The 72,089-nt window shown below is 30.1% G+C and overlaps 2 protein-coding genes and 1 long non-coding RNA gene across 3 annotated transcripts in view; 1 reads left to right on the top strand and 2 right to left on the bottom strand.

Annotated features, from left to right (window-relative positions):
- Positions 1–7,891: 7,891 nt before the first annotated feature.
- On the bottom strand, positions 7,892–14,710 carry LOC136971386 (uncharacterized). Its single transcript, XR_010880158.1, has 2 exons — positions 14,614–14,710; positions 7,892–8,763 (listed from the first exon to the last, which is right to left on the bottom strand). It is a non-coding gene; the product is annotated as an uncharacterized lncRNA (long non-coding RNA).
- Positions 14,711–28,153: 13,443 nt separating this feature from the next.
- Positions 28,154–53,923, bottom strand: LOC136971385 (uncharacterized). Its single transcript, XM_067265829.1, has 9 exons — positions 53,843–53,923; positions 52,711–52,957; positions 46,023–46,257; positions 43,451–43,634; positions 41,904–42,015; positions 39,400–39,468; positions 30,765–30,845; positions 30,589–30,681; positions 28,154–29,567 (listed from the first exon to the last, which is right to left on the bottom strand). The coding sequence occupies exons 1-9, from the start codon at positions 53,921–53,923 to the stop codon at positions 28,168–28,170; spliced, it is 2,502 nt and encodes an 833-aa protein (XP_067121930.1). The 3' UTR covers positions 28,154–28,167.
- Positions 53,924–71,466: 17,543 nt separating this feature from the next.
- The window catches only part of LOC136971384 (protein argonaute-2-like), an 8,494-nt gene continuing 7,871 nt past the window's right edge, over positions 71,467–72,089 (top strand). Inside the window, exon 1 of the mRNA XM_067265828.1 lies at positions 71,467–71,611. Coding sequence (XP_067121929.1) covers positions 71,572–71,611 — 40 coding nt within the window. The 5' untranslated portion in view covers positions 71,467–71,571. The remainder of the gene's footprint in view (positions 71,612–72,089) is intronic.

Raw genomic sequence — 72,089 nt, forward strand, 5'->3', positions numbered from 1 at the left:
CGTTGAGATTAATTTACATTACTTTCAATATAAATTACTGGCACATTAATATAATCGTATTACTGACTTCAGCGTGGAACTAGTGGAAAATGCACTCTATCAACGTTTATTAGAATAAATATCGGTTATACAGAAATTCGTATCTGCAGTTTTTGTTGATACGTCGTTTATTTATTTAGTCCGAAATGTTTAAAATGCTCACTTAAAAATTATTAGGAAAAAGGAATGGTTTAGATACTTCCGCCAGACGAAACAAGGTAAAAAGGAAAATCAGTATAGTATTAACCGAGGGAGAGACCGTTTTTCAGTTTGTTTTCAATGCAAATATCGTCACGAAACTTACAGACAAACCGAAACCTGTTACCGTCTATTGGCAAGTAATGGCCGTAGTAGATGTGGATCAACTAAATAAAGGTTAAACTTACTAGTAATAAAACAACTTATTTTTTTGCCACAGTGAATGAATTAAAACTAAAGAAGGTTATTTCTGGCAAGATGGCACCAGTGAAAACAGAAACTACTCTAAAAGATTGTATTTTTGTAAATATATGTATAGTGCATACTTTGTTTCATTTAAATTAGATTTTTTACTAGAAAGTATATCTTGTTTAAATATATCATACAATAAATTCTACTTAGCACAACTCAATTAAAGCGGTTTTACAAATAACAATATAAACAACGAACTTGTTTCGCATTTTCAAATTCGATTTTTTTAATTATATTTAGTAAAAAAAAAAGTGTATACTTTAGTATAAATATTTTGTTTATTGCTACAGTTACTGTGTCTTTCATCACTAGAAAGGAGAAACGAAAAAGGCATATAATGCCACAACAAACATTATTACTAAATAATATGACTAAATTTTGCAGAATCGCGCAGCTTATATAAATAAAGAAGTGAAAATCTAACATTTCACACATGAAAGATCAAAGTTACTGTAATTGGTAAGTAAATTTTTATTAAGTTCTGCGCCTCTATTTCTTCCATCTCTTTAAGTAGAGTAAGGAAAACAGAAATTAGTAGTATTACATTTATTAAAACCATTATGAATAAAAATAAACATACTTAAACAGTTTTCGAAAGCGCTCTGTCCCAGACTTTTTTTCTATTTTGTTCAACTAATATACACCCGACCGAATCCATGTTTCAATAATACAAAAACAAAATAACTAATATATTATCAATTTATTATTATCTAAGTTAAGTATTTAATGAAACGCTGAATAGACTAGGCCGATTAATAAGTTTGGTGTATGCTATGTTTTTGGTTTAATGTTGAGCGAATATATCTCTAGATATTCGAATCCTTCGTAATTTGAAGTGTGTGTTCAATATACCTTGTTTTGTTACGCTCTTGCTGCCGTTTCGAGCGGTCTTTCCAGCGTGTTGTCGGTTAATTATATCTTATTTTACTTATCTTATGAGTCACTTCAGCTGTGGTTTTCTCGTCGAATTATTTCAGTGAAGGAATTATTAGAGTGAAGGAAGGTGTACCGGTAATTATGCTATACGGAGTAAGTGATTTAACTCGTATTTTACTTCTTCATTGGATTTGTCGGCCATTTCAATGTCCACATCTGTTGGGCCTTTTATACGGTATTGGATCTGCTGCTTAAGTAAAATTACTATCTAAAATAAAAACTAAAAGACAAAAATTCTTAGCCAGCACCTGCCCTTATACTTAATGGCAGTTTTTATGTATTTATTGTATTTTACATATAATATTGTTTATTTTATTACATAATTTTCATCGTTATTCGTTCATTTAGTATATTTTGTTTTATTCTATTATTTATTTGTTAATTAATCTAGTATTTTGTTTTAAATATAAACGTAATGACGTATAAATATTAAGTAAAAAATACGTTTGAATTTAGTTGTATCTGAAGATATCTTATCATATTGGGTCGAGAACGTTAATGTTTCTTTAATATACGTGTGAGAACTGAGGGGGTTAAGGTACACGCTTGACCCTTTTTACCAGCGGCTCGAGTGTAAGATGGCTATAGGAGGGCGTTACAGGAGTAGGAAGATTTGGTGAGGTCGTGATAAGGTGCCGGCCGTACCGAAGGATGAGACAGGTTTGACATAACAGAACATAATTTATTGACAGGCAAACAAACATATACAGGAATAATGAAAAATGAACGTAGCTTATAATTTACTGATTCTAGAGTATAACTAAAATAACATTGTTTATTAGCAGGTAGGCCCGGCGTTGCTCGGGCAAAGTAACGATAGCGAAGATTGAGATTATTACGTTATAGTCACAAAAGAAAAAGAGTAATTTCATTAACGAACTAAGTATTTCTAAAGAAAGGTCCAATTTGAAAATCGAATGTTCTAATATTGTTCGATTTTCACGACGTGTTCTTATTATATCTTTCAATTTTCATCGAATATCACAAAGAACAAAGATCGAGAGAAACCGAACTAATCTGTTTAAATTTGAAGATCGAATATGTTTCAACATATTACTCTTTTTCTTTTTTTTTCCCCTGCGCCCGTAAATCTTGCACGTCGCTTTCTCTTGTTCTCCATTGTAACTTAACCCTATCATTGTTACTTAACACTTTGGTACTTAAATCTGGTACCCTAACTGTGTACCAAATTTCAACTTTCAACTCCTAACCGTTTGGGCTTTGCGCTTATTATTATTATTATCAACTCGTCTCGATTATATATATAGATGTGTTTCGACTTTTAAAGATAAATTTCTTTATATTATACACTATAGAAACATACAATATTATCTAAAAGAGGGATTAATTTAAAAAAAAAAAAATCTATAGAATATTTTCATTTAAACAATTTCCATATTTAAAACCATATATATTTTTTAATAATGAAAAACGAAAAGCCAGTAAAAGCCAGTTCGACAGAAAATTTTTTAAATTAATGTATTATTGTTTTTACGGGAAATGCATGCAAAACGTTCTAAACAAATTAATTTAAAAGCTGCATTGAATAAAGACCAATGTAAAAAATATGTAAACGATCCTGCGCTTGAGAGTTTCCAAATAATAAACGAAGAGTGTCGCATTTTCAGATTAAAGAGAACAAATTTCTTGCTCGATAAACCTCTATACATAGGTTTTTGTGTTTTAGAGTTAAGTAAGTTACATATGTATTGCACATATTACAAAATATTTAAAAATTATTATAAACATAGAGTTAAACTCTTCTATACGGGTACCGATTCTTTAATATTAGAAATATATACGGATGACGTCTATATTAATTTTAAACACAATGTTAACAAGATACTTGATTTTAGCAACTATCCATCAGATCAACCATTATTCTTCGAAGAAAATAAAAACAAATTAGGCTATTTCAAAGATTAAGCAAAATCTATGCCCATTTCGGAATTTATCGGTCTAAAAGGTAAAATGTATTCAATTTCGTGAAAATGTTTGAAAAAAAAAACAGCGAAAGGTATAAATAAATTAGTTGTTAAACGAACCTTTTACCATGATCTTTATAAAGATACACTACTTAAGAAAAAGCAATTTCACAACACGTAATCGCAAATAATAAGTAAGAATCATGTAATTACGAGGCAATTACATAATAAAATTTCACTTTCGGCTTTTTATGATAAAAATATAATTTTAAAGTTTCGCTGAATGAAAATTTTTTTAAGAAAATTAAAAAGACGTAGTCGCTTCCAAAAAACTTTTGGTGGATCACCATTTATTTCCTTAAAATGTTCCATTAAAATAAAAACTTCAGGACAACCCGACCTTTCTTTGTAGGCTTCATAGCCGCCCAGGAAACAATTACGTCTTTTAGCGACAATTAGCGACTACGTCTTTTTAATTTTCTTAAAAAAATTTTTATTTAGCGAAACTTTAAAATTAAAAATTTATTGATAATTCGCCGCCAGAGGGATGACAAGAAAAGCTAATCTACATTTTACAGCGCAATTTTCAATTGGATAAAAAGTCTGAAGCTCCCGAATGGAAGTCATGGATGCAACCTAAGACGTCGTAAGATCACCAATTCCGATTTTTGAAAAATTATTGTAATTTTAATTGGATTATTTCCTGTTTTAAAGAATTGTTTCCTGGGCAGCTGTGAAGCCTACAAAGAAAGGTCGGGTCGTTTTAAAGTTTTTATTCTAATAAAACATTTTAAGGAAATAAATGGTGATTCACCAAAAGTTTTTTGGAAGCGACTACGTCTTTTTAATTTTCTTATAAAAAATATATTTTAAGTAACGGAATAGACACGTTATCCTACGGCCATTATTCGATTTCTTCTTAGACATTTTAATACTTTTTATCGACTTTTCTAAATATTATCCATATAGTTTCTATTTCAAACGAAATAAATGTAACCATTTTGTATTATTAAAACTCTTTATTTTTAAATGAAATAAATGTACAATTTTTATTATTTTTGTTTTTATTTCTAATAAAAGACAAAGAGAAAAATTATTGTCATTTATTTAATGTCATCGCGACACGAAAAATATAATATTAAAAAAATACAAAAAATGATGTTTAATGTTTTGCCAAGAGAGGTGCCAGCCTCTTAATTTATATGTACATATAAATCTCTTTCATTTTATTTTTCTTCGGATAGATAAAAACTTATATGTTTAAGAGTATAAAACTTATATATAAAACTTTAAAAATATCGATACTATTATAAATAAAAAATAAAAATATATATAAAACTTTCGAATATCGACGTGTATAAATGTATTAAAAAATATTAATTCTCTAATATCTCTATAAAACGACGATTTATTGCGAAAACGCTGGTTCAAATTGCGCTGGAAAGTATATCCAAAGCAGCACCTAAAATGGGAGTGGTTTTGATGTCTAGGAGAGATTTTAAGATACTAAATATCTCAAAAACGCTCAAGCGATTTACCAATTATTGCGAAATTCGTCGATTTTTAGCCACTGCTCGACGTCTTGCCTACGAAATCGTGAGCGATTCTACTATAGAAGTTATAAAATGTTGAAAGTTTAACAAATTATCTCAGAGTCTCTCAATCATATACTACTGTCGTCACCCTTCCCCCGAAAAAGTAGCTTCACTTTGCACGTGTGATGCGAACTTTTTTTTTTTTTTTTCACGAGAAAGACTCGATTTATTTATTAATATATAATTAATATATTTAATAATATAATGATATATTAATATTATTAATATATATATATACAGGGTGGGCCAGCGAAAACGAAACGGCAGAGTGTTCGTGTTCGTCCAAGCAAATCGCTTGGACAGGTCGATTTTATTCTCGAGGGGACATGTTATGCAATAAAGTTTTTGCAAATCTGAATATTAACTAAACAAACATTTTTTTTCGAAATAAATGTTTGTTTAGTTAATACAAAATAAATGACTTTTTACAATTTTTTGTTGTCTGTTGTATTCAGAATCGCAAAAACTTTATTGCATAAGATGTCCCTTCGAGAATAAAATCGACGTATCTGAGCGATTTGCTTGGACAAACAGGAACACTCTGCCGTTTCGTTTTCGTTGGCCCACCCTGTATATATGTATATATACATTTAAAAAAAGCCTTAACATTTATGTATTTTTATGTATAAAATAATAACAGATAAACAAAAAGGAAATATACAATCTACATCAACGTCACACTAGAATCCAGTTTTGCATTTTCTCATGCCAAAGGGATTAAGAATTTTTAGACATTATTTCCCAAGATGATGTTTCAAAGGCGTTCGTGATTGTTGAAAAAGAAAGTCGAGACAGTTAAGCACTAAAAACAAATAACACTAAACGAATTTTATAGTTTTTCATCTTTAGAGTAATTGCAAATGGCGGACGCAATGTATTGTAAGCATATACTACTGTATAACGCACACTACTGTATTTTCCTAATTGTATTTTTGCGGTTTCTTTTCCAACTTCGCTTTAGTCGTCACATCACGTAACTCGACATATTTCTTCGTCCCCTTGGGGTGTCGACTTATGCCGAGTCGACTAGTTTCAAAAAGTTTTACTTTTTCTGATTAACTCTAAAAATGAGTTTGTAAAAAAATTTAGTTTTTTACCAACTACCGTATATGACACACAAAAAAAATATTTTGGCAGATATACAGCTGTTGTAATCAATTCGGTAGGCTAAAGAGACCCCATTTAACATTACCGGTCGATAATTTACTTCGAATTTCTCGATAAACAACATGTAAACCGTTTGAAAAATGGATTACTTTATTTAAAAAATTTAATTGCAGTAAACGGGTGTGAGAGAAAATGTAATTATTTCGATATAATGATCGATGACTCAAAGTCTCAGACATTGTGTCAACATGTTTGTAGACAAAACTTATTAGTGATTAAAATAATAACCAATGAATATCGTGTAACAGGAAATAAAAATATTCTTTTACACCACAGAAATAGCTTATTTTACATAAACATTAATAAACTGTTTTTTATTTTTAAAAATAATTTAACTTGAATCGGTGAGATATAAGAATTTGGACATCGAATTAAATTTTTCAGATACAAAAGTTTGCCTAAAAGTGAAGATTCTTGAATGGGTTTATCAGCGACGAACTTGTATAAGAATAATGACCTGCCGTCTATAATTTTTGCACCCGATGAAAACATGTAAAATCGACTATATAACGATAAAAATTATCTTACGTAAAAGTTTATCACACGAAATGACCAATCTAACACTTTTTAAAAATTCTTTATTTATCTACTGTACACAATTTACAGAATTTTTAAATGTGTTAGATTAAGCACTCGGCGTGATAAACCCTTGCGTACGGTAACGTTCGTAAATATAAACCAAACACTAAAATATAATATAGTATACAGGTTAGAAGTATGAAATAATCTAATAAACTTAATCTTTGCTGTTGTTATTTTTAGCAGAGCAACGCTGGGATCATCCGCTACTATTTATATATTAAAACAATTATATATACATAATAAAAATAATTAATAAATATTAAAAATGTATTTCAATTAATATAACATCAAATATTCGACTAAAAGTATGTTTTACGAAAATAATATTTTATATGCAAGCTTGAATTTTTTACTCCAAACTACAACGCCATCTTTCGTTTAAAATAGAATCTATAAGAGTATTTTTTAAAATTTTTCTGTAACTGTAATGAGCGCCATCTGTCGTCAAATGGTAGATATTAAAACTACCGTGGAAAACGCCAATAACAAACACTCAAACAGCGCTAAATAAGAAAACAAAACAGAAACTCAGATGTTTTCATGTTTCGTTCTTTAGGATTTGTGATGTTAAACGGAATTGCTCAGTTTCGTAAAAGTTTCGTTACAGATAAATTAAAATATGTTCTAAACGTGTTTATATGTATTATTAAGTGTTAAAATTGCGTGGGTTAAACTTTAATCAATACGGCTTTTAAATAATAATATTTTAAGGGAATTGAATTCATTGTTTAATAAATTATATCTAATAATTTCAATTTGCTCCGAAAAGTTACTGTAAAAAATAGAATAAAAAATAAAAATAAAATTCTTTTACTTCTAAACGAAACAAACTTTTAAATAATAACGCAACACAAAAAATCTTATGTGTTTCTTTATTCTTACAATTGTAAATGAGTGTATATGACACAACATTTCTATCCAATAGACCAATATTTCAGATACACAAGAATAGAATATATGAAAGTGAAAGTGTAATAAAGCTAGTAACAAACAGTTTAAAAATCTAATAACAATAAAATATAAAAATTAAACATTAAAAATTATAAAATATTCGTTTACAACGTCTAAAATTTCGGTGTTACAAATTTTCAATATTTATTATAATACAAACGATTCGATAGAAGTATGATTATTATTTATTAGCATATCATATCATTTATTATTTATTGTGTATTATATTAATAATTTCTTTAATAATGAAATTTTGTATCAATAGCATGAAACGACGTACTATTGTGTTTTATCTTTGTTCTCGTATACTTTTGATTTGCAAATATATGATTTATAAAACAAATGGGTAAATAGACCCAAATATGACAAAGCTACAACAAAGCAGTATTTTAAAACATCAAAAGGAGTGTCGCATGGATGACCATTTAACAGCAACCAATACATCCAACATGTAAGCAATAACGCGAACCACATTTGAGCAACTTGAGTTCCCGTAACAAACATGGCTATTGTTGATGATATCTTAATCCCCATGCATTTTACAGTAAAATAGGTATACATCAAAGAATGTACGAAGAGATTAACGATGACAATCAACAATAGATAGCACGATTCTTTGTACAAACCGTACCATGACATAACCAACATAGTAGGATGATGATAACAGTGAAGAAACATCAATTTTCTTTTATGAAGTATTATCATAATCGTATCTCCCAATTCCCAAACTTTCGAAAACACGAACAGTGTTATCCAAAAGTAATACGACGGTGTATTTTCTATAATACTTATGTCACAAGCTATTTCGTAAAAAGTAGAGTGTTTAATATGTTCGAAGAAAATTGGAATTAATCTAATTGTGCTGCAGATACTGTAAAGAGCCAAAATGCCATTCCAGATGGTGAATGCACGGTTGAAGTTATATGGAGGGCGATCTTTCATGTAATGCTGAAGGATCTTAATGGCAAGTATATAGAAGATGGATATGTAAATGGAGTAATGCCAATAAGTGCGAAAGAAATTTCTCACAGCATCAACAGTGAAAACTGTTTCGAAAAAGAAAGGTTCAACAGGAATCGTTCTGTTGTAATTTTTCATTCTTGATTAACGTTGAAATGCTAAAAATAAGTCAAACAGTTTAATAAAATTTATGTATTTTGGATTAAATCTTTTTAATAAATATCTATACAAATTATAAAAGTTATATATAATTTATTTTACAACGTTACGTACTACAATATTAAATTGATTTATATAAGTAATTTGTCATAAATGAACCTTTAAAAGTGTTACGTAAAGCCCTTTTTTTTAGCTCTTACATATTCAAAAATGCATGCTTATATAGTATACGAATTTAGACTTTTACGTCTGGTGAGAAATTGTATTTATATTAAGTATATATTGATAGTAAATTTGTGAAAATTGAAATTTTATTCAAAACGTATTCTCTAATGCATTTCTTCGTTATTGTCATGAGTTCAGAGAAGATTTTTAAATGTTTATTCACCCACAACTTGTTATCAGAATAATGTTTATTGTGAAAACGAGTTTGTACAAAATACAACTTTTTCTCAATTGAATAAAATCTAATTTCCGAAGAAAATTTATCGTAAACACACACAGAAGAATGTAAAGAACTTTTCTGATGGCTACCGTCTAAATTAGTTTCAAAGCCGTTTCAGATAACCAAATGTCTTACTCAGCTCTTTATATATTTAATAAATCATCTAACTCCTGATACTGAGAAACGTTTATTTAAAAAATATTAACGTTTTCGACCGAATATCATAAGCCATCTTCAGATGCAACTAAATTCTAACGTATTTTTAACTCAACACCTGGGATGCGGGTGGATTACTTTTTGCATGGAAGTTCTACATAAAAGAAAAACTAACCGATAAAAATCTTTAGCCCGCACTTGCTTTTATACTGAATGGCAGTTTATGTGTATTTACTTTATTTTACACATGTTATTGTTTATTTTATTACATTATTTACATTGTTATTTCATTAGTTCATTTATTATATTTTGTTATATTTTATTATTTATTTGTCAAGTAATCTAGTATTTTGTTATAAATTTAAACGTAGTGACGCATCAATATTAACCCTGTGTGAATTGCTAGAAATCGTTCTCTTACTTAGGTCGCATGGGTCTGTCAGACCCGCCATTTTTATTTTGAAATTAATAAATTTTTTCTATCGCGAAGAAAAACTACAATTTTTCCGTTAAATTCTACGCTTTGTTTTCTATTTAGTAGTGTAAATTACTTTTGTATTGACAAAATTGTCTTTTCAATATTTATTTTTACGTAATTTGAGGAAAAAAACACAAAATAATAAACATATCAAATTTCAACTCGCTGTAAGTTATCTGACGTTTTACCGATAATCATCAGGTTTGTTTGCAAATGGGGAAAAAAGATCACTCATTCGTGTGAAGTCAGTAAAAATTTAGTACTACTGCTAAAAATTTTTATAATAGATTTCGCGTTACCCCCTATCGCGAGAGTCAATAAACATTAACTGTTTTATGGCTCTATTTAAAAATGCTTTTTTCTGGGTTTAAAATCGACTAATTGACAACTGTTTTATTTTGTTTTACTCATTAGAATGTCTTCTTCAAGATTTAACAGATAGTTCTGTTAGATTTTCACACATGAATTTTATTTTTAATTTTTAATGTGATATAGTCGTGTGTTAGGCTTAACTCGATCACCTAATTCAAAAATTGACATCAGTCGAAATATTATTCAATCTATCAAAATTCTTTGTTAATAGTTTAGATATAAATGTTTTCTCTGCACGAAATGAATCGATCGACAAAATAATGAGAGGACCATCAAAAATTCGGCAATTAATGACATGTTGTCGATTCTGTAATTTGTTTTTTTTATAATATAAAATATTAACATAATAAAACTTTAAAAAGGCATGCATATCAATACCTGAATGTTATCAAAATGCAATTATCAAAAATTTTATAATTTTCACAATTTATATTTTCATAATTTAGTTTTGAGTTTTTTTGTCGCGCTTTGTGTATCGCGCGACAAAACAGTCGCTACGCGATCAAACGCAGCGATTTCATTCATAATTACTTGTTATGTAGATCGGGCTAACTTTTCAGGTTTGTTTTGTTGTGCCGCGATGAAAAATGAATAAATAATAAAAGCAGATTATAATTAAAAATATTTTTATCAGATTAATCCGGATTATTAGATTATAGAATAATTACAGCTATGCGATATGATTGTCGCGTAGTTGTAATTATTTTCCATATATCTAATTTCTTAATGTTTACTCTTCTGAACACTGTCAAACATTTAATTAGCAATTTATAGCTCATAACGCAATTAAAACAAAAGAATTTATAGCGATTGTGTAAATTCGATTACCAAGATCATTTTCGAGGGGGCAGGATATTTCCCGGAATTTTAAAGCTAGACTGTTTTCACAAGTTTCTGATTACTTAGTAAAAGTGAAAAAAAGCCAACTTGCATCGCCTAATAAACGAGGAAAAATTATAAATTAATTATAAAAGTGATAAATAAAAATTATATGAGAAGAAAAAAAAATAATCAAAATAATTAAAAATTAATTAGACATTACTTTTAAAAACAATATTATAACAAAAAAAACAAAAATATAAATATACAAATAAATAACGATATGATAAGATTTAATAAACACCGCGCGACAACTTAAACGCGATAAAGTTATTGCGACATCCGCTATCGGCAACGGCGACAAATTAAACGGTCTTTTTTTACACCCATCATGAGTCGCATGGGTCTGACAGACCCAAAGTATTTTTTTTCTCAAAAATGAGCGTTGTTATTCAAAAAAATTTAACAGCATGGTAATCGGGTTAGAAAGTTAGAAGAATATTAATTTTTTTCAGATTTTTTGGAAAATATTCAATATTAAAAAATTTTAACAAAAGTTCGCGCCGGGTCTGTAAGACCCATGGTAAGACTCAAGGAGGGTTAAGTTAAAAATACGTTAGAATTTAGTTGTATCTGAAGATGGCCTATCAAATTCGGTCGAAAACGTTAATATCTCTTTAATAAACGTTTCTCAGCTTAAGCCATTTCAAATTTTTCTAAAACATTTTTATATAGAAAAATATATATATATATATATACATTTTTAACACGTTTGTTTAAGCGATTAAATGACAGCCAGATGAGCATATACAGATATAATGTTAATTCTCGCCAAAATTGCAAAGATGTGAATTGTGTCTTATTTGACAGAGTAAATGGAAACAGAATGAATTCAAAATGACACTTTACAGTACAACAAACCCTGACTACTACAATTGCTACAGAACGTGAGCTGCAAAAAATATTAAATTTTAATAGTCATACATTTTGGTATTACATCACTACTTCACAAATGTAGTGAAAATTGAAAGTCTTATTAATTACTAAATGGAAGAGGTGATACAGTAACTGTACTTGATATCATAATGTTTTTTCGTTATCAAAACACAAACATCCGAATGTTATGATAAATATTTTAATTTAAAAGTTATAACAACTACTTGAAACTAAAATTTTATGGTTAGTTGATAGGTGTGCCTGCTTGATTGTTAAGAAAAATGATGATGACAAACTCAATTGAAGAGATGGCAGTGTATCAATTTATATACGACTTTCAGTGAATATGTCTGTACGAGATCATATGCTTATAATATAGTCTGTAAGATCCGCCGGGGTGGTATCCGAGTTTATAATTAAAACCGTCCACTGCTTACTCGGCTCCGAGTGCAAGTCGGCTTTTCTGAGTAGGATGGCTTTCTTAAGATTAATTTTATTTCATCAGAAGTTCGCAAAAACCCTGATAGACTTTTTTTGACACCAGTTAACCTTTAAGTAAATAGCGGGTTAACGCGCTATAAACCTCGCAGAATACAAGTGGAAAAAACGCGAGTAAGTTGGGAATGGTGCTGGAAGGATTTGAGTCATTGATGAATCCATTTAACAATAACAAATAAGATTTAATGATATTCAAAATGGAAATACAACAAACGATTCAACTTAAAGCTATCTTAATCTCTAAATTCTAAACGCGGGAGAGAGAGAGAGTTTACATAAAACAAGTTGGAGATTATATGCCTTATTGATTAGGAGACATGATGTACGGTGTCTTCTATTTAAAGTTCTTACTTTTTTCATAAGCACATTATTACAGGTCTTTATTCTTCTGCTGAACAATCAGGCACTTTTATTTAGAGGGAGACTTGTATCATATCTAATCTATGTGGAAAAACTAATTTTACTTTTTCGTAGAATGAAGCTTTTAGGCGAACTCCTAACTATTCATTAGAGAACCCAAATGGACTTTCTTTTGCGATGAAAGTCTTCAGCGAACTCCTCGATTTGGGCGCAAAGTTTGATAATATTTCTCAGTTCCACCCAATCAACTCATTACAGTATTACATCATGGTAAGGGGTAGAAAGAAGTAGAATGGCTCATAACAGAGTTGATGATAACGATCTTTCTAACAGAAGCTAACTTTCTTTTTAACTGAAAGGGAGTTAAAATTTTTTCTCTACAAAATTGATGAATTGAAGATATTTCTGTCCTACCTAAGTTAAATTAATACAATATTTAGTTCGGAACATCATCTAACAACAGATTGTATAAAAATTTAGGACTCTTTATGTTCATTATTAACAGTTTGATGTCAAAAAGAAGAAAAATGACATCATTGTGTTATCAGTTATTACATCAATTTTTGTCAATACTTCCTTCTTTATTCTGACGCGTTTTGACAACTAGGAAATATTCTAATAATATTTTAATAATAATTTTAACAAATTATAGCAATTTTAAATCTATTCCTTAAGTAATTGAAAGAGGGGGTTTAGATCTCACAAGTCTAATATACTGTACTTTAAATTGCATTACTGATTTCATACAGAAAATCAGTTGAAGTAATACAGCGAGCCGAGTGTAAATTAGCTCAACAAAAATTTTTACATTTATATTCTGAAGAAATAAATACATTATTGAAATGTATTTTTTTCATTCAGAATGAAAATGTATGAATTTTTTTGAAAATTATAAAATTTGCATTTTAATGTTTTTGCTAATTCTATAATATTATGTTAACTTCCTAATTTTTTTCTTAATTAAATTCTTTAAATTTTAAGTATACTAAAACCTTTTGTTATACCAACTGAAATGTCTTTCGGATTTTTCGGTTTCTATACTTTTATAATCATTTTATTGTACACCCGTTTTTGTTTTATTAAATGTTTATACTTTGATTCTTGAGCGTTTGTGCCCATTATCATTGGTGTTATAAGCCCTTACTATTATCTGTTTCACGGTTATAGATATTTTAATTGATTTATATTAACTTCCGTTGAATCGCGCTAAGCTTCCGGGGGCTCGAGATTTTATTCGATCGTCGTGAAAAAGGGTTTTACGTGACCGTCAAATGTCGACGATATCGGTTCATTCTTGACACCTATGTGTCAACTTTCCTATCTAATAGTTATCACAAACGGTGTCCTAGAATCGAATTCTCACAAAGACAGTTTCTTTCTATCGGAATTGTTTACACTTTTTTCCGACAACTGCGTTAAATTGGTAAATTCCACAAAACTTTAAAAAATTTAAATTTTTGTATAGTTTTCACTGATATAAACAAACTTTATAAAAACTTTTTTGTTTATATCTAACACGTCATTATACTAAAGGTACTGTTGCCTATTCAACACAAACGTTCGATTATTACTCTGAAAATGTTAGAATTTTGAAAAATAACTGCTCTTTTTGCATTTTATTGATACGTAAAGCGTAAACTTTATAGGTAAATGCTGGAATATTATGTCTTTGTATTTATAATGCTAACAATTATCAAGTGACAAAGTTATATTTATATACGTTAAAGTAAATTTACTTAATAACATATGAAAATAATCGTTAAAATGTATTATTATAACACTCACCAAATAAAGTGCAACACAAAAGCCTTATTTATTATTGTTTGACGATATATAGTTTGTCAGGAGATAATATCGACTGGATCTTCAGACGACGGGTTCTGTTTAAATGACGGAAAAGTTTTATTCATTAGGCAAATGAAGTACAATTTAAAACGAAGATTTAAACCTTCAATACTGTAGGCTTATTTTTCGCTGAGCATTTCAAATATTTCGGAATAAATGAACAAACTACGTGTTAACATAAACAACAAATACGAATCGTTAACAAATGAGAATTTCTCCATTGGCATAATGTATTTCGCTAGACCAGTGGTTCCCAACAGGTGTTCCGCGGAACACTGGTGTTCCGTAAGCATCTCGCAAGTGTTCCGCAAATTTAGTCGCAAATCGGAATATGTACAATCGTATTAGAGCCGCAGAATATAAAAAAATTAAAATCATAAAATTTTCATAAACTTAAATATATATGTACTGTACGACTCGTACTTATGGAACGTACTACTGTTTCGAATAAGATAAAGGCCATGATAAAAACTGAATGAAATATGTAAAAAACAACAGGCACAAGTTTCCCATTAAAGTTATTTAGGTATATTTTTTCTGTCTTAGAATTTGCGTTAATAATATGAGTAGAGATTTTGAATTATAACTGCTCAATTCTAATAAAATAACAGATGACAAGCTTATGTATTTCATATTAACTTAAGTAAGTGTTTCGCTAAACAAAATTGCTCACAAAAGTGTTCTGCTAAAGAAAATTGCTCACAAAAGTGTTCCGCATCTTAGAAACGGTTGGGAACTACTGCGCTAGACCTTGCTAAATCGCATTGTCCGCTTGTTTCATGCTCACATCACTAAGATAATCATATAAATTGCTGTTAATGTATATTAAAATTATTGTAAATAAATCTAAATATTAAACTTGTATAAATTATATTATAAATAGAAAATAATCCGATTTAAGTATCACGAAATAATTCTCAAACGGCTCAATCAATTCACTACTTTAAATAAAATATCGGCTGATACTTACCGAATCAAGGTGAAAATAAAATGGATAGAATTGTGTTTAAGATTGCATGTTTATACATTTTTTATTTATCAAGATCTGTGATAAGTATATGTGAAATGGGATAAGTGCCAATGGCATTTTTTTCACAATAACACCTGTACAACTTTACAACCGTTATTATAGACAGTACAACTTTAAACTAAGATATAAACAAGTAATATTAAAAAAAAATTATTTAAAGTAGTGATAAAATATTTATGCTTAATGGATACCTTAAGTAATGCTAAAATAATAGCAAGGTAAATATAAAAATATATATATTAGAAAAAAATAGATAATTTGATACAGATGAATTTTATAATTTGTTATACATTAAGGGACCACTCATAGTATGAAAATAAATACATTTAAACAAGTAAGATATCAACTCGTTTGATGACTCGTTTAATAATTAAAATGTATTCAAAAATAACACAATATTTTTTTCATTTATCTTGCATTTTTGGACATAAGGTATATAGAACAATTTAGTAAACTTATGCACGTATGACAACGCATCTATGAAACAAAATTTTAACATTTTAAAAGGAATGTTGCTACAATGAACATTCGGATATCGACATTCTCGTTTTTTCAATAGACGTGTCTGCCGTGCCGTATTCGAAATACTATCGCACTGAAAGCAAGTAAAATTTAAAACGAAATTTTGGAGAAAAACAAAGTTTATGCAGAACACTTTTACCGGTAAAAAAAGTCATCGTTTAGTAAACAAGAAAAAACACTTCGAACTTGTTCATTGCATGTGTATTATATTTATTGATAGAAACCTACATGAAATATCAGTAAATTTGGTCATATTTTCTTTACATTCGGTACAATAACCAGTTTTTAATTATGCGTAAAACCCATTTGTTGCATTGTAATATAATACGATGTGATTTTTAAATTGATATTTATTTAAAACTCACCGCAAGTATTTACAAGAATTAAACTAATTTATGTAAAGTCTTCTCGATGTTTGAAGTTTCAATATCGCAAAAACGGTTATAATGACGTGTTATTGTTATTGCCCTAAATTAAAAATTTTACATTACAATAGAAAAACAGTACTCTTTTCTAAAAAGATGAATTTTTGCTTATTGCAATTAAATTCACTTAACTGTAAACGTACGGAAATGTTTTTATAAATCGACATACGAGCGATATAACTCACAGCGATATAATACTAGTAAGCAACTATATCTCTTATGACCGCATAGGTAATTGTAGCACGATTACAAAAGTAAATGTAATTTAGTAGAGTGCAAATGAGTTTCAGAAAATAAGTGGAATATTTATTTAAATATATTTATCTAAATTATATATTATACTAATTCTATAACGTTCAACGTGGTTAAAAATGAAAATTGTCATTACGATAGAATGTACAATTAAACATCATAATAATTAATGATTCAACATTCAGACAGTACTAAAGATAGAAAAGTATATAAAATACTACATAAAACTTAATTGTAAACAGAAACTGGTTTTTAGTCTACAAGGAAAATGTAAAACAATGTAAGAGTAATTACCGTATATCTCGGCAGACAAGACGACCTTAAGATAAGACAAGGTATAAATTTTCGTCGAAGTTTTATAGTTTTAGCATATATCTCTCCTATAAAACGACCCCCGAACTATCAACGGCCTGTGAATTTAGTTTAGATCAGCAATTATCATCTGAGTAATAATACTGTATAGAGCATACGAAATTATGACCTTTTTGTAATTTTTCGAATAAACAAATTTTATTTTCTCGCACTGCCTCGCGATTGTCGCAAACATTCGAGTTTTGACTACTCACAAAAACGTCGTTTGGGCTATTCTATTTTGTGCACATATTTTACTCTCTACTACTAAATAATTACGGTTTGTCTGTTCTTTTATAACGGCTTTAAATTAAATAAATTTCAATCTATTTTTTTTTGTATCCGTTCTATAAGTCGTTCCCGAATTTTGGAATCTTTTTTTTTTCATTCAACTATTGTCTTATGTGCCGAGATGTACGGCGTAATTAAAAAAGTCGGACATTTAAATTCTTAACATTAATCAATCTACGATTAGTTAATGTAAAGAAAAGATGAACGTTAATATATTTTTTTTAAATGATAATAAGAACAATAATAAAATACTAACGAATAAATAATTCGTAAATTCACTATTAAAAATAAATATTTATTATTAACAGTTGTAAATTACGAAAATAAGAATTATGTTTTAGAAGCAATTCGGAGTTTCGAACTCGTCTTGTTTTCGGAATTCATTTATTTCGAATCACAGGAATATTCGATCAATTGTAATATATAATACAAACAAATTTAAAAATATATAAAAACTATTTGATGGAAAACAGTTTACAAGCAATGTTCTTTCTAAGCTCCGCAGCTAAGCGGTCGCGCACTGCTCAAATTGTTGCCGCCAACGAGAATTTATGTGCCGCGCAGGCGAGCGTGCACACTGATTTGAATTGTTGTTTACTTATTTTTCACACTGTCTGCAACATGATTATTGCTACGTATACTTCGATTAAATGCATTAAATCATTGACAAAAGATAATATCTTGTATGGAAGTATGTTTTAAAATGAATTTTAATCTCTACTTTATAATTAATTATTTTAATGTTTATAGGAAAAAATCACATTATATATGCTCAGCGAAATTTTTTTTTGCTCAGACAAGTACATGTTCCGCTCATCTACAGAATAAAAAAATAATAATAATAAAGGAAACATTGTTTAGAAGTGAAAGGACGATCGATTTGGAATTCATTCAATAATACTCCTGTATACAATTAAATATTAAAAGATTTTTTCATTCGTTTGCTTCTTGTGTATTTTCTTAGAATAGTAAGAATGGGAGTTTCGTCACATTTTCAATGCGTATTTTATATTAAGTTTGATAAATTTATTTTATTATCAGAAAAAGCAAAAAATGAAGATATTATTTTAATTTAAAATTGTGAAATTTAAACAGGTAGTATTATGAAAAAATATCATCGGTACTCATCTCATTTTACATTCACTTATCACAGATCCTGATAAGTAAGAAATGCATAAACATCGAATATTAAACACAATTCTACGTATTCTATTTTCACCACGGTTGGGTAAGTAAGGTAAATAACACGCGATTCATTGTATAAAGCTGGTATTATTTCCTCATACTGAATCGAATTATTTTCTGTTTATGATATAGGCCCTAATTTATAGAATTTGAACGTTGAGATTTATTTACATTACTTTCAATTTTAATTACTAGCACATTAATATGACGTTTTACGGACTTCAGCTAGAACAAGTGGAAAATGCACTCTAACAAGGTTTATTAGAATAAATATCGGTTATACAGAAATTCGTATCTGCAGTTTTTGTTGATACGTCGTTTATTTATTTAGTCCAAAATGTTTAAAATGCTCACTTAAAAATTATTAGGGAAAAACAATGGATAAGATACTTCCGCCAGACGAAACAAGGTAAAAAGGAAAATCAGTATAGTATTAACCGAGGGAGAGACCGTTTTTCAGTTTGTTTTCAATGCAAATATCGTCACGAAACTTTCGGTTTGAATTGTCTATATTTAAAACAAGTGTCGAATGTCGATGTTTTTTGAGCGACTAATAAAATATAATAAAATAGAATTAAGTTCTCCTGTTTAGTGATTCGGTTCGCCATGCTTTGCTCGCATGTTTTCCGTATAGACTATTTACAACGAGAAATGCGTGACGATCGTAACGAATTACTTTGTTGTCGCGTGCTCTGCTAAATGGGTTGGAATGCATAAAGCAAAGTTTTGTTCCTATACATATTTCGAGTCATAGAACTGTCAGCTCACATCTAAATGGTTACGTGTAAATATAGAAAGGATCGGCCCGTGTAATAATGTTTCGAGTAAAAGAGAAAAACTGTTCGTAAAAATAGAATTGTAATCATTTTACACCTTATGAAAAGTAAATTCTTAAATTATTGTTAATTTCAACGTTACGATTGAATACGTTCTCTTTTAGCGTAGGGATGTGCAAACTGTCATTTTCTGAAAATCCTTATTCGCATGGTCCGACTTGGGTTAGTCGCCATGTGTGAAACAGGGTGCGTGCGTTTCGGTGTAACTACTCTTTACTGTCACTATTGTAACAATTTAAAAAAGATCGGAAAGATCTCTCTTAGGACGAGACTCCACTAGCGTAAAATCTGGCGTAAAACTCCTCGCCGTAAAAACGTGACTTATTTGCGTTCGGATTGCGGTGGAGGTCCGGCTAGCGAATTTTTCACGGCGACGGTGCTGTGGAAGTTACGCCTGTTACGGTTGTATACGTGATATAACGATAAAAAGACAACGATTATATTCTACGAGTTTTTTCTGTACTATAAGTACAAATGTAGTAACAAAAATATCCTTACTTCATATTTTAATTTTTATTACTGTATTATTAAGATAATCTACAGCACTTATAACTTACCTTTTTCATTACATACTCTTATTTTTATAGGGATAAACCGTATAAAAATAACATTCCCATATTTATTTTAAGGATTGTATAAAATGCACTAAAATATAAGCTGATAAACATTTGTTAACCTCTTAACAGTGGAACAGTCGGTCTCGGCTCTACCAGTTAGTTGTGGAGATAAACCGTGGGAATTTTTTTAAGAATTTTCCCACGCGTTTTTCTCGTTTCCGTTTAGGAAAAAAAATTTTTAAACAGTTACGACTTGTAAAGAAAAAATCGTTCTTTATTATCACATAATTTTTTTATATATGAATTTTTTTCGCGGTAATTTTTTGCTAAATTTTTTTTTTCAAATTTATATTAAATTCTTTTTTGATTTTCCATCCGATACGATTTTTTCAAAACTTTTGAATTTATTTTCAATTTTATAAAATTTTTTAAAGTTTTAGGCATTTAAGTAATGACGATTTTTTCCAACCTGCGAATCAAATTCAAGAAAATGTAATTGACAGTTAACGAATTTCATCCACAACAATAGAAGACGTAAAGGTTGTTATGACTACAACTGGCGGCCTTTCCCCCCAGACTGAAATGTGGGTGAAGGTCGTCTCGTGTTCTACTTTCTGTAGAAGTGACGTAATCATTGTAAATAAAAGAAAATTTCAGTATATCGTTTATTTAAAATTTTAAAATTCCTTGTTCAAATTTACGCCGAAATATTAAAGCGAATTAAAATATTAGCATTTTGTAAATAAACTTACTTGACATATAATAAATTTAAATAAATTAATCTTTAAGAAACAACAAAACAATAAAAAAATGTAGAAATATTTTTATATTCATCTTCACATTTATAACATATGTTATCGTCATTGACCGATATTTAATTTTAAAAACAATTTTCACAATTGGCATGCATCAGAAAAAGAAAGCATAACTTCCCTAAAACACACTTCATTGAGAAGGTCCGCTTCACTCTGAGAAAGCCGACAGTTTTATGTCAGAAATCCAATGTGTGACCTACTTTCTCTAACGTAGTGAAACAAAGTAAGTTGCAGTACAACAATACACATAAACATAAATAAATTAGTAGCCCAATAATACATACTTTCATGTAAATCCATATGTTATATCCAAAAGTCAGTTTTCCCAAATTGTCGAAAAATAAATTATTTTCAACTTTTCTTTCTGAATTTAGAACTAATTCACAGTAAACTTTATGCCTTAAAATATCCATTGCAATCAACGCAAAATGTATGAATCCACGTAATAAAAAATTATGCTGAACTTCGAAAAAACGAGAAACACAGAATTATTAAACCGCACTTTACGAAATCTGGCGCGAACTGTCGTATACAATAAACAAAACGAAAATGCTCTTGTCCAATGTCATCAGGTGACAAAAAGTTTCTAAATAAACGCTAAAAGTTTTAAAGAATTCTTTCACAAAAACCGATGAATTTAATTAATACACAATAACTAAATCTGTTTAATAAAGGTTAATAATTTTCCATTATAATTATGCAAATTAGATATAAAAAAGATCATCGCGCAAATTCTCCCGCGAACCATGGATGACTCTTACGTCATCTGGATTGAAGTTTCCTGCAAAATACTGAAAATTTTTATATAATTATTTTACTAATCCAGTCAAATTTAAATAATATAAAATGTCTAGATCTGTTTAATAAAGATTAGTAATGTACTATCATTAATATGCAAATTAGATATGACAAAGATCACTGTGGAAAAATTCCCGCCAAGATAAAAATAGCTTTCGGTCACGTGATCACCAAGAAATACGCCTTAAATTTAATGTTTGTGTACAAATTAATACATTTTAACTAATGTCATCGTTTAAAATTTAATGTTTCTGTAAAAATTAGTAAATTGTAACAAATTTCATCAAAGACAACAGAATAATTTTCAGCTTATAAAAACTCTACAATAAATGATTATTTCTTCGAAAGACGTCGATATGCACGAATAAATAATAAATATGCAATAATGCTTTTATCCATTTTAAGTGGATATTGTAAACATTAAGCTGTTTAATTTGTTTGGCTTTTATAATTTAGTTTTTGAATATTTTACTGTGAAATTCCATTTAGTAAACAGAAACAAAGACAAGCTATTAATTATAAACAGGACAATAGAATAATTTTTACGTAAATTGAGTGAAAATACAGAAAAAAACGAATTATATCAAAGATGGGGACAAACAAGCTTACATCCCCAGAACAGAGCTTATAATTCGTTGTTATTTTCAGCCTGTTTCTACTTTGACTGTTTTTTGTTGGTAAAAAGTTAATGTTTTAAGATGTTTTTAGTGAAGAAACATAAAAGTATCGAAATATAATATTCACACACACAAAAATATTCATGTATGTCGACATTAGAAATTTGAAATCAATTATAGAATGTCCTGGATAGAGATGTCGTGTGATTGTCTGTTTCTTCTGTCTTCTTTTGTTTTTCTACGTGAAAATAAGATATCTTTTATAACTATTGATAATATAAACATTTTGTTTCTTTATATATTACCTTCAATTACAGCTGCAAACTTTAACACATGGAGCATGTGAGAAAGTATTATTGTATAGATTATTACATTTTTATGAATACACCTGAGACTCGTGACAATATAGGCCTATATTAACCTACTTTAAGTGCCAATATTTTATTTAGAATCATTTTAAACGTTATTATTACATCAAATTATGAAATGGAATGTTCCAAGTATAGGAGTAAGAGGGAGGGGAAAGAAGCCATGCGTGGGGAAAAAATGAGTTTTTATCTAAATTATAATAAAATTTACTTATATTTACGATAAATATCGATAATTTTCTTTTGGAGAAATGTATCTTGATAAAATTAATTATCTATATGAATGAAACTTTCAATAATACATTAGTTACAATGACTGACGTTCCTTTCTTACCCTTTCTGTAGTATGTCTTATTATTAAACATAGTTTTCTAGATTATAGCATAATAATGTGTAAAAAAAAGGAAAATTCTGTTAATTTGTAAACGCAAATACTATCACATAACAAGCATACTGTATCCTCTGTATATTTAAAGTCAGTTATTCGCGATTGAATTTTTCTAGATAAGCCTGTTTAATCCGTAATTTATTTGACAGAAAGAAATTGTTTATGGCCGTATTTCATTTATATAATGTTTTTCTCGTGATATTATTTCTAATATCGGAAAAAAATATACATTTCTAATATGGACATACATCAATATTTTTAATTCTGAATATTATATTTCGATACTTTTATCTTTCTTCACTAACAACAAAGTACTTTTATTTTAAAAAAATAAGTTTTTACCAACATAAAACAGTCAAAGTAGGAACAGGCTGAAATTGACAACAAATTATAAGCTCTGTTCTAGGGATGTAAGCTTGTTTGTCCCCATCTTTGATATAATTCGTTTTTTTCTGTATTTTCACTCAATTTACGTAAAAATTATTCTATTGTCCTGTTTATAACTAATAGCTTGTCTTTGTTTCTGTTTACTAAATGGAATTTCACAGTAAAATATTCGGAAACTAAATTATAAAAGCCAAACAAATTAAATAGCTTAATTTTTACAATATCCACTTAAAATGGATAAAAGCATTATTGCATATTTATTATTTATTCGTGCATATCGACGTCTTTCGAAGAAATAATCATTTATTGTAGAGTTTTTATAAGCTGAAAATTATTCTGTTGTCTTTGATGAAATTTGTTACAATTTACTAATTTTTACAGAAACATTAAATTTTAAACGAGGACATTAGTTAAAATGTATTAATTTGTACACAAACATTAAATTTAAGGCATATTTCTTCGTATTTCTTGGTGATCACGTGACCGAAAGCTATTTTTATCTTGGCGGGAATTTTTCCACAGTGATCTTTGTCATATCTAATTTGCATATTAATGATAGTACATTACTAATCTTTATTAAACAGATCTAGACATTTTATATTATTTAAATTTGACTGGATTAGTAAAATAATTATATAAAAATTTTCAGTATTTTGCAGGAAACTTCAATCCAGATGACGTAAGAGTCATCCATGGTTCGCGGGAGAATTTGCGCGATGATCTTTTTTATATCTAATTTGCATAATTATAATGGAAAATTATTAATCTTTATTAAACAGATTTAGTTATTGTGTATTAATTAAATTCATCGGATTTTATGAAAGAATTTTTAAAAACTTTTAGCTTTTATTCAAAAACTTTTCGTCATGTGATGAAATTATTCGCAGGTGCATTAAAATATGAATCAGTTCGTGGGAAAATTTTGTACAGTGCAGTCTGGTGTATCTGTGTTTCTGGTTTTTTCGAAGTTCACTGCGATAATTTTTTATTATGTGGATTCGTACATTTTGCGTTGTTTTTAACGGATAAAAGGTGAAAATTTTTCTCTGAATATAGAACTTGTTTTTCAGAATATGCTACTTTACAAAAGTTGAAAATAATTTATTTATCAACAATTTTGGGAAAACTGACTTTTGGAAATAACATATGGATTTACATAAAAGTATGTATTATTGGGCTACTAATTTATTTATGTTTATGTGTATTGTTTTACTGTAACTTACTTTGTTTTACTATGTTAGAGAAAGTAGGTCACACATTGGATTTCTGACATAAAACTGTCGGTTTTTTCAGAGTGAAGCGGACCTTCTCAATGAAGTGTGTTTTAGGGAAGTTGTGCATTTTTTTTCTGATGCATGCCAATGATGAAAATTGTTTTTAAAATTAAATATCGATCAATGACGATAACATATGTTATAAATGTGAAAATAAATATAAAAATATTTCTACATTTTTTATTGTTTTGTTGTTTCTTAAAGATTAATTTATTTAAATTTATTGTATGTCAAGTAAGTTTATTTACAAAATGCTAATATTTTAATTTGCTTTAATATTTCGGTGTAAATTTGAACTACGAATTTTAAAATTTTAAATAAAAGATATACTGAAATTTTTTTTAATTTACAATGATTACGTCACTTCTACAGAAAGTAGAACACGAGACGACCTTCACCCACATTTCAGTTTGAAGGGAAAGGCCGCCAGTTTTAGTCATAACAACCTTTACGTCTCCTATTGTTGTGGATGAAATTCGTTAACTGTCAATTACATTTTTTTGAATTTGATTCGCAAGTTGGAAAAAATCGTCATGACTTAAATGCCTAAAACTTTAAAAAATTTTATAAAATTGAAAATAAATTCAAAAGTTTTGAAAAAATCGTATCGGATGGAAAGTCAAATAGGAATTTAATATAAATTTGAAAAAAAAAATTTTAGCAAAAAATTACCGCGAAAAAAATTCACATATAAAAAAATTATGTGACAATACAAAACGATTTTTTCTTTACAAGACGTAACTGTTTAAAATTTTTTTTCCTAAACGGAAACGAGAAAAACGCGTGGGAAAATTCTTAAAAAAATTCCCACGGTTTATCTCCACAACTAACTGGTAGAGCCGAGACCGACTGTTCCACTTTTAAGAGGTTAAACGATCTCATAATCCGAATCCAGCGATGCCAAGATTATTTGCATTTGCAAAAATACACAAGGAAGGCAGAGGTCAGACCTGTGGTGGAGAAGTGAGAAGGACCCACATACGTTTTGGGAAAACGTTTATATAGATTCATTTCATATGAATTAGGCAGCAATGTTCTCGTTGCACAAAAACCCGACGAATGTAGTAAAAGAATTTCAGGAATTAAGTTTACTTGATCAAGAAGTTGGGTCAGTGATAGATTTTGAAACCCTATATCCATCCATAAAAATAGATTTTGTTATGAAACTTTAATGAATTTTATGCTCCACATAAAACCGGAAGTTGGTGCATTTACGAATGATTTGATGGAATTAGACAAATTGGTATGCTATGAGTCTTTCCTCAGTTTCAATAATCAAGCATACAGACAAAAGAAAGCAGTGCCTATGGGATGCCCGATGTCAGGATTATTATGTGAGCTGGATCTACGCAATTTAGGGAAACACATTATTAATAGATTCAGAAAGAATATTGTATTTTACAAAAGATATGTGGACGATGTGTGCATTATTTGGAAAAACGGCAAGAGAATACACGAGTTCGTACAAGCAATCAACAACACCAACAATGATGGATTAAAATTTAAACTAGAGCAAAAGAGTCACGAACGAATACATTTTTTAGATATAGACATACAATTGAGAGAAGATTGTATAAGAACGGTTATTTATATAAAACTAACACACAATCGTCTTTACATTTGTGACCGGAGGGTCAGCACTTCTTTAGTGCCTTGTCAAGATTGAGACCACCGTATCTCGGTTGACACGGATGCCACGGCGGTTCGGAAACTGGTCCCGCGAGCGGTCGCTTTATGGACGATCAGATTCGAGAGAGAATGAGAGACGGCGCACCGGAACTGACCAACTCAAAGACTAAGTTAACAATGGAAGTGTTAAGAAAAAGTAGGGTGCAAGATTTACAGGCGCAGATGCGGTTTTTTGCGTTTTTGCGGGAAATCAAACATATTTTTAGACCCATCTAAAAATTCTCTAATAAGTCTAGATACAGGAAAACCTAATTCTTGCATTCTGTGAAAACGGGTAAGATTGGCTATAATATAATCATCTCAATCTTCGCTATCGTTACTTTTTGCCCGAGCAACGCCGGGCTTATCTGCTAGTTTATTTATAAGTTGATTTTCTTCTTTGTATTGAGCGCAGATACTTTTTTAAAAAAATTAAAGTGTAAACGTTTTTAATCCCTCATATTTATTTTACACAGAAACTAAATATGCTAATTACAGAACAGAAATCTCAATGTTCATTAATAATTCAATGCTACATAAGCTGTAAATCTCACAAAATATTAAAGAATATATATATATATCATCTATTAATAATATATCATCTATTTTTGATAAATTATAAAAACAGACATCACGTAAGAATACATTCATGATATCATTTATAAAAGTTAACAGTAAATAATAAATTTATTTTCAATTTATAGTAATTAACATTTGAGCTTATAGTACTACAAAAATTGACTAGATAAGAATTTCATTTCTTATCAAGGCAATTATAGTACATTAATTATTTTTATTGTAGAAAATATTGAATTGATATTATACAAAATATTGATTATAAGTTAATTCAGAAAACGCAATTATATCCCATTTTGAATATAACAATGATTATATTGCAAATAAAGTTTATGCCAGATTGCTATTTACTGTTTATTCGTTATCACATGATAGCTTGATATTATGTTTTAGACTCAAATATTGTTCAGTAGAAATCAAGTATTTGACTTCTCCACTCGATTTATTCTTACTAAGCAGAGCAACAACATTTTTACATGTTTTATGCAATTTTAGTTTAAGATCTTTTGGAATTACTGCAGGATTCTCGACAGCTTTGAAAAAATGATACATATTGTAATGTAGAGCATGACAATTAATACATGTAAGGTGGACAAGTACACCACTAAAGAAAAATTTAAATTTATCCCATTTAAAACTATTTATTAAATTCTGAATGAGCTTTACGGATTGTCGAATATCACAGATGTTTTCTGGAAAACATTCATTTTCAAAGCTATCCTCTGCTTTGACGAATTTAATACTTCTATCCAAAAGTAGAAATATTTCCAATTTATGAGAACTTTTGTAAATTTTGTGTAAGTCTGTTAGTGTTTTTCTAACTACTTCATAGAAATGTTTTTTGTCCGGAAAAAGAAAATAAATTCGAGAAAGTTGAAAGAAAGGTTGCTTAAATAAAATTGTCATTGTATAAGTATATAAAAAAAACAACGTTTAACAAATTACTTTGCTTTTCGTTTATTCTTCCGTCGTTCGCTACCAGTTGACAAGTCCACATTTCCACAAATACGAAGGCGACCTTTCTTTATAGGCTACTGCCGACGTAACAAAATGTAAAATAGGTAAAACGTCCTCTGGAGCTATCGCCACTTTCCGTAAAAATTACAATTTAAGTAAATATAATTGTCATTAAAAAAATAAAATTGTCATTGTTTCTAAAGAGGTATAATCAAAATATACTTTTGCATTGAACAGAATAATTGTTTGTTCGTTATGTTTTTAATTTCATTAACACATTCAAGCCAAATTGGAACAGAGTGAATATTCTCTTGAATAGTGTGTATATATTCATTTGAAAATTCTTCATCTCCATAAAGACCACTAAGAAACGTTAGAATTGTAAAGTCGTAGGGAATATCACGAGCGGTTTGCATTGAATGGTAATAACAAAGAGCCATGATAAAGTCGAAAAAGCTTCTATGTATAAAATCGAAATAACTAATTCCATCTACCTCAGAATACTTTCCAAATATGTCTAGTCCTAATATAAATTGATAGTCTTTTTCTTCTGTAAACTGTTTCTTTAACTGTTTATCTTTTAATGTTGGCAATTTTAGCATCTCGTACATGAATACGGGCTTATCCGTTTTACTCATTTCGGATCTTACGTCAACATATATCTTTCCCAATTTAACTAGTAAGTCTTCTCCATAGAAAAACTTTCCTTTTATTAAATCATGTTTTTCTCCCAATTTTCTCTTATATCTTTTTGTCAACAGACGAAAGATTTGAATAAACAAATCTGTCCTTGTATGTATTTTGTAAAAGTATTTCGATTGTGGTAGACAGCATAACATATGCAACATTAACGGACATTCAGCCAAGGCACAATAAAAATTGCTGAATTTTATCAAGTTTAAAAGTTCATCCCGCTTGCCCTTATCATCATTAATAATTAATTTAATATACTTTTCTTTCTGTTGTTGTGAAAATCCTTGAATAGTGAATCTCATATGTCCGTATTCTCTTATATTTTCGGCAGCGTAAGGACGGCAAGTAACAAGAATTGTCATTTCTTTAGAAATATGAAACGAATCTTTTGTAATAAACTGTATAATTGAATCTTTTTCATCTGTTTCATCGAATCCATCCAGTAGGATTAATAAATTAAATCCTCTTTGTCTTAACTTCTTTCTGGAATTGGAATCTGTATCTCCACAAATACGTTGGAGAATTTCATCTGATATACTTTTCTTCTCTAATTCTCGCAAAGTAATAACGACAGTAAAATCATAATGTCTTAAATAATCGGAACAAGATGTATCGGTACCCCAATCGTAGGCTATTTTCTTACAAAAGGTAGTTTTGCCATAACCGGGATCACCAGTGACTAAGATTACAACATGTTCGTCGACTGATTTTGGAAAAATCTGTGTAAACTGAATAGCTTCTCCTGCCTTTTTCCCTAATAAATCTGCTTCCTGAACTGTAAGTTTGATGAAATAGTCTTTTACGGGTAAGTCTTTGCTTTTTTCACTCCACAACAAAGATTTCATGTAAGCATTTTTAGTGTTGTAATAATACATTAAAGATTCTTTCTGTATCTGAAAAGATTCTGAAAAACATTATACATATAAATATATTTCTATAGTTTTTATTATACTTGAAAAATTTAACATTACTAATTTAAACACTACTTGTGTAAATTTTAAATACACTCAAAAATTTACCACTTTTTATAACGAGTGTAAAGTATTTTAAATATAGGGTCATGCCTGAACTAAACTTTCAACCAGCATCATGAATAATGCCTATGCTCATTTACATTACTGTGGAACAATGATCTCATAAAGGGTGCAGTTGTGACTGGTCATTAAGCTATAATAGGGATATTTGTGCTTGAGCTCAAATGTAGCATGATGTTGTACTTGCAAATATTTTAAGTGTCAATCGTGTTAAGAAAACAAAAAAACATCACCCAAGGCCGATTTCTGATACTGGTTTTCCGCTTTTGATTTGCTCTTTCAAACTTTAATTACCATGACGTCTACATATATTCATATATATTTTTGTAATTTTATAGATAAATACATTATTTTATTATCATTAGTCTTACACAAGTAAAAAATACAAGTTCATTTTAGTTTTGCATTTGTATAGTTAATATACATTTTATGTTTCAATGTTAGTTAAATTCAGAGTTGAATGTTAAATACAGGCAACATAATAGTATAAGCTGCGAGAATAAACAATCAACAAAATGCGACATTATACTTTAAACATTTACTTTTATATTTGTTGCCAAATAATCTGTTTCTGCAAGTGGTTTGATGAAAAAATTGCCATCTACTACACAAACTGTACAGTTAATTCAAAGTTTTTTATTTATGCTCTAACAAATAGAAGTCAGTAGATAAATGGACCATGTCCTATCTAAAGGACTTTTTTAAACAAAAAGTGCTGGCAATTTTAGACAAATTTCAATTATTTATTGTCATTTATAAATTTCTATTATTGATATAAACTTAAAATTCAGAAATATAAATGAATCGTTTGCATATATTATTATTATTAATTATTCATTTCCCATACTTAACTTTATAAATGATATTCTATCTTAGATTTTTTGCAATTACCTGAATTGTCTTTATCAGTTGAACTAGATGGTTGACGTTTGTTAATATTATTATTTCCCACATGGACGTTTTCTGCGTGTTCGATTACAATACCTGATAATAGCAATAAAATATATTTTAAGATATTGTTTTTGTTTTCTTCTAGAGATTTAATGTATATATTTAAAAATAGTTACTGTTTGCTATTCTTCCTGTTGCTGTATTTAAGATATTTAAGGCCGAACTTTCCAATACCTGTAATGTTTCAATAACTAAGACTAAATATGTTAATTGAAATGTAATAGAATTGATTTTAATATCTATTATAAGGTCATAAGACAAATATTTATGCTACAAAACATAATCATTGACATAAAATCGTGTACTTGCAGTTAATGAAGAGAATCTTAAGGTTTTACATCATTTTCATTACTAAAGGAGGTTAATGTTACCTTAGGTAGCCAAGATGGCGGCTCGTTTTTGAAACAGTGGGGACGCACGTACTAACCTAACCTAACCTAATAAATTACCATAATTATTGCTAACCAAATATTAAAATAAGGGTAATTTATCAGAATAGGTTAGGTTAGGTTAGTACGTGCATCTCCACTGTTTCAGAGACAAGCCGCCATCTTGGCTACCTAAGGTAACATTAACCCTAAAGAAGTATTGTATCAGGAAAAAAGAAATAGTGTTTTACTTGAAATACTTAAATTCTTTTAAAAGTGTGTAGTCTTTTTTATACACGTTATGTATACACTCTTCACAGAAAAAAGAAGAGTTTAGGTTTGATTTAGAATTTAAATATAAATTGTTCCTTTCTTAAAAAAATATAATGAATCAGTCAAAATCCAACCATTTGTTAATTGTTTTTCTTTATAATTTCATGAAAAGATAGACTTAGGCCTATATAAAATACTTAACATTATTTATCAGTTTTCTAAATTCTGTGTTTATACAGAAATTCTTATAGTTGCACGATTGAATGATGTCCATAGTTGATGGCATAATGAAAATGAATATAATGTATAACCTATATAATTGTTGTTGTAACTTGTATAGATATTATAGTCTTTTATGTATTTTCTATGTCTCAAATAATATTAAGTTTATTAATAAGTTACCTTTTCTTGAGTTACTTCCATATTTTAGTACATAAAAGTTGGAAGATCTGCTTTTTTATCTGAATATATCGATAATTTCAGTTCTAAAATGTAAATGTATGCATATTAATCAAACGAAATTATTTTTTGAAATGAGTTACATTGATTAAATGAATAAAAACAATAATACAAATTTAGAGATTATATGATATTAAATAGATTTTATATCTCAGATCGAAAAAAACCTTTAGTTACTTTGCAACTTTTTAAAATTACATTAATATTCTAATTATTTTGTTATTTTTAAGTACTTAAAAAAATAAATGAAATGATAATGTAATGCATAATTGTGTCATTCAAAAATACATACATAAATATAACTGCAAAATATATGTATATAATCGAGATGATAATAATAATAAATGCAGAGTCCAAATGGATAGGAGTTTTAAGTCGAAATTTGGGATACGTAACGAAAATGAACACTAAAAAGGGATTTTTGGAAATTATCTCCGCGAAGGCAAGAGAGACGTTTAAGGGTACTCTGAAGAATTTGGCTTATACAGTGCTATTTTAGATGCGGATTTTTTGCGTTTTTGTTGGAAATCGAAACTAATTTCAGACCCATCTAAAAATCTAATTAAGCCCTCTCACTTAAATCATAATAAACACTCTAAAACCTATAAATTACTTTTGTAATGATTTGGTGGGTCGGTCAATGTTACCTATGGTTCCAAAATGGCGGCTCTTGTCTGATTCCAGTAAACAGATAAAAGGAAATAGTGGGGACACACGTTCTAACATAACCTAACCTATTTTAATAAATTACCATAATTATTACCAACCAAATTCATAGACTAGGTTAGGTTAGGTTAGAACGTGTGTCCCCATGTTTCCTTTCTTCTGTTGGAATCAGAGTCGAGACGCCATTTTGGAACCATAGGTAACATTAACCGGTGGTTCTAACTGGGGCCACTAGAAGCGATGGAATAATATATGAAGTTAGGGAAAGAACAACTATGAATGTCATAAATATTATTTTTGTTCAAAAAGAAATAGGCTAATAATAATTGTCCTACATTCTTTGCATTAATGTTCAGCAGTCCTAAAATATGTGTATAGACAGTGGTGCAGGCAAAACCTAAATTTGATGTGAGTAAAGTACATTTCGCGAGGCCCTCTGGTGGCGCAAGAAAACGGATTTTATAAAATAAAAAGCAGATAAAACTGTCAAAGCAGAAAGTCTTTCCTGATCCATTGTATTTCTTAAATAATTTTTTATTAGTTTTAATTTCGAAAAGCTCTTTTCAGCGTAGGCAGTACTTAGCGGTATTGTGAACAAAATTCGAACGACAATGTAAATACTTGGGTGAAGTTTTTTCAAGTTATTAACTGTTATAAATTGGAACAGCTGTTTCACATCTTTAATATAGTTGGGTAAATTTGGGATCATTGTTTGTAATTTTTCATATAATTCGTAAGGTTGGAAGTCACTGCTCTCACCCACTTGCATGACTGAGTGTAAATCTTGACAGTTTTTTAATATTTGCTTTTTGGTATATTTTTTAACTTGCTAAGATCATAGAGAAAACCAAAATTTTCAAAATGTTCATGTAAAAACATAAATGTGTAATCAAATATTGCTTACTATAGAATCAATCATAGTGTTAAAAATGTCTGTATGTATAGAGCCGTACGGCTGAGTATTTATGATGGCAGCCTACCGCTTTATAACCCGGGATGGATTCCTAAATAGTGGAATAAACCCAAAATTTTTTTTGGTGATCTTTAGATAAGTTCGCTCCATCACTCGCCACCCGGCTGTTTCGTTGTGATCCTAACCGAACCAAAATGATCGATATAAAAAGCACTCTTAGTGACCTAACCTATTCTCATAACCCTCCCAGTGTAGAAGAGCTTATAAAAAGTTTTAAATGTTGACAGTTCTATACAGTAGGATGACAAACGGTTTGTGTAACTTGCAGTAGAAAACTCGAAATAGTCCCTTGACAAATACTTATTTTGTTTACAAATTAAAATACAACATGGAAAAATTAAAAAATTAATTCTTCTTATTAATGATTAGTATTGATAACTATTTTGTTGTAGAAATTATAATTAAAACATTTGAATTACCTCTACTCTTCGTTCTTTTATCCTTTGGATGTTTTCCTCTACGTGACAATTACGAGAAACAAGGTTTTATATTCTGGCTGTAGTCAGTGATAAAGGAAGACAGAGAAACCGTCAGAGAAAACCGAACTAAAACTAACCACCCCGAAAGTGTACTGATATGGATAACAGATAGCGTCGTTATCTTTGCTAATCACGTTGTGTAAGTCTTATGATCGTAACACGTATGACTAAAATAGTAATACGTGTTACGTAGTCACCGCTATTATCTTCAGATAAGAGAGATAAGATGATGGCTTGTTACTTAATTTTTTTTTTTATCGAGTCGACATTACTTTAACTTATAACATTGCTGGTTAGTTAATTTATACCATTATTGACAAGACTACAGTATGTCTTGTTTATAAAATCGTACTGCCTGATGTCTTACCAGCTTAGAAATATGAAGGAGTACATGTCAGGAGTTGAAATTTGGCACAGAGTATTAGGTGCCCAAATCATGCGCTCATAAAAAACCACACCATTCGGGGGACCGAAAACGGAATCAAAATAAAATACAAAATGGCGACACTCTCTACAAACAGACAGTAGTACGAGATTTGCGCATGCGTTGCTCGTTTGTAAGTTAGAAATACGTATATTGTGAAATCAAATTTGGTTCGCTTAACCAGTATTGTGAAACCACTTTCCTGGCAACGAGCCAATGATAAAATCAGCAACTTACATTGTGACGACTGTTAGAAAGAAGGAAAAGGTTTTAAATATAATATAGCGTCACTCACTAATTAAATAATTAAAACAGGAAATAAAGCAAGAAAATGCGGAATAAATATGTATATGAAAATAAAACTTAATTAAGCAGAGAAGTTCAGAATATATAAAAATGCAAATATATGTTAATTAAACAGAGTTATAAATACTACAGCGACATTAGTCTATTATAAACAACAGGGTAGTTTGTATTTAGGGATTTGATTTAATTGCCTTTAATTGTACTTCCTTTTGCCATCTTACGTACTTTAGCTGGAGTACAGTAATTGAGTTATTGATAAATCGTTAAAGTTATCAGAGAAAAAATATATAAACAGTCTTATAAATGCATATAAAAAATTATTAAATTTATTTAATGCAGGTACTATGTCCGAATATGGTGTTCATTAACGAATTTTTTATATTTAAAAAGAAAACAAAATTGTAAACGCTAATAACGTGTAGATTTATTAATCTGACCCCCAATTTTTTCCGTTTAGGCATGGCTCTGTTTAAAACAGATTTTAACGTATTAATTTTTATTATTCCGGTTGTTATATATAACAGATTAACAGAAAAATTACGGGTATTGGTCAAAATTCATTTCGCAAAAATTTTACATTTTTGGACGCTGGGAACCTTCAAACGTTGAGAAAGAAAGAAAAAAGTTGGGGATATTTTTCTGTAAGTGTGGATATTAGTGATTGTATGTGGGTATGTATGTGGGAAGCACGCTTTTCTTTACCCACTTTGAAGCTTAATAACTCCTGTATCTTTTGGCAGAAATTTCTGAAATATTACAGGCAGGTTTGTTTATTAGGTGAACTGATGTCATAAAATTTTGATGGCTAAAGGTCGAGGAAATGGGGAGATAGAGGAGGGACAGGTGTCATATTTAAGTACTTCAAATTTTAAATTACTTTGCACAAAGTTTGGTTTTTTACCGACAATACACAACTTATTCTATAATTTATACTAATTATTATTATTAAAAACAAGCTATATATATTATCAAATTAATACGCAATTAAACGAATAATCTCTCTCACTAGTGTTAAATTATTTTATCATTATTTGCAGTTAAACCTTCCATAAATATGTTTGTCTTACCCGATTTGAACGTCATGTTTCTATGAAGTGATATCACGTAGGATACATTTAAAAGTAAGTAATTTAAAGTCGATTGTATTTTTTAAATCATTTCCGTTGATTTTAGATATGTGAATAACTTTATTTGTTTATTTATAATCAAAAATATTGTTGATAATCATCGATAATTAGGGCTAGAACTCTTTCAAAAGTCACTAATACTAATCAGCTATAATAGGTCACTAAAAGTTATAAACAGATAAATCAGTTGACACTTACATTGAAAATTTAGTGTAAACAATTGTATTTTGTTTTATTTATATATGTATAGGAGTTTAATTATATAACATAATCTTAAAAACAATAAAAACAGAGGTAAAGCACACTGAAGACATCTGTATATATTTGAAAATTATTGTTGCAATGCAAGGTTCTTGTGATAAACCAGCAGCACTTTTTTCAAATTCCCCTTTATTTTCGTTAAAAATATTTTCAAACGAAAAAAACCTTTCCGCACTGTACTGTACATATGTATAATTAAATGTAGTTTGTTTATATTTTAGAAATAATAAATAATTTTATCATGTACGACAATCTTCAATAAGGAGGTAACAAACAAAAATTAGTTTTAGAGCCGTACAAACAATAGGTGCCACACAAGATCAGAATTAAAAGTAACACTAGCAAATCAAGTTTAATAGATTTATGTGTAATAGGTAAATAAATACAAATATCGCGTATATGAAAAAAAATGACCAAATGGGTGTTTGAGATCGGTTACAACGCTACGAAAAATTTTGGTACAGTAGCAAAGACAAAAATTTTTTAGGCTGTACGGAATATTTTATTAAAATGAAGTGTGTTTACTTGTCCGTTGTGGTTACAAATAGAGTACAAGTCACGCGAAGAAACACCGCAATTTTTTAAATAACTCATTTAACTATGAATCCAGTTTTAAGTATCCGATAAACACTTAATGGTAATGTGATCGATACTATTAAGTTGACAGGGGTTTTTTCATACATTTATTTATCAACAAAAGTTTATAAATTAAAGCCACATTGTTTCAGTTCTTAATTTTATTATAATAATTTAATGCAATAATTAAAGTACATTAATTAAACTCTATTTAAATACATCAGTAAAGCTGTTGAAATAAGTTACAAACATAACTAATCATAGTGCACTTTAATATTGTGTGATTAAGAAAACAATGCGAATAACGATAAAGTTGTAAATGTAGTTTTGTCAGATGACATTTAACAGTCGTAATTTTTATTCTTTTTACAATAAAATATTAAAGTATATGTTCTGGCACACATAAATAAAGCCTTTTCAATGTTTGATAAACTAAAACAAAAACTTTTTTCGTATTATATATCAAGATAAAAGCTATTTATAGTGCTAAAACTAAGTAGTGTAGTAGAATATCAATAATATAAAACATTCTATTGTATTAGGTAAGCGCTAAAGATTATTATTCGTGCTCTTATTTCGTAAGCATTATGCTATTATCATTTGAGGATGCATCGATTAGGAGTTACGATATCTCATATAATCGGTTTTCGAACAGCATTACTTTAAATTAGATTTTTCTATCATAGCGAACCAATTGATGCATTTCGCTGCAATATGTGAAAGCTGTGTGCCTTCCGGGAGGACTTTTTATTATAAACTGGCCCCTATTCAGGATTCAAACACGTGAAGAAAACCCGAAAAACTTCACGCGGCCAGCTGATTAATCAAATATACAATTAGTGCTAATTACCAGTGTTTAGTGGTTTTGCCCACGCAGATTTTTATAGATTCTGATGAAAAAACAACTGTCAGTTATTTTCAATTGCATTTTTTTGCGGCAATTATTTTTAAAAATACAAAAACATAATGCTGGAAGATGTGATGAAAAGTGTTATTTTTCTCCGCTTATCATAAAATGTGCACAAAAAAATCATTTTACAATTCTTCTCAAATCAAACTTTCCAATCATTTTTCATTTAAATTATAAGTCGAAATATTAAAATCTAACTTTATGCAAAAGATTTGAGTATTGTGCACACACAATAAACATATTTAAAAGGTACAGTTATTATTTTTCAAGGAAATTTCCATATCAGTTTATCTATAAAATAAAACATAATTTACAGTTTTTTGCATCATATGCAGAATGTTAGGCATATTCGCTCGATTTACTCTATATTTTACTTAAACATTGTATTTTCTTGTTTTCAAATGTATTAAAATAAATATTCTAATTTCTATCGATCTGTTTTGACTTTTTTTCAAGAAAGTCAAAACATATCGACAGAAATTAGAATATTCGTGTCCAGAGAAAAAACAAGTTTGTTTACAAACATTGTCTACCGATACTCGATTACTTGCCACAACTAACAAAGCGAATAGAGCTTACACTGTTATCATAAGTTACAATTTACCATTAATTACAGATATAAACATTAAGTATAAATTGACTAAGCAAGCGACTATCATCATCCAAATATCAGGCAAAAAGAAACTGAAACAAAACAATACGCGTCATTATCTTGCATGTAATTGCATATTGCATCACTTAAATCGATACATTGGTATATATATTATCAATCAAGTGGAGTAATAAACATAAAGTTTAACTTTAACTCTCAATTATACAAATAGACAAAAACTGTTTACTTAATGATGTACGAGGAATTAGAGACAGACTTTACAACACAGCGTTTTTCCTGTTCCATAACACCAGTTATTTCTATCAATGTCGAAAATATCGAATGTAACGTTTCTATTACCTGAAATTAAAAAAAAGTCGACGGTATTAATAATTGCTTAAGGGTAAATATAGAATGTCCTTTACCTTTATGACAAAGTCTTCTTTCACGTAGAAAAACCCTCCGACTGATAATCCCAAAGGAAGCTTCGTAAACCTCTTGACAAAGGAAGTCAACTAAAAAAGATTACGCTTTAATTACCATATAAATTTTTGAACATTATATTAATATTATTTAACAATTACACTAACTGGCGTTGTGAGGTTCGGCAAAAATAAACAGTTTACAAAATTCATATTATTCACGATCATTTCTAACAGCAAAATTTAGCAATGTTTTTTGTAGAATATCCAATTCAGTGGATATTTTTGTAAAATATCCACTGAATTGAATATCTAAGTATATATCACTGTTGGATATTTTTGTAAAATATCTAACAGTGTTTAATATGTTGGAAAATATTTTCAATATGAATTGTGATTTCGTAGAGAACTATACACTGTATTATTATTTACGTGACAGTAAATATAAGGCGCTATCAAAAATATCTTGAAGCTGGAAATAGCCTAATATTTGAAAGACCTTCGCGAGACCTTATTCTTGTAATTTTCTTTATTATTAAACACAGACCAATTTTTTTAGTGTTTGCAACAGTTTACAATATAAACGGCATTCCGTACACAGTAAAAATAACAGTAATACACCAAAACAATATTTGCTGAGACAATTGTTCAGCTGTTGTAGTTGATAACGAATCACATTTTTATCTAGAAACCTGAAAAAGGCTTTTAAAAATAAATGTAAAACTAGTCGAATAAATAACTTTCTCAGCGAGCGTTAGTAGTAGTTCAGTTGTATAAACAACTTATACATTAATTGTACAAATTTGCATACTTAATATTAATCCCCACAATAAATTATTCTGAATATGCAGCAAGATTTAAGATTTTTTATCTAGCTCAAAGTTCGAAAGAAAAATGAAAAATCTAAAGAAATACCTGAAGCTTGAAAGTCACTGGGAGATCTGCTGGTGAAATTCTCTCGATGGACACGAAGTTGTCGTAGATCTGAAATTCAAATATTGAATTATTTCAAAGCGAAAAATACAAAAGAATATGAAACGTACAAGTTGTTTTGTTTAGTTTTTGAATATATTGTTTTCAATTGTGATATATTGTATTTGGTTATTGACAATTGAAACTGCTGAAATTACAGTAGAAGACACTAAAATCTATATACCAGAAGTACAGTTAAATACATTTTAATTTTAGTTAGTTAAAATTAAGTCAAGAGTCAAGAACAATATACGTATATTGTGACAAATATGACTTTGTGTTCAATATGAATTATAGAAATTTAAGTACTAAATATGTAATAGCTTTAAATTTTTGAAAACAATTAGTAATATATTTCTAATCAGTTATTTAAAATTTGTTAGAACCAAATTTTCAAATGTTATATATGTTTTAAATTAAACAAATAATATGCTTTTCAAAAGAACTCTATTTCTACACATAAAACATTATTCACTTACTAATGAAGTAACGGTAGAAAGAGCCCAACTGAATATAATTACTCCAGTAGTAAACCCCACGGCGAAAAGTGACGTAGTTATTCGCAAAGTAGTTTCCATTTCAACAAACAATGCTTCATACGATAAGAAGCAGGATAAATACAAGTAAAAGGTGTAATTGATACATAAGATATCGCTCAGTGCTTCATTTATTCTGTCGAGGCATAGCCAAACTTCAACGTGTTTTTGGATGATACATTGTAATTTCTGTAGCAGGAACCGTTGTTTAATATTCAACTCGGCTATTTCTTCAGACATTTTAACGAATCTAACGATAATCTTTAGGTGTTACATCGCTTTCATTACTAAAGAACTGTTGTAGCATTTAATTTAATTTTAAGTCAGTCAAAATACAACCATTTGTTGTTTGTTTTTCCGTATAATTCCATGACAAAATAGACTTATATAGAATATTAAACATTTGTTATCAGGTTTGACATCTGAGATGTTATTTGCTAGATTCTGCAATTATACACGAATTCTTTTAATTGCACGATTGAACGCAATCTTTATTAGAAATGATTATAAATTGTAACTCTTATAATTGTGTAATTGTTGTTGTAAGTTGTCTATATATAATAGCGTTTTGGTAAATGTTACCTTAGGATCCAAAATGGCGGCGGTAATATTTTTTTCCCTATCTTGGCGACCGCTGTGGGGAAAAATTTTTTCCCTAGAGTCGTGACGTCGACGCCGTTTAGAATTTTTCCCTGTTCGGTTTCAACCGGTGAGTTCGACGTTGCCGACTATCCTGTAACCTCAAAACGGCGACCGTCGTGTGTGTAAATTTGCGACGGTAGAGGGAGCTTTTTCGTGACGTCGTGCGAGAGTAATATCGGCGGGGAATTCGTAGTGGTGTTACGAACGAATATGCAAATGCTCGATCTGTGACGTGATTTCCGTTCATTTTAATACAATTTTATGCAAATCGACTAGTTTCCAGTCGGAATCGTTTACCGCAGTGTTGCGACGAATTGCGTATTGGAATAATTGCTGTGTTTTTTTTTTCTGGTTACGATATTTCATTTTTATTCCTCCCCACCTCCCCGTGTTTAGTTTATTGCCAATTGTTCGATAATGAGTAGTATTGCCGATTTGAGTTGCAACGCCGAATTTTTGTCGAGATGCACCACCCGTGATTTCTACAAGTTAATGGAAGACGACTTTTTGGAGGTAGGTTTGCCTCCCCATATCGATAACGCTTTGAAATTGGCTGTAAAATTAAGTTTACAGCCGACCGAGTCCGTTTGCATTCATTGCGTTTTTATATGCAAATTATACTATCGGAGTAATAGAGAAAGCTGTTTATTGCGACGTAGTAAGTGCGGAACGAAGACTTCTGCCTTCGAAGGAACAATTAAAAGTAAATTTGGCCACATTTGCTGGGGTTGCATTCTGACGTTTATATGGCACCATCTATGTCTGGAATATACGGCGAGGACCTCGGCGACTGCGGCGGGCATATTAAGAACAACGGGAGTCGATTGGTTCAATCTCATACGGTTTGTAATGCTTATAGCTGTGAGTAATTTGCCATCGTTTAAAATAGGAGGGCCGAATAAAACGGTGGAAATCGACGACACCGTAATATGTAAAAGAAAGTACGAGAAAGGGCGTATATTAAAAAGTACGTTCGGAAAGGAAAAAAAGATAGGAAAAAGCAGGCAACCACCATCGAAATGTGAGTAAAAAAATCCTTTTTTTTTATTTTTTATTTCGGTTAACATCCGCGGAGTCTGCAGAGAAAATCAAGATGGCGGCCGGAATCGCGGCCATCTTGAATCGAGGGAAAAAATTTTTCCCCGTCGCAGTCTCCAACGTAGGGAAAAAATCCCACCGCCGCCATTTTGGATCCTAGGTTAACATTAACCAGCCTTTTTTGTATTTTGTGTCTCAAATAATATTAACTTTATTAATAAAAAAATTTACCTTTACCTGAGTTTCCTCCATATTTTAGTACGAAGGCAGATTTGATTTTAATAAGTGAATCAGAATTTAACAGATCTGCTTTTTTTATCTGAATATATCGATATTTTCCTATCTAAAATGAAAATGTATGCATATCATTCAAACATAATAAAAACATAATACAAATTTAACTGAAAGATTTTATATTTCAGATCGAAGAAAATTTTTACTTACTTTTAAAGTTTATAAAATTAATGTTGTAATTTTGTTTTCAAGAAATCACTTAAAATTTAAATTATAAATTAAATTAATATAAATTATAAATTATCTTGTTATTTTCAAGTACTTAAAACAAATAAAATTAAATTAAATGATAATGATAGCGTAATGCATAATTGTGTCATTCAAGAATATATACATAAAAACAACAGCTATATCTATATACTAGCAGATAAACCCAATTCCTCCTACTGAGGAAGTGTTAACAACCTCTCCCCGCGGGAGAGTTTCGAAATATCTCTTCTTAGTGTACATTCTCGTGACGTACAGTACACTATTAAACCGCAATCAAAAACACAAAAACGGCATCTAATATAGTATAATAGAAGCGGACTACTTCACGGTAAGCCTTAATCTTTACCTCATATTGAGATATTACACGAAATGAAACAACATTTTACATTATGTCTATCAATTTTACAAAGATAGTAAAACCTGTCTAAACCGGAACTCGCTCAGTAACGAATACTTATTTTTATTTTGAAGATATCTGTTTTCTGCAGGTTTTCATTAACGCAGAAAATCCCTTCGTTCCGAAGAATTCTTTCCGGTTTAGACAGGTTTTTGTTTTGAACATGTTTTTCTGTATTAATTGTTAATTTTCCAACTGTTATATATAACAGAGTAAGGCGATCGGTCAAAAAATGACTCTCTTGTGAAATGTTTACATTTTTGGACACTGGGAACCTTCAAACGTTGAGAAATGAGAAAAATCGAAGTATTTTCATGTAGGTGATAATGTGGGGCCATCTTAGTTTAACCACTTTGTGTATCTGAATAACTCATGTGCCTTTTGTAAAAAAACTTTTTTTTATTGATAATACTACTACTACGTCTCATATCAGAACATCTGACGTCGGCGAACACCTGGCGCAGGTTAATAGGTGGTTAGTAACGCGCAAAGGTGTATCCTGGATGAAGTTATATCCAGAGTGGTTCCCCGTTGCCTTTTCTGGATCGTAATGATACGCCAGGGTAAGGAATGCCTTCTGGGAAGTCTTTTAAGGAAAACTGGCCCCTATACAGGTGTTACAAACGTGAAGAAAACCCACATGACCAGCCCGTCCGAGCGCGGCACGAACCCGCAATCGCACTCCCCCTGTTTTAGAGACAGAACCGCTCGGCCACTGGTAGGCTTTATCGATAATAAAGAATTTAATCTATAATTTACAGTTTCTCACGCATTATGTTGCTTCGCGTATGTCTTCGTTATTATTATTATTATTACGTAAAGTTGCCTTTTCCCGTATTTCCTTATCTGTCGCTGACCTCGAAGCTTTTGTCTCTACCGTCTTTTCTTCTATTGTTTCAACCGGTTTTTGAGTACTGAGCTGCATGGTCCTGGAATATAAGGTTGCCTCGTAGAAAAAAAAACGCTTCTCATTGGTTGCTAATTTGACGTCCCTCGCAGTCGAAGACGAAACATCATACCATATCCTTATGGTAAAAACATTACTGATCATAGGCTCGTAGCTTTAGTTACACGCTAATATTTTATTAACTACGATACATACTTAATTAAATATAAATAAAAACGGATTATAAATAATAAAAATCCGAAATATTAAGCAAATCTTCGTAATTTTATCGTGTAGATACTATTTTTATAAGCGTAGAAAACTATTGTTAGTATTTTTAAAGTATTTTAGTAATAAATGTATTTCATCTGTAACCATATTCTGTAATTTCTACAGAAAGAAGTGAAAAGACTACGACAGAATATCAAACGGCTCTAGAAACAGTTTTGTTACTTCCGTACAAGTTTTATCGATATAATTACCACGACTATGTTTATTAATAGTAATAGCAATAGATATACATATTTACCTTCGAAGATTAAGAGTCTAAAAACTCTCAACAAAGTAACAAAAATAGTGAAATTAGAAAATTTTTAATTCTTTATCAGAAATCGTAAATTTTATGACACTGCTTATTATTTATTTTAACACCTAAAACTGATTATTAAGATAAAGCATTCACGATACATAACTTGACTGAGTGTATACTCGGAAAAAAACACGTAGAGATTTGCTGGTGTATTATTATTTATTTTATACTAATTATATTTACGAATAGCAGATAATATATATTATCAAATTAATTAATACGCAATTAACGTAGAATCTCTTTCTCTACTATTAAATTATCTTATCAGTATTTGCAGTTACACCTTCGATTTACCCTATCATTTGTACATCGTGTTTCTATGAAGTGATATCACGAAGGGTACATTTAAAAGTAAGTAATTTAAAGTTGATAGTATTACTGAAAAATCATTTCCGTTGATGCTAATTAGTTGCGTGAATAATTTTATTTGTTTTATTTATAATTGAAAATATTTTTCATATTTTAATTACATAACCGAGTTTTCTAAACTATAATGATTGATAAATAGGGATAGCATTACTTTCAGTAATCACTAACAATAGACGGGTATAACAGATAATTAAAAGTTGTAAACAGAAAAATCAGTAGACACTTACATTGAAAATGTAATGCGAACAATTCCTTTTAATTACATTTTGTCAGGTTAATAAGGCAATTAATTGGTGATGGCCGAAATTGCTTGAATACCTCCTGAATTGTGCAGTTTATTTGTATTACATAATATAGCAAATCTCTATTTAGCGCTCGCGTAACTAATGCTAGAACTCCTCACTACGTGTATTAAATAAAACCCTCCATTATAGGTAAATTATTAAATGTATTGTTTTCGTTTTTCACTGCAAACTGTTATGATCATGCAATTATTTAGCTTTCAAACACTCGAAATATAGTACGTAGAAGTGATTGCTAAATATACTACACTCGATAACATGGCAACTTCATAAGCGAATGAATAGTGACGCTAAATCGAGGTTCGACTGAATATAACAAATTTAATCGTCTTTCTTTATTATCTTTTCCCTTGTAATTTTTATGAATACTGTTTCCTCTTGTTCATTTAGGGTGGTGTTTAGGCAACAGTGAGGTTATAACAGACTTTATAACTATTACAATATGAGAAATATGACATTAAAATCACTAATTCAAATTAGTAAAAATTCGTTATATTTGTAACAAAATTTCATTCATAAACATAGTAGAAATAGTACTAAGAACCAAGAAGTATGACTTATACGCCGTCAAGCCTCGATTTACTGTTACCGTGTGTGTTTCTAAAATTAGCACTAAATTGGGTTTTGCGCTAAACTGTAGTAAACGATAAATTGTATATAATTCTAATTGTTTGGTGTTTGATCAAAATTTAAACTTGACACAGCTTAAAGTTTGTTAGTAAGGAGACAATCTTTTTACTAACAAACTAACAAAAGAGCGTGGCGCTAAATCGAGATTTGTATAAATACGCAGGTATGTACAGTATTTATGAACATATGTGTATCTATAATAAATATTTATGCATACACATACATTAAAATAACACAGAAGAGTTAGTAGTTGCAATAACATATTTTATTTAGTATATTATCGAAATGTTTATCAAAATAAAACTGAAGTTTATCATACATATTGTTTATAATAAGCAATATAATTTTATTTTATTTATTTTACTTTTACTCTATATCAATTAGACAAATCTACATAAGGGCTTATCACACCGGTTATCGGTTATTAATTGGCGTGATAAGCTTTAGTGTATATGTGTCTAATTGATATACACTAAAGCTAAAAGCTAAAAGCAATACATTATTCAATTAAAGTAATATAATGTCTGGTTAAATATTTTTAAAATGAGAAACAGTTCCATCGAGAAAATAACAGTAACTGTAATAGACGACGAAGTGCCACCAGCATAAAGGACAGAGTCTGTTTTCAAGAATTCGTGCTTGAAAATGAGGGTTTTATATTGGCATCTAATACCAATGACGACCATTACTACAACCAAACATTCCTTGATGTTTAATCTGTTTAACACTTTCAGGCAGGTTCTCACAGTAACAAGCAAACCAGTAACAATAACCGTGCTCTCCTCCTAATCTCAGGCATAATTTCCTACATTCTCTACTATCATCCTCATCGTAATAACATGGGTACGTACAATTCCATCTGTTGACAGGATATGAACTCGGAACACTGCTACCTTTGATATTCACACCTGTATAACAAAACATAAATAAATAATGGTACTAACGTGAGATGTTAAATACCTTGTTACGACTTTGTTTCTTATAGAAAATGTAAAATAATGCGATTGGAAAACACAAAACTTCACTAAGAATTTGATGTATAGTTTATATATCTGTACGACGAAAAATGTTGTGGGGTGGTCCAAAAGTCAGTTGAACAAGTAACTCACTGTTACATCGTATGTGTCCGGGAATTGCTCTATGTTTAATTAAAGGAGCGAATAAACAATAACTGAATCGCTATACAAACAGACCGTTTATATAACTTTATAGGGAGGACCGAAAATTAGTTAACCAAAAGTTTCGTATTATTATTTTAGATACGTTCAATGTAAAAACAATTGAAACAACTGAATTGATTCACCTCTAAATGCGTGAAAAATCATTCCAGATAATTAACGTTAGGGCCATCGCATTGCTTTAATTATCAAAACAAATAAAACAGCAATATTATAAAATGTTACTTTATATTAATAATTCCTGCTGCATGTAAACAATTAAATAATACTCATTTACTATAAAAGATGAACGAGAGTCCCGTTGTCACGTTTTTCGTACGTTTTTCGAAGTGATCATTAATAAATACTTCTTATGGAGGCAAACAATTATTATTGTTCAATATAGCATTTGTCAGAGGGAAAATTTTTAGAATTATTTTAAATATGTATTTTTTACGTTATTCGCTGTCACACACGGCATTTTTACAGGCGTTGCGTAAGAAGAACTAATACAATGTCGCTTTTTGGTGCAGGGATGTTAATTCTGTATTTGATAATGCCAATAAGACGTTAATTGTTAAACGTGTTTATTGTGTTTTAAAGATATTAATTGTTATCTCGGGTTACGATCTTTACAACAGTACTTGCTAAAATACAATTATTCCGTTCATAATACCTTGTTCCCGACCGTGTTCCCGTACACCCCTTCAGAGGAAATGTTTTAAAAATTCATAAAAAAAAAAGTGTCGTGATTGAGGAGGTAGGTGCGCCGCAAATTAGAAAGAGAAAGTTTTTATGTCATTCGCATTACAAAAAGTGACATGAAATTGAAGAATTATTGCAGAGGTTACGCTTAAAGATATTGCATGTAGTAAAAGCCCTGGTCTTACAGTTCGCGCAATAGTGGCAGTTACAGTTCCCGTCGATCTCTGCTATTTTCTGCTTCGCATTGTGGCAAATGAGTGCGAGTAAACTCATTTTCCACAATGCGAAGAAGAAAAAGCACCCACAAATGATAAAAACATTCATTTTTGTACTGCCGTGCAAGGGAAACACATTATAAACCATTTAGCAGATATCCCGATAAGAAAAAAGATCGGATGTTTATCCCAGATATAAAAAATCAACTAGCAGAAAGACACACAGAGGCTGCAATTGTGTGGGATGAATAGATTGGTAGGCATGTTTCGTTCAAAATGGCCATTAAATGGCTAAAAGATAAAAACTACAGATTGTAGAAAGTTAAGTGTTCAATAAAGATAAAGAAATGCAGTATTGCTGGCGTAAATGATAGCGTTCCTTATTAATCAGCGTTAAACAGTTGACTAGTAGAGACAAATGACAGCCTCCTCTCGTCTCTCGATCGATCAGCTCATGAAAGTGACTTTAACAGGACGGTGCTAACGCTTATACTACGGCTTCCACTGCTGCATATTCGAGAAACCACGACACTTACATTGTTGAGTGGCTGCCAGTTTTCCAGACAGATAAACGTTTGAAGTTTTGTGGCTAATTTTCAAGAAATAAACTAGTAAAACAAGCCAAGAAACAAAAATTAATTGGTGATCATTTTAAACAAACGAATAGCTGCGAATCCAATAAGATACGCCATCGCCTCGTGTTATTGCATCTGTTGTGAGCTTTCTCTCTATTTTCATAGTGATAACATTAATCCCGTTTTGGTGACAGGTTATACAATTACATGATCATCAACTTCAATTTTCGTAACTGAAATTATACGAATGGCTCCATACCATAATTTAGCCAATGAATTAGATATTAAACTAAGCACATTTTGCCTCTTTCGCAGTAAAATTTAATTGTTTACACACGTTTAATAATACATAACAGGAAGAAGTAATTAAAAAATGTACTTAAACATTACCAATAAGGCTCCTAATATCAGTATTTTATACATGATTTCCATTGAATTTAAATGTGTGAAAGGGCAGTTAGTATAATTATTATTGTCTGTCTAATCTATTTAACAGTTGGCAATAAAGAGGAAGTTGTTAGATGAGTGGGGCAATAAGCCAATAGCATGGCTCTTTTTATATAGAAGGAAAAATGTCATTGGTTCGCTTAACCAGTATTGTGAAGCCACTTTCCTGGCAACGAGCCAAAGATAAAATCGTCAAATTACATTGCGATAATTGTTAGAAAGAAGGAAAAGGTTTTAAATATAATATAGCGTCACTCACTAATTAACTAATTAAAACAGGAAATAAAGCAAGAGAAAGCGGAATAAATATGTATATAAAGATAACACTTAATTAAGTGGAGAAGTTCGGAATCGAATGTTTAAAATAAGATAAACATTGGATAAAATAGGGAAAACATTTTTATTACTTATATAATTTGTTTGGCATTTAACATTTTATCGCCATGAAATTCATTTCCACAAGTAACACAGCTTTATATTATTAACTTTTAAAAATTTATTGCTAATAGTTTGTTAGAAACTGTAAAACAGGCTTTTATGGGTCATTTTCTTCCTAGGTAGAAACCCTATCAGGTGTTTGAAATGGAGAAAAGCTGGTAAAAGCCACTTTATTTTCTGTTACTTCACCTGATTTTAAAAATAGATCTAGAATTTCCACAAATTTATTAGATATATTTTCGTTTGTATCCTACAGTTTACGTAATTAATCAATTAAACCTTCTGTAGATATTTTAAACCATTATTAGCCGGGGCGAATGTACTGTACAGTACATGCGATTAATAGAGCTTAAGCTTTGGGCTCCCGAGTGTCAATGACCCACAAAAATTGAATTATCATAAATTTTTAATACTTTTTCATTAACAATGAGCACTTATCGATATAAAGTTTCTCTATTCAACACAACAAATAAATATATTTCAACTATGATTTTGATGTTATAAAAATAAATTTTAAATTTCAATTTAAAGATTCTTAATTTAATAAAAAAATAGGGCTTCATTGAGCTTCAATAAGCCCTAGACCCTGAGAAACCCAGATACGCCTTTGACTATGAGACAGATTCTACTTAATACAAACTTAAATCATCTGTAGCATTGTTTAAATTAACCAAATGATTTTAATTCTTTCAGCTCTTTCAACCATTATATCCATTTCATCAGGTTTATTTGCTACTTGTGGTAGTAAAGCACGTTAATATATAGACTGTTAACTGTTAACTACAACTGTTAATATACAGAAAGAGCACAGAACTCATTTGAATTTTCTCTTGATAGATCTTAAAATGATAGATCTCAGGATGCCATACGCAAAGAACTTTTTGCTTCTATAAATGGATGAATATTTAAAAATGACTCGATGTCGAGTAAACCGAGTTTTTTAAGGTTAATATCATTATGGCCTATGTAAGTTGGCCGGAACCACAGAAAATTGACTAATTAACCGACGGTGTCGAGTTATCCGGGTGTAGTCTTATGCGGAGTCGACTGTATATGTTAATCAAACAAAGTTGTAAATTCTATAGCGATATTAATCTATCATTAACAACAGGGTAGTTTGTACTTAAAGCTTCTGATTTAATTGCACTTAATTATACTTCCTTTCGCCATCTTATCTACTTTAGCTGGAGTACAGTAATTAAGTTATTGATAAGTGGTTGAAGTTATCAGAGAGAGAGAGAGAAAGACAATATAAGCAAGCTTTTAAACGCATGAAAAATTATTAGATTTATTTAAAGCACGTACAGTACTACATCCGAATATGAAGTTTATGTAAAAGCAGAATAATTAATGATCTAAACCAATTAACAGAGTAGATTAAATAGCTATATTTACACTATATTTACTTTCATAGAAAGAAAATAATAATAAATATACGAAAAGTAGAAATGAAGTTTGTAATACGAAATAATTTTTTATTAATTCTATCAATTTTTTTACATTTTTGGACATTGGGAACCTTAAAACGTTGAGCGAGAGGGAATAAATTGGGGATAATTTTCTGTAAGTATGGATGTTAGTGAGAGAATGTGGGTATGTATGTGGGGAGGAGTTTTTCTTTACCCATTTTGAAGCTTAATAACTCCTGTAACTTTTGGCAGAAATTTCTGAAATTTTTTAGGGGGGTTTGATTATTAGGGTGATTGATGCCATAAAATTTTGGTGGTTAAAGATCAAGGAGATGAGGAGATAGAGGAGGGATACATGTCATATCTAACTACTTCAGATTTTAAATTACTTCACAGAAAATTTATCTCTTTTTATTATCAATAGGCAACTTGATCTATAATTAATAGTTCTTCACGCATTATGAGGTTTTGCGTATGTCTTCATTATTATAATTATCATTATACCACTTAAGCTGTATAATATCAGCATTTTCTAAAAGAGATAACGGGAAAATCCAATGAGTCATTTTCTATTATTTCACAACTTCAATGCGATAAATAAAAGCGAAATACAGTACTTAAAGATAGAAAACAGTGTTAATTTTTAAAAATTTAATATTACTTATTTACCAGAAATTGTATTTATTATTATTTATTCATTTAGTACAATGTTTTTCACTCTTTGTACGGGGAAGAAAGTAAACAAAATTACAAAGAAATTAACGAACAAACACTCTCTACGATTAAATTATCTTATCATTATTTGCAGTTACACCTTCTATAAATGTGTTCGACTTACCGTGCCATCTCTACATCATATGTTTGTATGAAGTGATATCACGAAGGGTACTGTACATTTAAAAGTAAGTAATTTAAAGTTGATATTATTACTTAAAACGTTTCCGTTGATTGTAGTTGTGAAAATATATTTCTTTATCTGTAATTGAAGCTATTTTTGACATTTCAGTTACATAACTAGGTTTTCTAAACTATAATAATTGATAATAATGACTAGGACTACTTTCAGTAGTCACTGCAGCCATAATAGGTAATTAAAAGTTCTAAACGGGTAAATCAATAGACACTTACATTGAAAATTTAGTGTAAATTATTGTATTTTGTTTTATATATTTATCCATAGGAGTTTCATTACATAACTTAATGTTAAAAACAATAAAAACAGGCGTAAGACACACTGAAGACATCTGTATATATTTGAAAATTATGGTTGCAATGCAAGGTTCTTTTGATAAACCGCAAGCACTTTTTACAAGTTTCTCTTCATTTTCTAAAAAAAATTTAACGAAACTTTTCTGTTCATCATACGATATGATTATTCGTTGATGTACAGTACACAGAATGGGTCATACTTCAATGTCCCTATTCCATTTGCAGAATACTAAACTCTGCTACAGAGGTACCAATTTCAGAAATAATATCTGAAATTTCACTTATGAATTCGAAAAATATAACGATTGTATTAAAGATTTAAAAATAGAGTTAATCGATTTGGCCAGTGAACGACTCATATGCAAATCCAATCGATATTTCGAAATGACATTTATCACATTGTATATGTTAAAAAGACATAAACATAATTGTCACGTTTGTAGAAATTTACTTTGAGATACATTGAAATTTAAGTGAGGCAAATTAAAATATTCAATTAAACCATAATTTTTCCATACGTGATACATTAAAAATTGTTAGTAAAACACCCAGACATTTATAAAGATGTGTTTATTCTTGTTACGTTAATAGCTTGTCTGTTACATATAATAATGCAATATTATATTTAATCTTCCTTTTCGTTTGTCTTATATCTGCCAATATAAGATATAGAACAAACCAGTAAACAAATACACGTATGACAATGACAATAAAAAGAAAAATTTGAACACTTCGAACGGAGTATCGCATTCATGTCCATTTACGAGAAGCCAATAAATCCAACACGTTAGCAGAAATCCAAATATCACTTGTATAATTTGGATAACAGTGATCATCGTGGAAACAATTGAAAATATCTTTATTTCCATGCATTTTAGAGTAAAATAACTAGACACCAGCGAATGTATAAAAGTATTGATGTAGACGATAATGATTAAATAGCTTGACTCTTTAAATGAAGCATACCATGATGAAATAACTAATGTTACGTGATGGTAGCAATGAAGAAAAATCAAATTTCGTTTAGTTAATATTATGAAATTTGTGTCTCCAAATTCCCAAACTTTAGAAAATACAAATGTTGTTGTCCAGAATAAGATCACAGGTGTATTTTCTGTCAACTCTTATCGCATGAAATTTCATAAAATGTTAATCGTTTAAATGCTTCGTAGAGAACTGGAATTGCTCTGAAAGTGCTGCAGATACTATACGTCGCCAGAAGCCCATTCCAAATTGTAAAAGCCACTTTCAAGTTATAAGGAGGTCGACCTTTCATGTGATGCTGAAGGATCTTAATGGTCATCAAGTAGATGACGCACATGTAGATCGAATAATGCCAATAATTTCCAAAGAAATATCTAACAAAATCAGGAGTGAAGGTTCTTTCGAAATAAAACGGTTGAACTGCAATCGTGATGTTGTTTGTTTTCATTGTTGGAGAATATCGATAAAGCTGAAAATAATTCAAACAGTTTAATTGACTTAGCTTACTAACATTATTTATTATTCCATATTGTCAGTCTTTTGTCAGTTCGGACAAATTTATATTAAGTACGTTTTACCCATTAATGTAAAAGTAATTACATTTTATATATTTAAATGAATTGTAATTATTATAAATGTGAGTCTATAATAAATTTTGTTTTACCATTTTTATACCCATTCTAACCATAATATTAAAATTACATTAATACGACCTTACGAATTAAAATTAATCATATATTTCGTTATGACTCGAACGTAGTATGTAATTTAAAAAATTATATATTTTAGTAGCGAGAAGAGATTCGATGAGTATTGCACACAGATTTAATAAGTTTATGATTAAAATTATTAGATTATTTCCTGTATCTAATCTTTCCATTATATTATATTATAGTATTTGATTCATATTTACAAACGCTATCTCAGGTAAGAGTTTATCACACCATATATAGAAATATTAGAAGATATATATATATATATCTTTAATTATTTCATTATCGTATAATATTAATATATCATCTACATAACGGAAATAATGAATGACACCTACAATTGTATTTAATTCTACTTCAATTGATTTCATCACTATTTCAGGTAATTTTGGACCTATTACACTGCTCATATCAATTTCATTTTGGTTATAAAACTTCTCTTCACCGTCTTGAAAGTAGTTATTAACGAACACAAATTTCACTAATACAATATCCTATTCATTTACTTATTTTGAAACGTCCGGGTCCAACCCCTTCCCCCGTAGAAGCAGTACGAGCAACTATGGGTATTTTAAGTTGGGAGAGTCCAAAATTCTTCTAATAACATGTCGCACGGCGGCAGGATCCACTATGAACCTTACGTTTTCCTGTCGCTGGGAAAGATGGAGGGCTTCGCTGATGTTGATCTCTTCTATTTCCCATAGTCCAGTTGCCTTCGCCATGGTCTTGTCTGTCAAATATAAAAGAAAAAGAGGTTAATAAATTCTTTTAAAAAAAATAAACTTTCCTTAGTTAAAGCAGACAAGTCGCTTCAATTAGTTATATTAAGAAAGGAGAATTATTGTAAAAAAGATTACCTTTTAAAAGAAATACAAAATAGTCTTACTAAATTAATGAAGAAATATAAGAATGAATTTTCAAGTCAACAGGTAAAGGATATACTAGACTTTAATAACATAAGAGACACAAAATTAAACATATGACTTAAGACTCATAATCCGGGAAACACTTGTAGACTTTTAGTAGACTTTAAGTGGAACCCTGAGAATAGGGTAGCAAGCCATGATCTGTCTACGTGAATAAGTTTAGGTTTTATCTTTCTAACAGGAAAAATAACTATCGTTATTATGGAATTATAACAAAACATGCAAATTTAATATAAATGATTTGAAATATTATAAGAAATTGAATAAAAAAGACAAATTATATGATATTTTAACTACGTTTGTCTGAGAACCACACTCAACGAACCATCATTAAAACTCAACTGTCAAGTCTCTAAAGAGAGTCTTCTTTTATTTTGTTTCGAAGAGAATTTAATTGACAAACTAGCCCCGTATGCCGAAGTTACCTCGTTCTCCTCTACTCCAATTGTAATTTTCGCAAAACAATTTCGGGCGTGGGCCAAGTCTGTCTGCTCCATTCAAACAGCAAGGCATAGCAAGTGTTGCACCTCCAATTTTTTCAGCTTTGTACGAATTCAGTATTTGAATCCCTTGAAAATGAAATATGAAATAACAGCAAGTTAGTTAATTTCATAAATGCATTTTCTGTCGCTGATTTATCTACTACAGTAGAGCATCGATTATCCGACTCAATTGGGGACTGGGGTTGATCGGATAACTGAAAGGTCGGATAACCGAAAAGTATGAAAAAATACATTATTAGTATAGTGAATTAGGCCGACTAATTGATAGAGACCATGAAAACACAAGTGATACTTCCGGAAGGAATGTGGAATAATTTGTAGCATCCGAATAGAAAACATTGAAATAAAAGAGGTGAAATAACAGGATCAACACCGCAATCACAGAACATGGATGAAAAAAACGTGAGTAACAAATTTCTAAATTACTTTTACAATTTAATATTGTACGAAAGCTGAACATCAGTATACATTTTCGACAGTTGGCCATTCAGATTTTAATTATGTTTTACCAATTTATCAAAAGTTTACATACGTAACTGGTTTTAAATTTGCCTACTCTTTAGCAGAACATGGAAGATGCAATTAGGATTGCAACGGCATCCACAGAGGTAGATATTTCCGAAGGTAAATTACAGTTATTTATTCAATATTAATTTTTCTGTATATTTTCTAATAATTTAATATTTTTCAATAAAATATGTTTAGATGCAACCCCGAATGCACACCAGACTAAAGTAGTGAATTACGCCAATAAAATAACATATGGCGATAAAACTACGTATATTTCCATAGGACAAATGAATGTTTATTATTCTCAAACTTCACTATCTTCTGGTAAATTTCTCATTCATATTCACGTTTTATCGTATGTAAATGTTATCTTTAGATCTTTAAGCAGATGAAGAAATTAATGTAATAATGTATAAATTACTTTTTTCGAACTTTTATTATAACATGCATTTTTTAAACATATATTTACTATAACATATTACATATTTATTATAAAAGCTGAATTAGTGCGATTTTTGACACTGCATTTCATTTCCTAATTTCTCACAGTTGGGAGTTTAAGATGATAGTCCCAATCGTAAACAATCTTCAAGGTTGGCATTAGTAAATTTGGACCTGATTTTTGATTTTATAATATTCACGGTGAGAAATAAAGATTCACAGAAATATGTGGAGAGATTTCGTCATCCAAAACAAAAAGCGTGACAAGCTCAGTAAGGGGATTGTTTTGCTTGATGACAATGCTCGTCCACACGTGGCTCAACGAACCCGAGATCTTATCACATCTTATGGCTAAGAACAACTTGATCACCCTATGTATAGCCTAGCTGATTTAGCGACTAGTGACTACCAGTTGTTCCTCCACTTGAAAAGGCATCTAGGCAGTCAGCGCTACGACGATGTCAAAACGCCGTGATGCAGTGGTTGGCAAATCAGGCGGCATATTTCTATGAGGATGGAATTCAGAAGCTGGTTGTACAATATGAAAACTGCCTTCATATTGAAGGATGTTATGTTGAAAATTAGATTAAGGTACAGGCTTTCATGCAAGAATAAAATTATTTTAAAAATTGCAGTTGTGTTTTTATAATATCAAAACGGTACTTAAAAAACACGCCTCGTATTTTGACATACAATGATTCTTGACGTATGATGCAGTGATAATTCATGATGCTCGGGAAGAATTCATTTTTCTTGCAGTGGGAAATGAATCCAATATTACAGCCCACCATTGCTGGTGCACCATCAGTAATTATCAGTAAGATAACTTGTGTAAAGGCATATTAATTTCTGTTGAAATCGCTTGGATTCTTCTTTCCAATCTTTGTTAAAATAATAAGTTCGTTGTTTTTTTACTTGGATTACTCATTTTTGGGTAATCCAAAAATAAGTAATCCAAATAACGACAGCAAGCGATGACAACAATATATCATACTACTAATACAACAGAAATGCCGTTGGAGACATGATTGTAATAGGCGTGACAGACAGCTCAAGTGTAGCCAATTTAGCACATTTAGCGCATTTCACTACATCTAGCAATTCTTTAAAAACTAAAGTAACTTTTTGTTTTCTTTATTTTTTAGATTTAATTTTTTTTTATTATTTCAACACTGTCGCGGGCACAAGGTTGAGAACCCCTGTATTATACAATATCATATATTATGTATATAATTGCCTTTCTTTATAAGTTTCAAAAGAAACTTTGCTAGATTTATGGAAGAGCGAAAACTTTTTTAAATTGTTTAATATTTTAAGGTATTTTTATTATATTTGCAAAGTTTCATTGATTCTTAAAGAGTCAATAACGACCCGATAGAGAAGTCCTGTACTAATACAAATTATCGGAATATATGGTGGCAATAACTTTTCCAATGAAGAATGGGCATGCATTACCATTATTAGACAAAGGAATTTTATACATGTAGGTTGTTTCTTCCCATTGTTGTTCAATATTTGTAAGAGATGACGACTTTCCCTATCAGAATTACTTATGAGAAATCAAAGTTATCGAAACTTATCCTACTGCCATCAATGGCAAGGAGTCTGTTAAGAATTCTTATCGTTGGTGGCATCGCAGTGTTCAAGAACTTCCCTTCTTACATAACGCAGCTCTACTGTGTCCATAAATTAGATTTTATATGTGTTTTTTCTTAAAATATCTGCTTTTACTACACGTAAGTTAAAAATTACTATTTTTTAAAAAAATTCTGATATTTTACTAAAACATTTTAATAATGTTCATATTTAGAAACTGGCAACTGTTCGAATGTGTTAACTGAACAAAAGAATGTTGTAGAAGCTGGAAAAAAATTTTCGAATAAAACATTAGATATGGATGATGAGCGTATGTTACATTTTACATAATTAACACTAGATATTTATTAATAATATAATTAATTACAGTAGAGCATCGATTATCCGACTTAATTGGGGACTGGGGTTGGCCGGATAACTGAAAAGTCGGATAACCGAAAAGTACGAAAAAATACATTATTAGTATAGTGTATTAGGCCTGGTTTAAATACTAGCCTCCCTTTCATGGTCGAGCCAGTGCTGCCAGCTAAAACATGCAAAAATTTAACAAAAATATTATTAAAGTAGCCAAGACGTAACCAAATATTGTAGCGCCACATCACTAGCGGACATTTGAATTTGCCGACTAGAACGTGGTCGGTTAACCAATAAGTCGGTTAATCGGGGGTCGGATAATCGATGTTCTACTGTATATGAGAAATAGAAATAATTATATTATAGTAAAATTAAAAAAATCACAGAAATATTACATTACATATTTAAATATAATGTTTACAAGTTCTGATCTCTGTGAAATTCTTGCTCTGTTGGAAAAGGTCTACGCAAAAAGGGACTGTCGTGTGGTTCATGGCGTTTGTATTTTCGATCTGTCAAATTAAATTTAATGCCAAAAATAATTATAGAATATAGACACTAGAAAAACTAACATTAATTTATAACAATAAGAAATGAAACACCGAAACTCAATTTTTACACCGTTAAATTTTAATCAATTTGTTTTAAAAACAGTGGATTGTTGCAGTGTAAATTTTGATATTTTCCATTTACTTGCATAATTAATTTAAATAAATTCAATTTTCCATGTCAGAAAATACAAGTACAGTACGTTTAGTCTAATCGAAATGCCAGGACTTTCGAACCCTTGTCCACGTGTTGTGAGCATTGCTACTCATTTCTTTTGTGACCCTTTTTGACATTCTAACCTTCTTTTTCTACTGTACAGTATCTACCGAATTCTGTTCTATATGTTAAAAACATATGAAACACATAAAAGAACTGCGGTTTTCACTACGTATTAAGCTAATTTAATCGATATGTGTACGACTAATAAGTCTGATTATTTTCAGATAATTTTGAACAATATAAAGGGCCACTCAAGAAAAGTTATGGATTAGACAAGCCTCGTATGAAATCTTTATTTTGGAACGATGAAAGAAAAGATTTTCCTTTAAAGGGCTATTGTATAGATTCACTGGTACAAGAAATAAATAATTCAAGAAATCCAATAGGCAATGCTATTAAAATCGAAAATATATTTAAGGAAGTGGACAATGGACATAGAAATATTCTTATATCTGGAAATCCAGGTTTTGGCAAAACTGTGTTATGCATGAAGATTGCATACGATTTTTGGATAAATGAAAATTCTTCAGAAAATTACCTTAGTCACTTTGACTTTGTCATTGTCATTACGTTAAACGAAGTTGGTGACAAAAGTATAGCAGATGCAGCTCTTGAAGCTATTTGCGGAAAACCAGAAGCAAAAGTGAAAGAGAAAAATTTATTAATTATTTTAGACGAATACGAAAGTAGTTATGAAGATTCCATAATAGAGTTTATCACAAAAGATTCCTTTGATATATCCGGTAGAATGACGATTCTTCTAACAAGCCGTCCTCACATTTCCGAAGGAATAAGGGAAATTATTGATTCCCAATTTATTCTCGTAGGATTTACACCTGAACAACAAAAAGAATATATAAGATTAATGTTCAAAAAATCAAAAGATAAACTACACAAACTGCATAATCCATTCAATTGTTCTTTTACAGCGTGTCCATTAATGTTACATATGCTCTGTCGCTTACATTTGAGTAATCAATTAGAATCTTTCAAAAGAAAGACAGATTTGTACATTCAAATATTAAAATTACTTATCAAGAGATTTACAAAAAAGAATGGCAAACGTCACAATTTGAATGAAGGAAAGTACCTTTTTGGTAAAGACATTTTAGTAAAATTGGGGAAATTAATTTTCGAAAAAAAATTGAGATTAGAAAATAAAGATAACTTCCGTTATTCAGAGTTAATTCGAAGAATTACAATAGAAGATTTAAAAGAATGTTTCCTCGATAACAAAGAGATTATTTTCTGTCTGGAGTTTTTACTTCAGTGCTATGACAAAGAGGGTGAGATGTATTTTGACTTCGCTCATGAGAACTTTAAACATTTCTTTATTGCAAAAGTAAAAAGGTGCCATTCTTGCAATGTTACCACGATTATTCCTATATTACTCCTTCTATATTTACACGCAATAACGAATTTATTATATTTTACGTGGGTCTACTTGGAACCGATAGAATTCCGAAGATTGCTTTAAGTTATTTCAAAAAAATTCTCTTTCCGTTGCAGTTTGCATCGAAAATATACAAAGAAATTGGGAATGATAGCAGCAAAAAGTTACTTTCAACGATAATGAAGATATATTGTCATTCGCCTGACGTCGATTATAGAATGATACCTTCCAAATTTTCTGAAATGTATATTATTATTGGCTTTCTGGAGGAGTATACAAACATATTTAAAAAATTTGATTATCTCTTTAAATTCCGCTACATCTATCCATTAAAAGTACTTATATTTTTGCAAGTAAATATGGAGTCTGTTTTATGGAGGAGTACTAATGAAAGAAGACGAATTTCCCGGCTAATATGTCTGATAGAAATTTTAGTGCTTCAATATGAATATAAGAGATTTACGATAAAATTCTGTGGGGTGTTTCACTATCCTTTTATGGATATTTCGTTCCTTCCTAGAGGTAATTTATTCTTTTCTCATTTACTAAAAGCTTTTAATTCTGTTGAAAAGTATACCGAAATACCGGAGACCGTAGCATTGAAATTTTCTACGGAAAATGACACTAACAATAATTCTATACTGCTTACTACTGATCAGTACGCAAGTTTACAGAATAATATTGGTATTTTTCATGATTTATGAGTGAATTTATCAGTTCACAGCCTGAAGAGATAACACATATCATACTGTTTATAATGTCAAGGTAGATATGTTACAATATGGTATGTTATCTATGAACATATTGAAGTGTTATCAGTGTTATGTGTTCTATAATTTTATATTATACTCAATGCTTAATTCCAAACTACTGATATTCGATAAAAGAAAAAGTTGTTATTTGCTATTGTATTATTTAAAATTCTCTGTAAAATATAATTGTATATAAATTACACGATCTTCGTAGCAAAGATGTGTTATATAAAACATAATATGTATTTACATATTTCTTTTAATCATTGATAATTTGTAATTATACTAACAATACGGCTCATCAGGGTGATAAATATAACTACTGAAAACTGGTAATCGATGATGACTTTGCACGTTTTCAACAGGGTAGCCACGAAGAGTTTTCGGGTTCTCTTCAAGTTTGTAACAACTAAATAAAAGTTAATTTAAGGTATTACATTATTCTTACGTGATGGTGTATTATTTACTGTTTTCTGAAACCTATGAGACAATGTCGTAATTCCACTTAGTTGGTCTGAAGGTACTGTACTGTACGAAGTTATGAGTGGGCCGCTCTCCGATATACATACATACGTATTTTCGAATTTTCTCCTTGTAAAATTCTAATTCTAAGATTACATTCAGTTTAACTAGATTATTTGCACGGTATTGTTGAATGGAAATCAGAACCAGGCCTGGGAAGTAACCTTCGACTTAGTAACCTCAACGAAGTCATTGCAAAATTTCTCCACGTTCTCTAGTGTGCTTTTCAGATGTGTTGCTGCTTTGCAAACTTCTTACATGAAAAATTTTTAATGTTATTTTAAACTAGGCAATGTAGTAATTATAAGAATTAACATAAGATATTTCAAAGTATTCTTTTTAACTCTTTTCACCCGTGATAAGTTCGGCCAGGCCTACAATGGGGAAGCCGAATGGTGAGGGACGGGTCCGACATATCCGAATGGAGCACAACTACAACTACCCGAAAACTTCTTGGTGTTTTTTCAACCCGCCCGGATTCGATCCCGGGTCTCCTGGAACGATAGGCGGCAAGCAATAAGACGTATCTCTTCGTGTCCATTCCCCTTAGTGCAACAAAACGATTTGTTCGTCGTTCAACCCATTACTGAGAGAGAAGGGAGTTTTTGAAAACAAAGTAATAAAAAATTATCAGTTTATTTATTGTACTTCACAGTGAGGGACCGGAAGAGTCAAACCCTTACTCCGCCAAATTTGAAAAATAATACGATCCTGTGAAATTTAACAAATCTGATGTCAACAAGACATAGTTGAAATTATTTATAGTGAGTTGATATTTGATAAGTTTAAAATGTAGAAATCGAGAATTTAATTGTAGTCGAGCGTATATATCAGTAAACAAAATAAATACTGTATTGCATTAAAATAACACACTTTGTAGAACGTCTCAAATGAAAAAGTAATTGAATCGAGTCCCGCCGCCATATTGATTAACGCGCGATCGATTCTGAGCGCGACGCGTTGCATCTAATTAAATAATTTATAAAAATGAAAATAATAAACACGTATATAAAATAATTTACAATTTCTGTTCGCAATGCTATTGTAAAACACACTGCACTTATACTTTAGCATTTCCGATAATATTTACTTAATTTTTGAATTTAAATAAATTCTATATATAAAAATCGAAAATAAAAACATAAATGCGTAAAACTTAATTTAAAAAATATCAGCAATTTCAGATAACACATAAATATTAGAATCCATTAAAAAAAGACAGTTAATAATAATTAAAATCTAGAAAAAAATAAAGCTTTTAAGGTAAGAAATTTCTGTCCTAAAAAGTGAGGTAGCCGATCACGTGACATCTGTCTCCCCACCTTCAGTAACCAAAGCGAAAGAAATTGAAATAAAAGCCTAAACACGAGTAAACAGGGCCGGATTTACCAATCCAGGGGCCCAGGGCACAAATTCGGTGGGGGTCCCCTCTTTAAGAGTAAGCAAATTTGATGATTTAGAAAATTTACACAAAATACTGTACTTTCAATTAGATTTGAACTAGGAAGTTGTAAATTTAATTTTAAAATAAGGTTATTGTAAACATACATATATTTTATTGTGTAAAACTAATTATTTAAATTTAACTGAAAAATACCTATGTGAAATTTTTTCCCGAAATTTTACGATGTTTCATAGGTTTTATCCCGGGTTTGGTTTTCTCTGCCTGTTGCCCTCATGATTAGGCCACACTAGGCTGTCGCGGTAATAGAAAAAAATTATGTCTAAACATTATTTTTTTTAGTTTTGTGGGGGCCCTGGGCACAGGCCCTAAATGCCCTTATGTAAATCCGGCCCTGCGAGTAGAAGTAAAAACAATTATCGGCCCGTTTCTAGGACAATAAACTTGAACGGGAGCGAAGATGAAACACTACACTTTGTGTTTTTTGCTAATTACCTTCTAATAATAAAAAATAATGTTTTACGTAAAATTAACAGTTAATAATCCCGTCGACACGCGCCTAGTGCCGATTCGGCACTAATAGATTTTTAATCAGTTCGTGTAAAAATTCTAACTGTCCGAAAAATCTGAAAAAATTATTACCTGTCTAATTTTTCTTCAATTTTACGATGCGAAAATCAGTTTTTGCTTAAAGCGTTTCGTTATTTTTATTTAATTACTGGTGTCGAATCGGCACTATGGCGCGCGTTATCTCGGATTTCAATTTTCAAATTTCCCGCCAGTCGTTGTTACTAAAAATAGCCGCAGAGGCGGCGCGCGCGCTCTTCTTTGTTTATAATCGCGTTATTTCAAAGTGAATTACTTCTAATAAACTGAAATTTGACTGGAAATAATAATTTAATTTCTTACAATGGCATTTTTTAATTATTTTATAAAGTTTTATGACATCATCACAGCGTTTCCCTCAGTGGAAGAACACAATTTTTTAGCCATTTGACCCTCATTCTGACAGAGAGGGGAGTTTTTGAAAACAAAGTAATAAAGCGATTAGTAGTTTGTTCTTTTTCACAGTTGAGGACTAACAAGTCGCTGGAAAAAACAAGCTTTACTACTCTGAAGTTGAAAAATAATACAATCCCGTAAAATTTAACAAATCTGATGTCAATAAATGAAATTACAAGCCTTTCTGTTTGACATTTAACACCTATGATCGAGTCACACCTGCGACTTACGTTGTTTATTTCGTACCCTCACGACATATTGATATTGTAAGGTAGCCGACCCGGTAAAGATAGGGGACTTGGAAACTCGATCCTCGGCAACCGTGTTAGGTTGCTGTCCCTTAAATGGGATCAGTTAATCCCGTGTCAAGATACACCGAAAGGAGATTTGTATTTGGATCGTATATTATATTAAGTCGTATATTTGTATTTGGGTCGTATTGTATTTGTATATTAGTGCTTACATCGTTAATCAATCATCTGATACCTCTTTGTCGACTCTGCTCCGAGATTGTTTATAAAACAATAATACCTGCGCTTATAACTCAGGCCATTGTTTGTAATTTCTTTGCCGTCTAAAAACTTTAACAATCTTTTTCGTCTATCAAAATTTCCCTTTTTTTGAGAGAGAGTTTATACCGGTCAAAAATTTATAGGTACTCGAGTCAAAGATCTACCTATTTATGAGTGCTCGTGCTAGAGTTTACCTTCCGGGTTGACATTGACAAATTATTTGACATGTTCTCGAACAGTTCGAAGTCTCGTTTACATTTTTGTGTCCCGTTGTTTAGATCACAGGGTTTTTTCTTCCTCGTAACACAATTTATCGCTATCATTTTTTTAAAACAAGAATTTCGCGATTTACTCGCTTTTAAACTAGTCTGGGAACTCACAATATTACATACTTCCTTTTCTAGAGAAATTTTCTATTTCTCTTACGTTTTGCTAGGGATTTGGATCCTGCCTGGAATCTCACATGTACAATAGGACACATTTCAATAGACAATAAAAAATCGCTTGTAAAACACATATGAACTATGCACATAAAAGTGTAGCTTCGAAAATGTTAAGTTTCATAAAATATATTTTTCCCCCCTATATTTTGTCTTTCATGGATTAGAATGTAAAAAACATTTTGGTATTGTATAAACATATTTTTCTCTATTATATTTTTGTTCTGTTTTTTCATTTTTTAAATATAGTCAGTAATTAATATATATTATTACTATATAGATTTATTAATTATAATAAATGTACACTATCTAATATTACATTAAAATAACTCTTTCTAATTAACATCTGAAATGAACAAGTAATTGAATCGAGTCTCACCGCCATCTTAAGTGACGCGCGACAGTAATAAATTGATTCTGAGCGCGTCGCGTCGCATCAACTTAAATAAATTTATAAAAATTAAAATTTAAATATGTTTACAAAATAATTGACGATATTTGTTCGCGATAGTATTGTAAAACACACTGTACTTATAGTTTAGCATTTCCGATAACATTTAATTAATTTTTCAATTTTATTATATTTTATATATAAAAATCGAAGAAAAAAATATAAATGCGTAAAACTTAATAAAAAAAATATCTGCAACTTCATAACACACATAAATATGAGAATCCATCGAAAAAAGATAGTTAGTAATAATTAAAATCGAGAAAAAAATTAAACTTTCAAGGTAAGGTAATTTCTGTGGTAAAATGTGAGGTAAGCGATCACGTGACGCCCGTCTCCCCATCTGCTGCAACCAAACCGGACGAGGTTGAAATAAAAGCCTAATCACGAGTAGAAGTAAAAATACACATCCACGCGTGTCTAGAACAATAAACTTGAACGGGAGCGAAGATGAAACACGACACTTTGTAATTTATGCTATTTACCTTCTAATATTAAAAAATTAAAATCATCAATAAATTATGATGAAAGTAAAACATTTTTGACAGAATTCGACCTCAAACATATCATAAAGCTGGATTAAAGTAAAAATACCCGTTTTTAGACGCTAGATTTTTATTAATTAATTTTTTAAAATTAGTGCCTAATTGACCGAGCGCGCGTGACGACGGGTTAAGGCATGAAATATTATTTTGTACCATAAATGGTACTGAAATATTATAATGTACTCAAAATGTACTAAAAAACTAAGTGTACTTTCAATTTACTCGATAAAGTAAAATGTACCCGAAAAGTACAAATGTACCAGGAACGGCAACACTGACAATGATCCACACGACGACCGTTATAACCGTTGACCGTTAGATTTTCACGGCAGTATTAGGTAATTATTACCAAAACGAATAGGAATTAAAACGACTAATTTTAGGAAAACAAAGTCGACTTAAGTTTAAATTTAAATAGCGAATTTTTCCCGCCATTGCCTAGTTAGAAAATCAATATTACAAAGGGGAAAGAAAGGGTTGCAGCCTTTCACTGCCGTAAAATAACATACGGCGGGTCCTAGATCGATGGAAATTGGTGGTAAGGAGTATCGGCTAATCTGTCACAGAAAACACAAATCAGGTAAATACTTCATAAAACTTTTAAATAACTGTTTTGATTCTAATTTTAAACCGGGCAATGTAGTAATTATATGAATCAACATCAAATATTTCAATGCATTCTTTTTAACTATTTTCATCCTGTGGACATTATAAAGGCTTCTTTTAGCAAGCCCATGATAAGTTAAGCCAAGCCCACAATGGGGAGGCCGAATGGTGAGGAACGGGGTGCGACATATCTGAACGGAGCACAACCACCCGAAAAATTCCTGGTGCTTTTTCCACCCGTATGGATTCGATCCCGGGTGTCCTGTAGCGGTAGGATACAAGCACTACGAGGGTATCTCTACGTGTCCATTACGGGTATAACGATGCCAGAAGAGCTGAAGTATTGGGTCCACACTTCAAGATCAAGCCACCCAAAATTGGTAAAAAAACCGGAATTCGGAGCGTGGAGAAAAGCTGACACTCGCTTCTTGTTAATAATTTCTGTTGGTGAAGTTGGATCAATTAAGCCAGCAAGGATGAAAACGGGAGACGAACTAAACTTCTATATACGTCTTCACTCCACTAAGAAGAACCACACATAGACCACCAACAACTGGTCGTTAACAAAAAGGCAAGAATTCCCAGGGACATGGGGAAACAAAGGAAAATAAACGCTGTCACCGTACAGTACATCACACTATATCTGTCAAAAGAGCAGGGGACAAACTTAAACACGTGACAGCCACGTCCAACACTTCTCACTCGACCGAAGGACCGAGGCTTAAAACAACTGCCATTAGCATTGTTTTAAGTATTGCCTGGCGAAATTTCTTGTTATTTCTCGCATTCAACTTTGTGTCCACTTCACAATAATACCATGGAAATTGTTACTGTAATTTTTCCACAGTTTCTATAAAAGACTAAACTCATTAAAAAATATTGCTTCTAAAATTTATAAATTGTTTAGATATTATTTAAATTAATTATTTAATACTTAGTACAATTTATATGTAATTAATAAAATAAAAACATATGTGACCTTCAAATTATTTTCTTATTTTATTTTATTTATTGATTTATTTTTAACCTCGTCTAGGATCTTAGTTTCGGTTTCAGTTTCGGTTTTGGTTTTGGTTTCTCGTTTTCGTTTCTGCTTTGGAGAAGTTTAGAAGGAAAGTCTCAAGAAAGAAGGAGAAAGCGAGAAAAGAAACAGGCAAGTACCTATTTACTCTTATTAATAATCAACGTATAAAATAAATAAAATAAGTATTAAATGCGTCATTCACCCTATTAAGTTGTCTGATGCTAATCAATTAGCAGAAATTTAACAAATTAGAATCAATTAGTAATTATATTATAAGGCAACGAGTGTTAATTTAGTAACCACTACAGTAATTTAATAAAAGTTATATTCCCGCCTTACGCAGGTTTTTGTTTTGATACATACATTCTTTTGTTATAAAGTTGTGTGCCAATACTGTACAGTATATAAACTGATAATAAATAGTACATGCATATTTTGTATATGTGGGTCATGATTTTTGCTATAAATAACGCTATTTTTTAATTTTCCTACATTACAGGGTAGCTGTATACTTATCAGATCTAACTTTGCAATCTTTTTATTATCAGGTGCAATATTACACCTTATAATACAAGGATTATACAGTAAAAACTGATAAGCTATTTTTAAGTAGTTAATGTTTATAGAATGCAACTTTCGGTGTAGGTCCACTGTATAGAAGTGCTGAATATTTAAATGTTTTGTATATTAACGACTTATATAAGTGATATTAACGTAATATCGTGGAATAAGTGTTAAGGGGGAGCTATATGTCACACGGATTCAGTAACAATTGTCTTATATAATACAATAACTATTTGTAATACTGATATAAAATGTAGAAGAAATGTAGTGAAGATTGTGTATTTATATCAATTTCCGTTGTGGAAATACACCGGAAGTTGATATAACAATTGCCCAAATTTTACTAGTTTTATCTGTTTATAATGTTGTTAGGTTACAACTATAGATAATTTTTTTATTTAAATAAACTTTATAATTAGCTATATATTCAGCATTATCTTACATTAATAATTATTTTATATATAATGATCATGTGAATATATGGCAGTTTATATTAAAGTATATTTAATAAGCATAACATCACACAATAACATGAACAACCCAGGATATCTTCAATTAGAATTGAATATGACTATTTACAAAAATATAAAATTTTCGAGTCTATCTTACATCCTTTTTTACTCCACCACAGAAGTAACAGTGTATTGGCTTGAATAAATTTCATTAGAACAACTGGTAAATTATAAAAAATTTTACACAAAGTTAAAATTGATTGAAATTGTTCTAATGAAATTTATTCAAGCCAATACACTGTTACTTCTGTGGTGGAGTAAAAAAGAATGTAAGATAGACTCGAAAATTTTATATTTTTGTAAATAGTCATATTCAATTCTATATTTAATAAGCTCAGAAATGTGTATTAGTAGTGTATATCACTGTAAATTTGTAAAAAGTTACAGTTTATTTATGTATACTAATTAATTAATCAGTAATTATTTACGTGTGGCAGTTAAATTTTTAACGTTAATAACTTGGGGTGCATCCTTACAGAAACTCGACTTAGCAGGTAAAACACCTGATAATGAGTGTTTGGTTATCAGAAAGGAAAATTTTCTATAATTTTAGTATAATCATTGAATAAATTACTAACCTTAAAAACATCTCTGCATCTCACTTAGATCTAAAAGTAATCTCCAAATCTGTATCTAAACTATATGATGATTAATCCCCTGTAAAATTTAATCGCTGATCACTGATTGTGAGTGTATAAAGCCACTTGCCATTCCTAGTTGTTTGTAGTTCATACTTTATAAATGTGGTGTTTTCTGGTTCTATTTACAAGTACAGCAACTAGAAAGAATCTTTCTTTTCACAGTTAAATTCATCTGAGAGCTATCACCCATGTATTGAGTTGCCACAGCCCATCAAATCAACCCACTCAAGTTCTGTATTCATCAAATGAACAATTTACACCTTTACCACATCCCTGTATATCTAGTAGATAAAAAAACGAGTCAATAACATTTAAATTAAGTTTTTATATTTGTTATTTATTAATTACAACAATAATTGTAATCTATTCTTTGTTCAATCTTGAAATAAGCTGGAAATCTTTTTAATTTCAGGCTTTTTATAGTTTCTAGCGTAGGCCTTGAATTAAAGAGGTTCCTTCCTCTAACTACTTGATTTTGTTAACATGTAATACAATTATATTATGTATGTACATAAATTTATTGCGTTTAAAGACTTGTTAGTCTCAATTGATTAAAAATAAAAATAAAGTTTTCTAAGATAGATATACACAATTAAGAATTATTAAAAGTGTTCAGAATACAAATTACTTGCATACTGTTTCCATTGTTTTAGCTAGTATATACTGTATATAACAATACAGATTGCTTTACTTTAAAATTGAAGTTTCTACAAGGTTTTTGCGTAGATTTTTAAGGATTTTGTACAGTTTGTGTATATTTTTCGTTTATATGGGTTGTAGGTGTATTTGTGTGTTCAAAATAGTATAAAAAGTATCGGAAAATCAAAGGTTTTATTAACTCTTTTTGCCATATGTTATTCGTTAGTTTATCAACTTGTTACACTTTCATAGTTGTTGGGTGTCCTTGAATGGATTAAATACTATTTAAAAAATTTAGTTGTTTAGTAATATTGTAGTTTTTAAATAATTTTAACACTTTACTCATTATTTTAGCAAAACTTACACATTTACGCAGATTTAAACAAAAAAATGTAGTAGAATTGATTTGTTATCCAACAAGAACAGTAGTAAAACGAGCCGATTCAGATTTATAAGTTGAGAGTTACACATTTATTTTCTGATAATAAGTTTTTTTAATTAAGTACCACAAAAGTCTGACAGTAGAAATAATGGATTTAAATATAGCATTTCACTTACTTATTAATTACATGGTTCCCCATCGCGTTGTGAAACGTAAACTGCAATTACGGTTCATTTATTACATTGATTACCGCTAAATCGGTCTCCACTGTTTATAGAGCTATAAATAACTGTAACAGGTGTTCAAACGGTCATTCAAGGACACTAGCTGAGACAGGATCGATTATGTCATTGTAACGCGGGCTATGCGACGCGTGACGCGCGCGGCGCGCGCCTCACGCGTCAATCTTTTTGTACGTAATAATAATACGGCTGATTCGGCCCCCACTGTTTACAGAGTTATTATTAACTCTAGCTCGACCAATTAGAGAGTAAAAGGCATATAAACAAGAAATTTAAAGCCAATTAACGGCAAAAAGGTCTTCGGTAGACTTCCTATAGGAAGGTGGAGTTTCCCAGAATATTTATGACTAGAGATGAACTCTTTTGTCGGTGTACAGTCAGACAACCTAAACAAAAGCCAATCCAAGTAATTATATTGCGAACATTTATTAAATCTTAAATATTTGGAAATAATAAAAAAAATAAGTATCGGTTATCTACCGGGGAGCCGACGCCATGACAGCACCGTAACTTGTCATTCCCCTGTCATAATTCACAAATTTGAACGTAAACATCTCGGTTTCTACTGAAGCTATAATGACGCCGTTTGTTTCGATAGCCATAGAAACACTTTGACTTTTTAATTACTCTTGAGAACCCTTCTACTGTGCTATTTTAGGTGCGGATTTTACTTTTTTGCGAGAAAGAGAACATATTTTTAGACTTATCTGAAAATTCTCTAATTAGTCCTAGTAGAGAGGGCCTAATTGTTGCACTCGGTGAAGAGGATAAGATCGGCTATAATCGAATAATCTGAATCTTTGCTATCGTTACTTTTTGCTCGAGCAAGGCCAGGCTCATTTGCTAGTTTTGTATAATATAAACGGCTGAACGCATTTAAAAAACATCCCCTATAAATTATAAATTGTTTAGGTATTATTTAAATTACTTATTTAATAATTAGCGTAATTTATATGTAATTAATAATAAAAACATATGTGACCTTCGAATTATTTTGTTATGTTTTTCATATCTCGTTTCGGTTTTGGTTTTGATTTCGTTTTCGTTTCTGCTTTGGAGAAGTTTAGAAGGAAAGCCTCAAGAACAAAGGAAAAAGCGAGAAAGGAAGGAAGCAATTACTTATGTATTGTTAATAATCAACGTATAATGTAAATAAAATAAGTATTAAATGTGCCATTTAACTTATTTTAGTTGACCTATTTTAATTAAATAGCATCAATCGTATTAATTTTCGCCTGTGCAAAGTCCACTTTATCATGCATAAGTGACGAACTGATATTGTCATTTTCGTAAATTTTTGCACAGTTTTAATTGAATCTGTGCAAAAATCTGTATAAAGAATAACAATTTTTTTTTCAAATTAAAACATAATCTGGCACATTATATAGAAAGGCTGCTCGTAAATTAAAAAAATAATAATGTTTCACGTAAAATTAACATTCATATGTGTTACGTAAATTTTTTAAATACTTATTATAAAACTGTATTTAATTATAAATAAACCTTTGAGATAATTAAATAAGTTTTTTTGTAGGCTCATCTTGGATCTTGGTTTTGGTTTTAATTTTGTTATACGATATTTTTGGATTCTGCTTTCAACAAAGTTAATTTGGTGAAATTTAGTTTGGTTAATTTGGATAGAAATGGGCCCGAAGTCAAAGAACAAACGAGGAAAACGAAAAGGTAAGTATCCATTTACCTTTAATTAAAAAAAATATGTTAAATGTGCCATTCACCCTGTAACTTGATATGGTCTATTAAGTTGTCTGATGCTAATTAATTAGCAGTAATTTAACTAATTAGAATCAATTACTTATTATAAGGCAACGAGTATTGATTTAGTAACCAGTACAGTAATTTAATAAAAGTTATATTCCCGCCTTACGCAAGTTTTTGTTTTGATACATACATTCTTTTGTTATAAAAGTTGTGTGCCAATACTGTACAGTATATAAACTGATAATAAATAGTACATGCATATTTTGTATACATGGGTCATGATTTTTGCTATAAATAACGCTATTTTTTAATTTTCCTACATTACAGAGTAGCTGTATTCTTATGAGATCTAACTTTACAATCTTTTTATTATCAGGTGCAATATTACACCTTATAATACAAGGATTATACAGTAAAAACTGATAAGCTATTTTTAAGTAGT

Source organism: Centruroides vittatus, unplaced genomic scaffold (genome assembly GCF_030686945.1).
Source record: "Centruroides vittatus isolate TY-2023 unplaced genomic scaffold, ASM3068694v2 contig_2490, whole genome shotgun sequence".
Taxonomy (NCBI): Eukaryota; Metazoa; Arthropoda; class Arachnida; order Scorpiones; family Buthidae; genus Centruroides; species Centruroides vittatus.

What these genes read in the sequence shown, in the direction of transcription:
- LOC136971385 (XM_067265829.1), bottom strand. Translation starts at nt 53,923, where the DNA reads ATGGCGAAGGCAACTGGACTATGGGAAATAGAAGAGATCAACATCAGC. An exon ending in TGTAGTAATGGTCGTCATTG is followed by an intron (nt 43,635 to 46,022) that starts GTATTAGATGCC and finishes GTGTAACTAAAG; the next exon opens with CTACGAGCCTATGATCAGTA. An exon ending in AAACAATAGAAGAAAAGACG is followed by an intron (nt 42,016 to 43,450) that starts GTAGAGACAAAA and finishes TTTTCATTTTAG; the next exon opens with ATAGGAAAATATCGATATAT.